Source organism: Globicephala melas, chromosome X (genome assembly GCF_963455315.2).
Source record: "Globicephala melas chromosome X, mGloMel1.2, whole genome shotgun sequence".
Lineage (NCBI taxonomy): Eukaryota > Metazoa > Chordata > Mammalia > Artiodactyla > Delphinidae > Globicephala > Globicephala melas.
The window spans coordinates 65076734-65148822 of NC_083335.1; the positions used below are offsets into that span (position 1 = coordinate 65076734).

At 36.2% G+C, this 72089-nt stretch overlaps 1 long non-coding RNA gene and 1 pseudogene across 1 annotated transcript; one reads left to right on the plus strand and one right to left on the minus strand.

Annotated features, from left to right (window-relative positions):
- Positions 1-25887: 25887 nt before the first annotated feature.
- On the minus strand, positions 25888-26772 carry LOC115847417 (trafficking protein particle complex subunit 13-like; annotated as a pseudogene).
- Positions 26773-41176: 14404 nt separating this feature from the next.
- LOC132594573 (uncharacterized) lies at positions 41177-47638 on the plus strand. The gene is made up of 2 exons (XR_009560779.1): positions 41177-41374; positions 46436-47638. It is a non-coding gene; the product is annotated as an uncharacterized lncRNA (long non-coding RNA).
- Positions 47639-72089: the final 24451 nt, after the last annotated feature.

Genomic DNA, 72089 nt, shown 5'->3' on the forward strand with positions numbered 1-72089 from the left:
AGAGATTAGAATCAGTAAAAAGAAGTAACAGCAGACAACTAAGAATTATGAGACAGCTGAGGAGAATAACAAACAGAAAAGGCAATTTAGAGCAAATGGAGATTATGCAGGCAGAGATACAAACAAATAAGAATAGAATGTTACACAAACAGAGCATTCAGAGAACAAAAAACCTCATGGAACTTAAAAACATGATAGCAAAAAATTAAAAACTTAATAGAAATTTTTGAAGATAGTTGAGGCAATCTCAGAAAATGGAACAAAACAACAGAGAAATAGGATATAGGAGAGAAAAGAAAATTAGAGGACCAGTCCAGAAGATTTAACATCCATATGATAGGCGTTCCAAGGGAGAGAAAACAGTAAACGTAGAAACAGAGAATTCATGAAACCATTAGCAAATTCAAGAAAATATCCCAGAAATGAGAGCCATGGGTTCCTAGAAAAGTTCCACTAGGTGCCTATAACAATGGATAAAAATATTTCCACACAAAGTGACATCATTGTAAGATTTGAGTGCTTGGAGAAAAGAAAGATGTTAAAGCTTCTAGAGAGACAGGAACAGGTCACATGTGAAAAATCAGGAATGAGAAAAACTTTAGATTTCTCAGTAGGCAACACTAGAAACTAGACAATAAAGAAGCAAAGTTTTCAAAATCTGAAGGAAAATTATTTCCAAACTGGTCATTGAATTTAATGACCAGTCACATTTTAGGGGAGCATGAAAACATTTTCAGATATATGAAGTGTTGTGGGTTGAATTGTGTCTCTCTCTAATTCACATATGAAAATCCTAACTCCCAGCACCTTATGTTGTAACCTCATTTGGAAATAAGGTTGCTGAAATCATTTTAGCTAATATGAGATCATACCGGAGTAGCCTGGGCCCTTAATCTAATATAACTGATGTCCTTATAAAGAGGGGAAATTCAGACACAGATACACACACAATGAGAACACCACATCACCATGAAGGCTGAGATTGGAGTAATGTGTCTACAAGCCAAAGAATGCCAAAGACTGTCATCAATCCACCAGAAGCTAGAAAGCTCTATGGAACAATTTCTCTGTCACAACCGGCAAAAGGAATCAAACTTGCTGACACTTTAATTTTGAAATTTTAGCTTCCAGAAATGTGAGTCAACACATTTCTGTTGGATATACCACTCAGTTTAGTACTTTGTTATGGCAGGCCTAGCAAACTAATATATAAAGATTCAAAAAAATGTACCTGTCATGCACCATTCCTCATGTAGCAACATGAAGATGTATGCCACCAAAATTAGGTAATAAATGATGAAAGAGAAAGACATAAGATACATAAAACTGGAAACCCAACACATGAAAGGGTCAAAGTGAATCCCTAGGATAAGGTGAAGGGAGATCCCAGCTTTGCACCAAGTGTTGAAAGCAACAAGTCTAGACTGGTGCAGCGGAATTTAGGACAAACATTTTAAGGGTAGTCATCAACAAGATTCCTGCTGCTATGAGACCATTTATTTTTGTAATATGGGGACAGAATACCTAGATGAGTTTAGCCCAGATTCTTCTGAGTACTTGGCTTTCTTAGATCAAGTACTCTTGGAGTTCCTAACTTCCTTCTCATACTGTATGGATCAATTGAGAATGACGACATAGAATGCTCATTCTGCCTATCTACATTTAACTGTGATATGTGTTTAAAATAAAATTTTATTGTGTTAATCTACTGAAATTTTATTATGTTCACTAGCCTACCCTGACTAATAAACCCTCAATAAAGTGTTTTGCTTTTACCTGCTCCTGAGAGGAGATTGGCCATGGTGGGTTTAGAAGGAAATATATATTTATATATAAATCAGTTCACTTCTTGTCAGATGTCCATTATCTAATCCACTCTACTTCCCTGACAGATATCTCCACATTGGTGAGACTAAGTTCCCTGGACTCACTTGAGGCTTTGTCTAGAATGGGTTTGTAAACTCTCAGAGGAACTGAAGCCAGACTATAAAACTCAAAGACTCTTTTCAGCTTTCATCTGTGGCAGTGTTGTGCTTTCCTTACACAACGTGGACTGTGCTTGCTCTCAGTTTTCATACTGATGACTTTTCACATTCATTTATATTTAAATATTCGTTCAAGAAAATAACTCAATATTTGATAAAATCACAGAGTAATAAAGAATGAGAGAAGCAAATCAAGAAGGCTGAGGAGGTCAGAAGATATGGCTAATGTTGTAAAGCAACAAATTTTTTTGTATTCTCTCCAGAAATTTTCCATGCTTTAGTAGCTCACCTCACACCCCTCCTTTTCCAACATTCCAGACTTTCTTGATGATCCCAGTCCACACCGAGTACTGAATTTAAAATATAGAAATAAATGTAAACGTAATACAGTCTATCCTCTGTGTATTACAGGTACACAAATTGAGGTGTATCTTTCACAAAGACATGAATATTAAAAGGCTGAGCTAGATTTTAGATTGAGGTCCATCTGCAGGCATGTCCTTTAAATTGTATGCTCTACTGCCTCTTCAGACATGAAGTCTAACAAAGTGGACCTTCATGAAAAAAGGGTCTACATGATGTAGATAAAGTGAGTACCCGGATTGGAGTGGAGGTTTGTGGTTGAAAAACTAACAAAACATACAATGAAGCCTTTCTGATAGCATCAATAGAAAAGCATTCAGGAAGACCATACCAGGATTTTTGTAATTTTGTAGTATCTTAAACTTTTTTGTGTCCAAGTTTGCTATTTTTCTTCCTTCATCTATTTTCCAATGGTCAGTAGCCTTAAAACACAAAAGACCAATGAGTTTATTTGAAAAAATACGAAGAAAGATAAGAGTTGGATAAATGATGCCCTACTTTTCAGCCAGGTATAGTTTGAAGAAAGGACAGATTTTCCCCAAATACACTTAATAACGGTAGCTCTGATTATATATACTATGATCTGAGCGTGGTAGATTCTGCATCCAGTAAGGACATAAGAAAGACTGAGTTAGAGATAGCTTCAACTGAGAAGGGAACCAGGGACTGAAGTGATTTGGTACTTATTTACATTTACATTTTGGAATGTTCTGAAGCACTCTGGGCCACTACGTAGATACTTGGGGGCCCCATGATTACTCTTCTGGGTTATATATTGTACCAGGTATTGCAATTGGTTATGGCAATAATAGGAATCCTATACTTCCTCTACTATCTATTGTTTCTCCATCTCTTTCTGGGTGTAGTAGGTGGAAATGTGTGAACTAGATGTAAAAGAGTGATGGAAGACTAAGTGGATACTTATAAATAATGGAAGTAGAGACAGTAATTTGCATACTTTTAAAAAAATTAAATAAGGAAAAAGAAAACTCAACTCATATGTAGTAGATTGAACTTTCTAATTAGCTGTGCCAGACACCTGTCAGTTAATATCTCAAACCCTAACAGTTGCCTTCATCTCCCAAAATTCCTGGGTACAGGAGGATAGTTTTCCTTGATTAGAAGAGCATCTTACTTTAAAAAACAAGGGCAAGGGTGCTGGTTTCATGAATTTAAGCTCTTTGGGGGAGGCATGATCCAAATATAGAATTGAGAACATCAGTTTCAATGATTTACAGCTACTTTGTTTCAGAGTAGACCATAGTTAGAGAGATATATTTTTTAACATCTTTATTGGGGTATAATTGCTTTACAATGGTGTGTTAATTTCTGCTTTATAACAAAGTGAATCAGTTATACATATACATATGTTCCCATATCTCTTCCCTCTTGCATCTCCCTCCCTCCCACCCTCCTTATCCCACCCCTCCAGGCGGTCACAAAGCACCGAGCCAATATCCCTGTGCCATGCGGCTGCTTCCCACCAGCTAAGAGAGATATTTTTAAAGTGTGTTTTAGATTCTTAAAAGTTCTAGAGGAATATCTCCTCTTTCTTGAATAGGTGACTTGGGGGGTCAGTATGAAAAAATACCTCAAATGTTACCATTCTCCAATATAAGGTAGAAAATTATTGTCATTCAGTCTTTATTTCTTCAAAGATGCATTTTGCCCGTATGAATAAGGAAGCACCCAGTTTATTCATTTGATAGAAGTATTATTTAAAATAGCGGTATTTTAGAAGTAACTTAAATGTTTCATCTTAGAGGAAACAATAGTTATTTATGATACATTCATATAATAGATTATTCCAGTCATTAAGAATGACAAATTTAAAAATATTTTAAATTAAAGAGCATGGAAACATGCTTATTATATATGTGATAAAAACTAGAATACTAGATTATATGTACCATATGATCATAATTATGTTAAAATGTGTACAAAGAAAACACACTGGAGTGACTTGCTTCAAACTGTTAGCAGTAGTTCTCTCTCTTGTTTATGGGATTATAGATATTTATTTTCTTCTTTAATCTTTTCTGTATTTTCCAAATTTTCTACAATAAGCAGGTGTATGTTTTATAGCCATGGAAAAGTTATTGAAAAGAAAAAGAAACATGAAGAAAAGAAACAGAGGGAAGATCATGGGATCTGCTTGGCCTTCCTTTCCTATATAATCAAGAAAGACTGGGCAGAGAATTATTAGTGATGGGTTCTAGGAAATCTCCTTAGATGCAAATCGTAGACCCAGATGCAAGTCACTTTTGCAAGTAAAATATGTTTGTTTCAATTGTAGGTATTTTTCAAAAGCAAAGGGTGGGAGGAAGGAATGGTTTTATTTCAGTGGAGCAATAGTGCCACCAAAAGAAAAATATTAAAGAAACCCCCATGACAAGAGGGAGAAAAAGAGAGGAGAGGAGAAGGAGAAAGAGACTTTATATGTAGACTAAACTGATTTCCTGACTTTGCCAAATTTACTCACCAGAGATCATAAGAGAACCGGTCTTATCCCTCTCAGTAGTCAATAATAAACTGGTTATGGCTGGCCTACCCTTGAGTCATTTAAGTGTCTGGAGTGAAGGGTTGATAACTAAGTGGCAGAGAGTTTTCACCAGAGAAAATAAGAGAACCTATAGCAAGGGAATGGAATGATGGAATGTAGTAAACAACCATGTCAGAATCTAGATCTCTGGGGGAATTGCTGAACAGTAGTTGTTAAATTGTGCTTCAGGGAGTGTTAGGGGTCCAGTGGAAGTGGCTCAGGAAGGTCCTCATTTTAACCAGAAGGCTCCAGTTTATAATTTTGATGTGTTAAATTTCCACATGTAATTTTATTTCAAGAATATTAAACATATCCAACCCACTGGCCTAGCACATCATCAGTTTTTGACATTGGCTTTTATATGCTTATAAGGGTCATGATGTATGGGAGGTTCAATTGGGTTTGTGGGAATAAGACTGGAGCACTTATCTCCCTCACTTTGTCCTTTCCCCACAATTAGATAAAATCAGGGTATCCTTAGGTTCATTCATCTTTTGGAAAACAACATACATTTTGGGGTGTTCTGGAAATGAGAGGTGGGTTCCCATGATGGCAATAGAGCAAAACATAGTACTTACTATTGGGAATTCAAAACTCACTTCCCATTGTACTCCAATTTATCATATGGGGTTGCTGTGACAAGGCACAGGAGGCATCAGGGAGATGAAAGTCCTGAGTGTTTTAAGCAGAGGGATAATATAGAAAAGATTCTATTTTTATTAAAGCTTTCTAATACTCATCTTCAAAAAAGAAACATTTAAAAATAATTCGATTCTGAAAAAAAGAAATGATGAGGGACAGCCCAAATATGAAAACATAAGTAAATCCACAGTAATTAAAACATTGTGATAAATATAATTAACACAGTTGTATGTTATATATGAAAGTTGTTAAGAGAGCAAGTCCTAAGCGTTCTCATCACAAGGAAAAAAATTTTTATATTTCTTTAATTTTGTATCTATATGAGATAATGGATGTTCACTAAACTGACTGTGATAATTATTTCATGATGTAAGTCAAATCATTTTGCTGTATACCTTAAACTTATACAGTGCTATATGTCAATTATATCTCAATAAAACTAGAAGAAAACAAAGTGATACAAGTACAGAAATAGTCTGACAAAACACTGGAATAGACAGAGGTCTAAAATAGATTCGTTTATATAATTTAGTATATGTGTATAATACAGGCAATATTTAAAATTATTAGGTAAAATATAAGCTAACAACTTTTTGATATGGAATAATGAGCTAGCCATTTGAAATAAATTAATTTGGCTTTAACTTCATTTATTACACTGAAATAAATCCATATAGTTAAATATTTTAAATGTATAAAATGAAACTACAGAGCTATAAAAGTAAATATGGGTAAATAATTTTATAATTATGGTTTGGAGAAAGATTTTTCTCCTAAATGTTACCTAAAAGCCATAAGCTATAATGGAAATGATTGACCGATTTGAGTCTATAAGATTATAAAAATCTTCTTAATAGTACATGATGATGATGATAATAAAATGGAATAAATAAGATTAAAATACATGTACAACACTGGAAATAATTTGTAATATACACAATAGACAAAGAGGAATATATCTAGTGTCAGAAGAGTTTTGCCAATTAATTAAAGAATTGATGAATAGTTTACACTGTTATATTAGGATAAAAAAATAACCTCAAAATTTCAGTAGTTTACAACAGCAAAGATTTACTTCTTGCTCAGTCTTCCCGTCCCTCTCAGGTTAGCCGTGGCTCTTCTCTCCTCATCTTCACTCCAAAATCCAGACTGAAAGAGAAGCAGCCCCATCTAAGACACTGCTGATCTTGTGTCAGAGGAAATTAGTAGACTATAAAAAGTCTCTTAAATCTTTCTCCCAAGTGGCATATGTCATTTCCACTTGCATTCTATTGGCCGAGGCTAGTCGCACAGCCAAGCTCAGTATCCGTGGGGCAGGGGCAAAGCTTATTCTAGGGAGGGGCCCCATAGGGAAGAACAGCAAGTATTTTGAGCAACAATATAATTTATCTAAATTCTAGAGAAAAAATAGACAAAGAAGACAGCACTCAACTATTTTTAATGCTCAATCTCACTAGTAATCATCTAAATATGAATTAAAATAATCATTATCATCTGTCAGATTGAAGTTAAATCAAAGGAAAGATAAAAAAGACAATAGTTGTCCAGCAGAGGTGAGAATGCAGGGAAATGAGTATTTTTACACACTGGTTTTAGGACTATAAATTAGAGAAGCATTTTGGGAGAATACTTTGACAATATCAATAAATGTTTTTAAGGTTCATGTACTTTTTGCCAGCCATTCCATTTCTCAGGATTTCTCCTATATATCTATCTTCTAGCATCTAGTGTTACTGATTATAGATATGATGCCAGTCCAGTTTTCATTTCTTTCAAGTCATCTGTCCCTTCCCCCAACTTTGGAATTTTTTAGGAGTTTCTGTTTATTCTTATTCCAAATTTCACTGTGATGCATCATGCTGCAGGGTGTTTTCCCATTCTTCCCAGTCACCATGCAACAGGCCATTTCAATTTTCGCCATTTTGTCAATCAGAAACTTTCTATAACTTCTTTGATAATTGCCTTTGTTTTGGTTTCTCTTCTTTTTGGAACTCCTGTAAGATGGATGCTGCCCATCTTGAATTGTTCCTCAATAGCTCATATTTGTCATGATAACCACCTTTCTTATTCTCTCTCTTTCTTTTTTCTAAGAGATTTTCTCAGATTTATCTTCTAATTTTTCTTTAATAATAATGTAAATGATGTTGTTTGTTGGTTTTTCAATCTATACACATAGCAATGAATATTTAATTATGATTTTGTAACATTAAAGAGATTAGTAGCTTTCACGATGTCAGGATAAAGGTTCAGCTAACAGAAGGTGATAGGTAGGAAGTGGGGAAAAACAGTGAAAGAAAAGATCAGAACACTGCTAGCTTCTTTTTATGAAGCTGAACTACATGAATTTACTGATATTTAACCATCTTTTAACTATAAAAATGGAAATTTCTTATCGTTCAACATAATACTGATAGATATATGAGAGATATGCTATTAAATATAGATGGAACAAGACATAAGAACTAAAATAAATCATACTATAATAATTTAAACTTTAAAGGGGAAGTGTGACCTAACTTTTCATTGTTATCATAAAAGAAGGGATATCTAAAGCCTATAAATAAAGAAATTTCAATATATTACATAGAGTTAAGGATGTTATCACTGAAAATAAAAACAGAAACCTTTTAAAGTGAAGAAATGGAGGAAGCAACAGGAAGTCAGCATAGTTTATTTATTATGCATGCTTGTTAACAGTTCAATTTAATCTTTATTGTATATATATATTGCTTTGATAAAAATAAAATAAAATGGAATAAAATAAAATAAAACAAATTTCTCTACTGGAAACCAGAAGCTGTCAGATTAGGTAAAGCAAGAAAACAGAATATAAAACCCAGCACTTCGCTGTCTATGAGAGATAGATCTAAAACAAAATGACATAGATTAGGAAAAATGAGGATGTAAAAATATATACCAGGTAGGGGTAGTAATATTAATATTAGGCAAAATGGAATTCATGGTAAAAGAGCATTAAATGGTACAAATAGGTATGTTTTATAATGATAAAACTGTCTAGCAAGAAGATAGGCTAATTGCCAAACTTTACCTACCTAACAACATGATTTTAAAATATATGAAACAAAACTGTTAGAAATATTGGGTAAAACTAGAAAATTCACCATTGTAATGGAGTCTTTGATGTATCAGTTTTAGAAATGGACACATCAAGAACATACAAAAATAAGACTATAGAATATTTGAATAACAACAAACGTGATCAAATAAGTAAAATATATAGAACTTTACATCTGATAGAAAATTGCACATTCTTATCAAGATAACTAGAGATAAGGGAAACATAAACTATAATTTGCCTGATTTCAAGAAAACAAAGCCCTTCTTGGTCTTAAAGGAAACAAAACATCTGTTGAGGTCTTATAAACACTATGTGCAAGTCCAGATTTCTGCTTCAGGTAGCTTCACATGCTCACTCCTGCCCCCAACCACAGAAGTATCTTGCTGTAGTATTTGTAACTGAGGTAGGAGTGGGAAGAAGGCTGGGTAAGAGCTTATATAGCGTGCCCATTGCTCCTCTTTTCTACTTTGATTCTGAGAATTGTTATGTGGAATTAAGAGTGAATTAAGAATGGTGAAACACAAAGGTTACTTGTGGGTCAGACAAATACTTCTAGTTCCTGATGGAAAGTAATACGGACTAAGAAGAAGAATAAATTTGAGGGTATCACTTATGATAGCAACACCAATGAAATTTGATCAAAAAAGTTTGCTATCACCATCCCTCATTTCCCAGGTCATATCCTCATAATTGTCAAGAATTAGAGGCTGCCAATATCTAATTGGTTGGAGTGGGTGAGGAGAGTAGTGATTGAAGAAGCTCATCTTAGTGTACATAGCAAAGCAATACAAGTTGTGATGGGCAGGAACTGTCTAGCTCAGTTTCAGGAAGCTACCTCAAATCCAAATTTGGACTTTTCTACTTCTTTCTGAATGATGTCCTCTCTTTTGGAGTCCAGACTGACTACCTAACTGTGATGGCAAGTTCTTCAAATCAGAACTTCATCATTGTTTTCAACACACACTTGCATGTGATGACAATATCAAGATGGTGACTTAGATTGTTTCTGACTTCAAGCCCCCTCATTAGAAGACCAACAGCCTAAGTCCTCATCTTACTGCCAAGCACTGCCTACTGCTTTGCCTAAACTCAGAGTCAAACCAGTGGCACATCCAACTGGGAAACACAGCCTGAGAGCAATTTCTGTGCCCAGCTTGCAGCTCTGCCCAATTGCAAAGTCCAACCAGTGGCACTGCCCTGACAGTTTCAGAAACACAGTATGAAACCTTAGCTACCCAGAGGTGATTGCAGAGCCCAGCTACCTGACTGTGTAGCACAGCCCACAGCCCCACCCAACCAGGGATTCTACACAGTAGTTCCACTTGAATATGAAGCCCAGCAAGCAGGTCCACCCAGCCATGGGGCCTAACAGGTGGCACTCCCACCCCCATAACCTCAGAGAATGAGCAGTGGCTTCGCCCAACTAGAGGACCTGATAGAAAACACTGCCTGCCTGTGGACACAACCAGCTATCCTGTCCAGTACCCCAACCTGAACTGGCTGGTGAAGATATTTTCCTTCTGAAGCAAACCCATAAAGTCTGGAAAATGAGACTGCTTCATTAAATGTGCAGATACCAATGCAAGGAATCAAAGATCATGAAGAACCAGGCAAACATGACACCACTAAAGGAAACTAATTAAAGCTCCAATAACTGACCCTAAAGAAATGGAAAAATATAAACTGTCTGACAAAGAATTAAGAATAATCCTCTTAAAGCAGTTCAGTGAACTACAAAAACAGACAGACAACTAAATGAAATTAGGAAAACAATGCATGAACACAGTAAGTTCATCAAAGAAATAGAAGCTATTAAAAAAACCATAAATCCTAGAGCTGAAAAGTACAATGACAAAATGAAAAATTTAATAGAGAGCTTCAAGAGCAGACTTGATCAAGCAGAAGAAAGAATCCATGAACTTGAAAATAGGTCATTTGAAATTATCCAGAGAAAGAAAAAGAAAAAAAATAGAGAAGGAAGCCTACAGGATTTATGGAATGTCAAGATAACAATATATGCATTATGGGAATCCCAGAAAAAGAAGGGGAGAGAAAAATCTATTTAAAGGAAAGATGGCTGAAGACTTTCCAAAAGTGGGGAAATGGACATCCAGATTTATGAGGCCCAAAAGACCCCAAAAAGATTGAATTCACAAAGGGCTATACAGAGACACTTTATATAATTAAGTTGTCAAAAGTCAAAGACAGAAATGATGTCACCAAGATGGCATAGTAGGAGATCCCAGCCTCCATCCCCCAACAGAGATCAACAATTAGGCAGCTGTTCATGAAAAAAATACTGCCCTCTGAGAACTCTGGAGTTCACTTAAGAAACTTCACTAACACAGTAGAACAAACAGTTTGAGAAAAAACACACGAAAAAGAAAAACAATTTCGTTTTGACTGCATCATCCAATCCTCCAAGCCAGCATTGCTCAGCACCAAAAGGGAATTCCCCAGTTAAAAAAGAGTTTCCCTAGCAGGGAACAGAAGAGTGGGATGAGCAACCAGTTTCTCCAGCTTTTTGGGACACTGCATGAAGGTCCCACTTTGGCTTCACCCCACCCAGAGACCAACAAAGGGGAGATGTATAGAGACAGCTAGGAACAAGGAAGAAAACCAGGGGCTACCAGTAGCAGCAATGCAGCAGAAGTGCTTGCCATTCCCAGTGATATGCTATGTAGACAAACCCAGCAGCTTTTGCCACCAAAGAAACAAATGGCCAGTACAGGCACTGTGGACCCCCTGCAGAATTTACTAGTTTTCACCCCACATCTATCTGCATTCACCATCACTAACCATTTGAGACCCTGCTCACTCTTTCTGCCCTCCCATCCCTACTAGAGCCCAGAAACCACATTAACAGCCAACCCAGGCCTCTGTGGCTACAAGAGTTCAAATGCCAGTCTACACTTATGCAGCTGACTCCCACCACCATGCTTTTGCTTGGGGCTAGTCCCTCCAGCAGTGTGATTGCACACCATCAGCCAGACACCATCACTGGCCTCCACTGCCATGTACCTGACCAGGGGAGACAGTGCAGCCACAGGAGAGCATACTGACACAGGGCTCCTGCAGTTGCTTGTGGGCTCAGATCAGGCCTTGTTTTCTGTCCCTGACATGAAGCCTGCACTCACCTGCAGCTAGCCCCTCCAATTGTGCACCTGCCCAGCTCAACCCCTGTCACTGGCCTCCACTGCCATGCTCCAATGTGAGACCCAGTAGCCATAGTAGTGCATGCTGACAGGCAGGGTCCCTACAACTGTCAGTGTAACTGCAGTTGGCCCTGGCTCTTGCTGCCTATGTTGGCTGCCACTACTATATGTTTGCAACCAGCACCTACCACTACATTGTCACTTGTAGCTAGCCTCTGAAGCTGAGTGTGTGTACATCACTGACTCTGACCACTACCACTGCTTGCTCTGATCCCTACCTGCTGGACCTGGAGATGTTTCTGATACATTCCAACAGCACTTGCAGCTTCAGTGGATCCCCCACAATGCTTGCCAAGGACCATGCAGTTGTCAAAGGTGTGGACCCCAATGGCTTCAGTCAATGAACCACCTCACCTTCTTGGTGCCACCAGACGCCCCTACATTTGATGCCCTGCACCACTAGACCCCAGGTCATAGTACACGTCATCATGCCCCCACCCATAGCTGTCTTCTGTTACCAAGGTCAGTCCATAGAGTCTAGAAAAAGTGACTGCTTCATCAAATAAGCAGACATACACAAAACTATAGATACCATGAAGAATTGAGGAAACATGATTCCACTAAAGGAATATAGTAAATCTCCAGTAACGACCCAAAAAATGGAGATACAGAAATTGCCTGGCAGAGAATTCAAAATAACTGTTTTAAAGATGCTCAGAGAACACAAGTTAACCATTTAAACATATCAGCAAACAATACAAGAAAAAATAAGTTCAATAAAGAAATAGAAAAAAGTAAAAAAAGAAAACAGAAATTTTAGAGCTGAAGAATACAATGACCAAAGTGAAGAATTCAATAGAGAGTTTAAACAGAAGACTACACCAATCAGAAAGAAAAAAAAAGAATCATTGACCTTGAATACAGATCATTTGAAATTATCCAGTCAGAGGAATAAAAACAAAAAAAAAATGAAAAGGTATGAAAAGCCTACAGGTTTGGGCTTCCCTGGTGGCACAGTGGTTAAGAATCTACCTGCCAGTGCAGGGGACATGGGTTCGAGCCCTGGTCCAGGAAGATACCACATGCCATGGAGCAACTAAGCCTGTGTGCCACAACTACTGAGCCTGCACTCTAGAGCCCGCAAGCCACAACTACTGAGCCTGCGTGCCACAACTACCGAAGCCCATGCACCTAGAGCCTGTGCTCCACAACAGGAGAAGACACCGCAATGAGAAGCCCACTCACTGCAACGAAGAGTAGCCCTCGCTCGATGCAACTAGAGAAAGCCCACACGCAGCAGTGAAGGTGCAATGCAGCCAAAAATAAATAAAAATAAAATAAAGGAATGTGTATATATATATATATATATATATATGTGTATATATATATATATATATATATATATATATATAGGCTGCAGGTTTTATGGGACACAATATGAGAAACAATGTACACATCATTGGAGTACCAGAAGGAGAAAAGAGGGAGTAACAAATAGAAAGCTTATTTAAAGAAATAGTGGCTAAGAACTTCCCAAACCTTTGCAGAGATTAGGACATCAACGTTCATAAAACTAATAGGTCACCCCCCAAATTTAATCCAAAATCGTCTTCTTCAAGACAAGTTATATGACTGTCTAAAATCAAAGATAAAGAAAGAATTGTAAAGGAGCAAGGTTAAAAAAAATGTTTTTCTCATACAAAGTAACACCCATAGGGCTATCAGTGGATTTATCAGCAGAGACCTTAAAGGCCAAGGGAGAATGGAATGATATATGTAAAGTGCTGAAAGAAGGAAACTGAAAACCAAGAATACTTCACCCAGTAAAGTTGTCCATCGGAAATGAAAACAATGTGAAGACTTTCCCAAACAAATAAAAAGCTGAGGGAGTTCATCACCACTAGACATTCCACACAAGAAATGCTGAAGGGATTTATTCAAGCTGAAATACAAGGATGCTAAATAGTACATGAAAACATATGAAAATAAACAACACACTGGTAAAGGCAAGTATATGGTCAGATTCAGAATACTCATGTACTGTAGTATCATGGTCTCAGCATATATAAAACATTGAAATTATGTCAAGTATCTTTTCTGACCAGAATGGTATGAAAGTAAAAATCAACAACAGGAGAAAAGCTAGAAAATTCACATATATGTGGAAATGAAAAAACACTCTCCTGAACAGTCAATGAATCAAAGATGAAATTAAAAATTCTAGACCTAAAATTTATAGGAAACTGCAAAAGACCTCAAATAACCAAAGCAACCCTGAGAAAGAAGAACAAAGTAGGAGGCATAACACTTCATGATTTCAAGCTATACTATAAAGCTATAGTAATAAAAGCTGTATAGTACTGACATAAAAACAGACAAATAGACCAATGGAACAGAATTGAGAGCCCAGAAGTAAACCCAAGTACATACGTTCAACTAATATTTGACAATGGAGCCAAGATTGCTCAATGGAAAATAGACAATATCTTCAATAAATGGTGCTGGGAAATTTGATATTCACATGGAAAAGAATGAAACTAGGCCCTACATTACACGATTCACAAAAACTAAATCAAAATGGATTAAAGACTTATAAGACCTGAAACTATGAAACTTCTAGAAGAAAATATAAGGAAAAAGCAACTTGACAAGGGTCTTGACAATGATTTTTTGGATCTGACATGTAAAGCACAAGCAAAAAAATAAACAATAAGACTATATAACACTAAAAAGCTTCTGCACAGCAAAAGAAACAATCAACAAAGTGAAGAGACAACTTATGAAATAAAAAAACTATTTGCAAACCATATATCTGATAAAGGGCTAATAACCAAAATATATAAAGAACTCATACAACTCAGTAGCAAAAAAAAAAAATCCCACAGGAAAACAACAACAACAACAAAACCCAAAACCAATATGATTAAAAAATAGGCAGAGAGAAAAAAAACACTATAGACATTACTCAAAGAGATTACTTAAGAGGGAGAATAGGAGAAGGTTGTGGGTGGAATCCTAGAGAGCAATGTCATTGAATGACTGTGTTTATGGGGAGAGGTGTAAGAAACTGAAAAGCCCAGGAAACCCAAAGAGGAGAGTTTCAAGCAACTCCACCCTGGTGTAGTCTCCAGGTCACTGGAAATCACTGCCTTTTCACCTCAGGCAAATGGCCACATCGCCTCTCATGTGCCTAATCCTTCAGGTCAATACATGTTCCTCCACAGTCTTTCCAGTCCCCTAGTGATGTAAAATCAACCCATCTTGAGTTTCTTTACCTCAGCATACTTCTGGGTGACTGGATAATTAAAGTTTCCAAGAAATTTGAACTACTGGGTTAATGATATAACAGGTAATACTCTTATTTTAACAACTGCATGCTCTCAAAGGAGTGTTAATGTCAGAATTCTCGCCCCTCAGCAGTTCCCTTGGCAGGAGGGCATATCATGACCTCTCTCAAATTGGACCAAATAAGAGATGAGTTACTTCACCATATTCTGTTCAAATTTCATATAATCTTTTGTTGTCTTCACAATGAAGGTATTTCTCAATAAATTTATCTTGAATTTAAAAAAAATAGGCAGAGGATCTGAATAAACAATTTTCTAAAGAAGACATGCATATGGCCAAAATATACATGAAAAGATGCTCAACATCACTAATCTTCAAAGAAATGCAAATCAAAAGCATGAGATATCACCTCACACCTGTTAGAGTGTTTCTTCTCAAAAAGACAAAAAAATAACTGGTGGTGTGGATGTGGAGAAAAGTGCACACTTGTGCACTATTTGTGAGATTATAAATTGATGAAACCAGTAAGGAAAATAGTATGGAGGATCCTCAAAATTAAAAAGAACTACCACATGATCTAGCAGTTCCACTTCCACTAATATATCCAAAGGAAATGTAAGCACTAACTCAAAAAGATACATGCACCCCCATGTTAATAGCAGCATTATTTACAATAGCCAAGACATGGAAACAACCTAAGTGTCCATAGATGGCTGAATGGGTAAAGAAGTTGTGGTATATATAACAAAGGAACATTATTCAGCCGTAAAAAACAAGGAAATCCTGCATTTGTGACAACATGGATAGACCTTGAGGGCACTATGCTAAGCGAAATGTCAGACAAAGAAATGATTTCATTAATATGTGAAATATAAAAAAAAACCATAGAAAAAGAGACAAGATTTGTGGTTACTGGAGGCAGAGAGTGGAGGAGGGGAAATTAGAGGAATATGATTGAAAGGTACACACTATCAGTTATAAGATAAATAAGTACAAGGGCTGTAATGTACAACATGATGACTATAGTTACCACTTGTATATTTATGAAAGTTGTTAGAGAGTAAATACTAAGATTTCTCATTACAAAGATATTTTTTCCATTTCTTTTTTATATCCATATGAGATGATGAATGTTAACTAAACTTATGTGGTAATCATTTGCAATATATATAAGTCAAACTTCTATGCTGTATACCTGAAACTCACACAGTGAAGTATGTCAATTATATCTCAATAAAACTGGAAAAATAGCATAAGCTCATATTAACAATAAAATGTGTTTAGTGAACACCAACAAAAAATCTAGGGTGATATCACCAAGATGGTGATATAGATAGTTTCTGACTTTACTCCCCCTCACAAAAGGAAAAAATTAACAATTACTCAAGGACAAGACACCACTGAGAGAATCCCAGAACACTGAGGTGAAGCTGCAGCACAACCTTACACCACAGAGACAAAGACAGACTGCATTAGAAGGGTAAGAGAAATGGCTACATGCTAACTGCATTGCCCCTTCCAAGTACAGCACCAAGTAGAGAGGTCTCCCCTGAGCCTATGCTTCTTTCAGTGGGAAAAGAGAGCCTGGGGGAACATACAACGGCCCCAAGCATTGTGGGTCACTTTGTGGGAGCCCCTTCCCTAGTCTTTTCTCCTAGGGATTTCAGGAGAATCTGTGGGGTTCAACCACTGGTAGTCTGTGACAGAGAAGGAGGAAGGGGCTTGCAACAACCAGCACTTGGATCTTGGCAAACTGAGTTCCTACCCACAGAGGCCAAGTAGCAGTCCCAGTCAGCAGTTTTGTTCATCCACAGAACCAAGTCAGTGGCATGCTCTGACCAGAGAACTTGGTGGGGTGCAGGTCTGCCTGATTAGGATCCTCAAATGAAGATTTTGCCAGTCCTGGATTCTGCTTTGTCCACAATAAGGCAAAGGAGCTGAGTCATAGCCCCACACAATACAAAGTATATCTACAAGCCCTATCTGAACAGAAGGGCTGGCAAGAACATCTGCAATGCACTTTGCTGTGTAACCCAGCAAGGTAGAGCTGAGAATCAGGTGGGCAGAACTGATAACCCTCAGAGCAAAACAAGTACTGGGCATGGAAAGTTCTCCTGCTATCCCCAGGCAAGGGAATTAATTCATAGCCACACCTGTTGCCAAGTGTAGCTCCCAGCCTCACCCAACCAGAAAGCCTGTTCAAGAAAATTTGGGGGAGTTGTCTGAAGTGGGCCCTCCTTGTCCCGCCCAAGCTGGAGAGCTGAGTCATAACCTTCCCTGCAGTAGAACATGGTTCCTGGCCCCATGTAACCAGAAGGGGTGGTGAGAATTCTTGGAAGCTGCATAACCCACCAATGCTCAAGCCAAGAGGTGGGTGAGTAGACACAATAGTCTTCAGAGCAAAGTCAATGGCCCTATTTGACCATGAAGCATGGAATGCAGACAGTCTTGAGTCGAGACCACAAAAAAAGCATTGCTAGCCTTGCAGCTGCTTTTCTCACTGCACCCAGGCAGAAAAAATAATTTATAGCCCTGTTCACTATTTAATACAGCCTTCAGCCCACTCAAGCAGTGAACATAACAAGAACACACAGGAAACTGTGTAGTCCATCCAACAGATCCGCTTACAGTGGCACACGAACAGAAATCACAGCTCATGGCTTTCACAATCTGCAGAATAAAATCAGTGGCTTCACTTGACAAGGGAATCCAGTGCACACTCTTGCTTGATCTGGTTCCCCAAACAACATGCTATACAAGCCCTGGGGCATGTCCTGCTGTCCCACCAGAGCAGGGAAGCTATCCTTCTATAAATATTCCAATAAATTGTAGAGGAAGGAATACTTCCAAACTCATTTTATGAAGTCAGAATCACCCTGATACCAAAACCAGACAAAAATATGACCAAAAATGGAAATTACAAACCGATATCACTGATGAACATAGAAGCAAAAATCCTAAACAAGCTGAATCCACCAATACATTAAAAGGATCATACATTGTGATCAAGTGAGACTTATCCCAGGAATGCAAGGATGGTTCAGTATCAGAAATTCAATCGATGTGATGCATACACCACATTAACAAATTGAAGAGTAAACACAGTATTTTCATCTCAATACATATAGAAAAACTTTTGAGAAAATTCAACATCCGTTTATGATAAAAACTCTCCAGAAAATGAGTATAGAGGGAACATAGCCCAATATAATAAAGGCCATATATGATAAGCCCACAGCTAACATCATACTCAATGTTGAAAAGCTGAAAGCAATCCCTCTACGATCAAGAACAAGATAAGGATGCCCACACTTGCCACTTTTATTCAACATGGCAGTGGAAGTCCTAGTCACGGCAATCAGACAAGTAAAAGAAATAAAAGGAATCCAAACTGGAAAGGAAGAAGTAAAACTGTTCACTGTTCACAGATGACATGATACAATACATAGAAAACCCTAAAGAAGGCACCAAAAAAACCACTAGAGCTCACCAGTGAATTCAATAAAGTACAAAAGTAATATGCAGAAATCTGCTGCATTTCTATACACTAACAGTGAATTACCAGAAAGAGAAATTAAGGAAACAATCCTATTTACCATAACATCAAAAAAGAATAAAATGCATATGAATAAACTGACCTAAGGAGGTTAAAGATCTGTAACCGGAAAACTATATGACAAAGATGAAAGAAATTGAAGATGACACAAACAGATGGAAAGAAATACAGTGTTAATGAATTGGAAAAATTAATATTGTTAAAATTACCCAGGCACTCTACAGATTCAATGTAATTCCTATCAAAATACCAAAGGCATATTTCACAGAATTGGAACAATTAATTTTAAAAATTGTGTGGAAACATAAATGACCCCAAATAGCCAAAACAATCTTGAGAAAGAACAGAGAACAGAGCTAGAGGTATCACGCTCCCTGATTTCAGACCATACTACAAAGCTACAGTAATCGAAGTAGTATAGTACTGGCACAAAACAGACACAGATCAATGGAACAGAATAGAGAGCTCAGAAATAAACCCATGCACCTATGGTCAATTAATCTATGACAAAGGGGATGAGAATAAATAATGGAGAAAAGACAGTCTCTTCACAAGTGGTGCTGGAAAACCTGAACAGCTTCATGTAAAAGAATGAAATTAGAACATTTTCTAACACCATATACAAAAATAATATAAAAATGGATTAAAGATCTGTATGTAAGGCCAGAAACCATAAAATACCTAGAAGAAAACATAAGAAGAACACTGACACAAATCATGGTAATATTTTTGGGATCGGTCTCCTAAAGCAAAAGAAACAAAGGCAAAAATAAACAAATGGGACATAATTAAACTTAAATGCTTTTGCACAACATAGGAAACCATTGACAAAACAAAAAGTCAGCCTACTGAATGGGAAAAAATATTTGCAAATGATATGACTGATTAGGAGCTGATATCCAAAATATATAAACAGCTCATATAATTTAATATTTTAAAAAGAACCTGATTTTAAAATGGGCAAATGACCTGAATAGACATTTTTCCAAGGAAGACATATAGATGGCCAAAAAGCACATGAAAAGATGCTCAACATTGCTAATCATCAGGGAAATACAAATCAAAACCATAATGAGGTATCACTTCCTACCTGTCAGAATGGCTATCATCAAAAAGTCGACAAAGGGGCTTCCCTGGTGGCGCAGTGGTTGAGAGTCCACCTGCCGATGCAGGGGACACGAGTTCGTGCCCCGGTCCAGGAGGATCCCACATGCCATGGAGCGGCTGGGCCCGTGAGCCATGGCCGCTGGGCCTGCGCCTCCGGAGCCTGTGCTCCACGATGGGAGAGGCCGCGGTGGTGAGAGGCCCGCATACCACAAAAAAAAAAAAAAAAGTCGACAAATAACAAATGTTGGAGAGGGTGTGGGGAAAAGGGAATCCTCATATATTGTTGGTGGGAATGTAAATTTGTGCAGCCCCTTTTGAAAACAGTATTGGGTTCCTCAAAAAACTAAAAATAGAACTCTCATATGATTTAGCATTACCACTGCTGTGTATATATCTTAAGAAAACAAAAATACTAATTGAAAAATATACATACACCCCAATGTTCATAACAGCATTATTTACAATAACCAAGACATGGAAGAAGCAACCTAAGTGTCCATCAACATATGAATGGATAAAGAAGATGTGGCATATATATATATATATATATATATATATATATATATATATATACACACACACACACACGCATATACACACAATGGAATATTACTCAATCATAAGAATGAAGTTCTGTTCTTTGCAACATGGATGGACCTAGAGGGTATTATGCCAGACAGAGAAAGACAAATACTGTATGTTATCACTTATATGTGGAATCTAAAAATAAAAGAAACAAATATATATAACAAAACAGAAACAGACAGATATAGAGAACAAACTAGTGGTTATCAGTGGAGAGAAGGAAGGAGGGAGCTGCAAGATAGCAGTAGCGAATTAAGAGATACAAACTACTATGTATAAAATAAATAAGCAGCAAGTATATATTGTACAGCACAGGGGAGTATAGCCATTATTTTGTAGTAACTTCAAATGCAGTATAATCTATAAAATATTGATATCTATTATATATAATCTACAAAAATATTGAATTCCTATGTTGGGCACCTAAAACTAATATAATACTGTAAATGAACTATATTTCCTTTTATTAAAAAAGAGAAAAAAGAGAAAAAGAATAAAGGTAAAGTGTTTACATTCTCAAGTCAGTAATTAGTTAATATGCGAAATGGTTTTGTTTTCCAAAAGAAAAACCGCTATGAAAATAAAATATAGGAAGAATGAAAATAAATGAGCAAACCAAAATATAAGCACTCTAGCAAATTCTTTGTCATGCAAGCCTCAACAGTGGAAAGGAGCTCAAATTTTTGTGGGATACAGAGATGAGCGCAAATACTGGTTCTTCTTTCTGGACTTATGAGCCCACTTCTAAATACTTTCAGTGGTAAAAGTTCAATTTTTGGATTTTGAATAAGAGGCAAAAAAATTACATTAGGCTTTAACCATTTTTAACTATGTTTGGTTAAAAGATAAGTAATTTTACCCCTCCCCCTATAGATATAATAACCAATGGAAATAAGTCAACTATTTTAACATTTCCTTTGCTAATTGAATGTTACAAATATCAAAAGTTGAAAATTTCAGTATAATGTTTCACATAAATGTGACCCAATAATGTGAAAATATTAGAAAAATTAATGTCCTGTCCTGGTACCTTATGTCAAAAGATTAAATAATGAGGACTAGCCTCAATTATTTTAAACAGAATTCTAAGTAGTTCTATTTTGTAGGGAGAACTAAAATATTACCAAATTTACTATATTATTTTAATTAAATATCAAAATGCTTCTAAGAAAACAACATATCTTATGGATGGCAGTTTGAGCCACATAATAAGTGGCAGCCACTACTAGTGACTTCTGAAAAGCTAGTACAATCATATTTAAATGTTGGAATTATTAGAAAACAAAAAAATTCAGGGAACCAATGGTTCCTTTACACCAAAACCTCTTGTTCCTCTCTCCAATGTTTATATTTGAAAATCACTTTTTACCTCCCAGCAATAATAATGCATTTTCATTTCTGGAAATTGACCAAGAGCAATACATGGCTTCCCAAACGTATGTATTGCGATGAAATCATTGTGATATTTCTGCATACTGTTAAATGGGGGAAAGTAAGAAAGTGGTATTATGAGGATGACCAAAGCAAGCTAAAGCCACAGAATTCAGAACTTAAACTAGGCTTGAGTCTCATAGGCCTTATTTCATGTGGGAAGAGAGATCAGCCATATATTCCCTAATGATTTGGTTTCAAGGACCCCTGGAACAAACCCTTTTTTCTGTACTCCCTGGCCAAGTGGGTAGCCCAAATGCAAGATGATTTTTCTGGGCCTTTGCCCAGGTAATAACTTGTAACTGAGTCAAGCATAAATGAGAAAACCTTGAGGACAGCTGGGAGCTGGGGTGTGTTCAGAGATCCAGCCTTAAACTATGCTGAACTCACGCACTCTTACCAAGTGAGTATCTAGAGTTGAGATCTGGGAGAACACTGTCTCCCCTAAACAGAGACTAAGAATCCTGACCCACACTCACTTTCCATGGCCCAGTGGCTTCCTCTCATGGCAGATGATTCAAGTGAAGCCGGTAGTCAGGGCAAAGGATGCCTTTGGCCACCAGCACTGTGAGAGCCACTCCTTCAGCGTTTGGGATTACCACAGAAATCTACTGGTGACACTAAGATCCACAGTCATGTATTATCTTTGAGTTGTGGCTAAGTAAGCACTAGGTCAGTAGGACAAGCACCTCACCAGGTCACTTCCTGCCTCTCCTCTGTCTGCTTAAGAATGCAGCAAACCTTTTGGATGAACTCTGCCTCCTATAGGGTGATGACACCTTCTACCATATATTCTCATCCCCTCACCTAGGAATAGAATGGTTGGAATAGAATGATCAAATTCTGGGGGATTGATTGGAAAAGTCTCAGGGGATTCTATGTGAAAATTTAGACAAAGGTCTTTCTAATCAGCTGGAATTAACTGTCATGTTAGAAGTACAAAAAGTATATCATTTATAGTAGAGTTTACTTATCTCATAGGATTGTTGTGGAAATAAAAGTACAATGTCCACACAAAGGGCTATATATGTAATGAAGGCATAATAAATATAAGAACTCATTCTTTTTATCATTTTAGCAGTAAGGAAATAAAGGTCAAAAGAGTTAATTATGCATGTCCAGGTCAAACAGTATTCATGAAGTGGAGACATGATTCAAATGGAAATCTTTCAGAATTCAGTGCCTGCTCCACTCTGTGATACCTTTTCTTACCCTTATGTGATATTGTTTTCCCTGACCCCCCAACTTCAGCTATGTGCTCATCTTCCCACGTTCTTCAGGTCAGACAAGAGCTCTGCTTTCCATTCAGTCACTCACACTAGAAACTATAGCAAGAAAATGAAACAAAGGGGAAATTCAGTCAGAAGGGTACCAGTGACCAATACTTACATGCAGTGCTTGTCTAGTGTAACAAAAGAAAAATTATACTACCTATAACTTTTCTCAATAATAATAGAGTCTGTAATCAAGTAGATAATGCACATAAGTGACAAGCTCCAGGTGCTGCAGCTGTTCCCCAAATTGTATTCTTGGATGCCTTTATTTAATTCTGCAAACATTGTTCTCTCTGTAACTACTTCTACATTCATGCTATCACTGGCCTAGTAAAACCTCTCTTTGTTTACTGCCTGAATGAAGGCAGAAGTTATCAAAACTGTTTCAATTGCCATTCCTCTTGTATATCTATAATCCAAACACAGGTGAGAGGAGAAATGGAAATGCATATTTAAGCACAAGATGATTGCTCCTATGACCATTCACAAAGTTAAGTCTAACATACTAACATGGCATAAAATGAAATCCATGATCTGTTACCTAGCCCCTGCTTTTCATCCTGCCTTTTACTTCATCACTTGCCTTTGATTTTTTTTTAACATCTTTATTGGAGTATAATTGCTTTACAATGGTGTGCTAGCTTCTGCTTTATAACAAAGTGAATCAGTTATACATACACATATGTTCCCATATCTCTTCCCTCTTGCGTCTCCCTCCCTCCCACCCTCCCTATCCCACCCCTCTAGGTGGTCACAAACCACCAAACTGATCTCCCTGTGCTATGCGGCTGCTTCCCACTAGCTATCTATTTTACGTTTGGTAGTGTATATATGTCCATGCCACTGTCTCACTTTGTCACAGCTTACCCTTCCCCCTCCCCATATCCTCAAGTCCATGCTCTAGTAGGTCTGTGTCTTTATTCCGGTATTACCCCTAGGTACATCATGACCTTTTTTTTTTTCTTAGATTCTATATATATGTTTTAGCATACAGTATTTGTTTTTCTCTTTCTGACTTACTTCACTCTGTATGACAGACTCTAGGTTCATCCACCTCACTACAAATAACTCAATTTCATTTATTTTTATGGCTAAGTAATATTCCATTGTATATGTGTGCCACATCTTCTTTATCCTGGGCATATACCCTGAGAAAACCATAATTCAAAAAGACTCATGTACCAAAATGTTCATTGCAGCTCTATTTACAATAGCCAGGACATGGAAGCAATCTGAGTGCCTTTGATTTCTTAGCAATTTTCTCTCGAGGATCCCAGAAATGTTTGTACTCCATGAGTAAAACACATTCCTTCATCACTTTTTGCTGTTAATTTCAATGTCAAAATGTGTCTAAGGGGCTTATGGATTCTGGACTTGTTTGTAGTGTGTGTATGTGTATGTTTATGTATGTCTGCTTATGTTGATCAGCCAGGTCTTCAACAGAAAAGAGAAAGTGGGGTCACAGTTAGTAAAGGAATTATTTACACAGATGTGGCCAGAGAGTCAGGAAAGCTGAAAGGAGATAAAGACAGTAACCCAAAGCTAAAAATAGCAGGAAATCCACTACCACTCCTGGGCCTAAAGGAGCAAATGGAGGGAGTCTATAATTTGTTATTTCTATGGATAAAGCATTCATGAATTGCTTCTACAGTAAGAAATTTGTGCTTAAGCATGAAAAAAACTCAATGTGGAGGAGTAGAGACTTAAGGAAAATATCATTATTGAAACATGGATCTTGTATTCTCAAAAGTCAATGATCAGCTAATGTCTGAGATGGTTTTATTTTCCTCAAGAAAAACTGATATGTGAATAAAATATTGGAGAATACTTTTTTAAAGATAGCACTAAAAAATTCTAATACACATCCCTTCCTCATACCAGCCTCAACAATGATTAGGAGATCAGTTTTTGTGGGAGACAGAAGTAAGAGCAAGTCCTTGCACTTTCACTCATTGGTTAAGTGTCCATTTTGGTTTAGAGTTCCAGACCCCATACCAAAATTTATGAACCTACTAAATCTACTTAAGAAAGTAAGTGGTCCATTTTAAGTTTATTTTTTAAAGGCTGATTTTTGGTTTGGGATAAAAGGGAAAGAATGTATTACATTAATGGTTAAGAACAAAGTGAGTAATCCAAGTAGTATTCACAGGGCCCTTGCAGGAATAACTGATGGAAATGAACCAGCTCCACAGTTCACATAATTTTACCAAGATAAGTAAATAGAAAAGAGACAGTTCAGTGTGTCACATGAATGCGCTCCTATAGCCCCAATAATTTGGAATACTATTAGAAAAGATTATGTATTTTCCAAGTAGCAAGTGTCAACAAGTTTAAATAATGAGGACCATCCTTAATTATATTAAGCACTGCCATTGATCGTTCTCTGTTGAGTGAAAATGAAAGAGGAAAATAATAAAACAGGGTAAGCTTAAATTTTATGAAGTAAACCATAATAATTAATTTAATTTAATTATCAGTAGACTTCTAAGATTTTATTTTCTCTCAATACCAGCTTTACTGAAAAAGGAAGTGTTGAATGCTATTAAGGATTTCTGGAAAGCAGTTATAATCATTTTTAAATGGTGACCTCATTCTGAAAAAAAAAACTTCAACAGCTACCTGTAATGACCTTAATCAAGTCACAAATATTAGGAAACATATAAATTTAGAATTGGAAAGTACTTCAAATAAGATCAAAGTCAAGATTGTTCTTTTTGAGATCAATATATGTTTAATTCTTAATGCATTCACGGTTTCAAAGAAAGTAAATGAAAATAATCTGCCTGTATGTTTGCTATTAGTTGATCATTTTGCTGCTAACAAAACTATGAAAAGCTTTTCTGTGAAATGCCCTGGAGAGCATAACACTGGAAATTTTCTTCAGCTTCTCATTTTAACCATGGAAAGTATTACAAAAACTTTTGCCACATCATCACAGATGTATATTTTCTTTAATAATTTGTCTGTTATTTGTATGCCAGAGACACTTTGTAAGCCCAGTTGTAAGGAGATTAGTGTCAGGGTAAAATTGAGCATTGAACTTGGAGGTAGCTTTCCAAGATATCTTCCTGAATCACCACACCAGCGAATAGAATCTGTATCACACATCTTCAAAACGAATTTCATTTTCCAATCACTGTGGTTTGTTATCTTACAGGTAATATGAAAAGGCACTTCTAGAATTACGGTATCTGGGACTGTCTCCAAAGACAGCCTCATGTTTCCATAACCTGGAGCCTCTCGTTCAATTTTAATTGTCTGTAGCATTGCCATTTCACCTAGATTTCTTTTCCACACTATATCCAATTTTCCCATTTTGCTAGTCCTCTAATGGTAGCAGCTTTTTCTGAAAATTCCTGCTTGAGCTGAAGCTGGTATAAATACTAGCATCCTTCCATTGACTACAAAAAGTTCTCATTCCAAAGGTACACTCATCTTCTCCAGCCTGATAGACAGTATTTAATTCTGCCCCAGTGTACATTTCAGACGGCTTTAAGGAAACCTTTTGTATAAAGACAGTTGAAGATGAAATATTCTGAATCTGGATTTCAAGAAACAAGTCACTCATCTCTGAATTATAAAACTTAGTTTTAACTTCAAATGGTGAGAGGAATGAAAGTAGCACAGTTTCATTAAAAACATCTTTCCTTCCACACTGTGTTGAATAGATACTGAACCCACAGGGGCAACTCTTCCAATGTCTATTACTTTGTCATAGATGACATCATCAGTACAACAATTGGATGCAAGTTCTGCCACAGCCATGGAGACTGAGAGGTGTGAAGGCTGAGTACTTGTCTGAAAATTAGTGTTTGCAATATGATTTTTACAACTTAATTTCAATCACTGGGAATTCTCACATAAATAGAATTATTTTTCCTCTCACAACGTAGTTCTAAGGATTTATGATGAATTCAAACTTTCCCCCAGTTATTGACATTGCTGGTGGAGGGTCACCTGTCATGATCTGGTTAGAGAAATTACTAGGTAAGTTATTATCTTCACATGTGACTGAAAAGTTGGTGAATAAATTATGCTTAGTAGACAGAATCATTTTGAATATCAGAAAGATCTCCTGTAATGGATTCCCTTCCACTTTGACCACAACTTTGCCCCAATGTTTTAAAAAGCAACTGAGGTTTAATCAGGTATGACAGGATGACAGACACAGAGACAACTGCTTTTGAAAGAACAGTTTATTAGTCTTGACCTAAAATAAACAGACTGCCAGTTATTTCTCCAGGCAAAATGTGTTTATTTGGGATCAGCAAAGAGTTGTAGTTCGAGATCTGCAACCATGGTGAGCCATGTATAAGTGCCCATATAGCAAGGGAAGGAGAACTCTTATAGAAAGGGAAAAGGAAGTTTGGAGGGGTACAATAAACAGAGTCCATGGCTTTTCATTGGCTGAATTGTTGTCAGGAAAGAAGAGCTCTTCCTTCCTTTCATTGGCCTTTCCTAACATTGCAAGACATACTGCCCTTTTCCGGGCTATCAACTTTAATTGAGGTTTCTGCTTATTAATTTTTAACTTTTTAATACATATGTTTATTTAAGTTTTTCTGAATTTTTTATTGAAGTATAGTTGATTTACAATGTTGTGTTAGTTTCAGGTATACAGCACAGTGATTCAGTTATATACATATATATATATATTCTTTTTCAGATTCTTTTCCATTATAGGTTATTACAAGATATTGAATATAGTTCCCCATGCTATACAGTAGGAGTTTGTTATTTATCTATTTTATTTATAGTAGTGTGTATCTGTTAATTCCAAACTCCTAATTTATCCCACATCCCTTTCCCCTTCAGTAAACATATATTTGTTTTCTATGTCTTTGAGTCTGTTTCTGTTTTGTAAATAAGTTCATTTGCATCATTTGTTAGATTCCACATATAAGTGATATCATGTGATATTTATCATCCTCTGACTTATTTCACTTAGTATAATAATCTCTAGGCCCATCCATGTTGCTGCAAATGGCATTATTTCATTGTTTTTTACGGCTGAGTAATATTCCATTGCATATATATACCACATCTACTTTATTCATCTGTCAATGAACACTTAGAACACTTGCTTCCGTATCTTGGCTATTGCAACTAGTTCTGCTATGAACATTTGGGTGCATGCATCTTTTCAAATTAGAGTTTTTGTGTTTTCTGGATATATGCCCAGGAGTGGGATTGCTGGATCATATAGTAAATCTATTTTTAATTTTTTAAAGAACCTCCATACTCTTCTCTGTAGTGGTTGCACTAATTTATATTCTGACCAGCAGGGTAGGAGGTTTCCCTTTTCTCCACACTCTCTCCAGCATTTATTACTTGTAGACTTTTTAATCATGGCCATTCTGACTGGTGTGAGGTGAAACCTCATTATAGTTTTGATTTGCATTTCTATAATATTTAGCAATTTAAGCATCTTTTCATGTACCTGTTGGGCATCTGTACATCTCTAGAGAAATGTCTGTTTAGGTCATCTGACCATTTTATGATTAGGTTGTTTGTTTGTTTTTTTTATATTGAGCTGTATGAGCTGTTTTATTTTAGAACTTAATCCCTTGTCAATCAAATCATTTGCAAATATTTTCTCCCATTCTGAGGGTTGCCTTTTTGTTTGTTTATGGTTTCCTTTGCTGTGCAAAAACTTTGAGTTTAATTAGGTCCCATTTATTTATTTTTGTTTTTGTTTCCATAATTCTAGGAGGTGGGTCAAAAAAGATCTTGCTGCGATTTATGTCAAAGAGTGTTCTGCCTATGTTTTCCCCTAAGAGTTTGATAGTATCTGGCCTTACATTTAGGTCTTTAATCCATTTTGAGTTTATTTTTGTGTATGGTGTTAGGGAGTGTTATAATTTCATTCTTTTACATGTAGCTGTCCAGTTTTCCCAACACCGCTTGCTGAACAGACTGCCTTTTCTCCATTGTATATTCTTACCTCCTTTGTTGAAGATTGATTGACCATAGTTGTGTGGGCTTATTTCTGGGCTCTCTATTGTGTTCCATTGATCCATATGTCTGTTTTGTGCCAACAACACACTGTTTTGGTTACTGTATCTTTACAGTGGTGTCTGAAGTCTGAGAGGGTTATGCCTCTATCTTTGTTCTTTCCTCTCAGGATTGCTTAGGCAATTCTAGGGCTTTTGTGGCTCCATATAAATTTTAAGATTATTTGTTCTAGTTCTGTGAAAAATGTCATGGGTAATTTGATAGGGATCACATTAAATCTGTACACCTCTTTGGGTAGTATTGACATTTAACAACATTAATTCTTCTAATCCAATAGCATGGGATATCTTTCCATTTTTTGAATCCTCTTTAATTTCCTTTATTAATGTTTTATAGTTCTCAGCATATAAGTCTTTCACCTCCTTGTTCAGGTTTATTCCTAGATTTTTTTTTGGTGTGATTTTAAAAGATATTGGTTTTGCGGGGGGGGGGGTTCTTGGTTTTTTATTAGGAAAAAAAGTTCATTTAATGAGCTCCAGGGAACACTCAGCCTGCTGCCATACTAACTCATGAATTACAATGGATTGCTGGTAAGCAAGACAAGAAAACAGGGAACAAACAAAACAAACAAAAATCAAGACATTGTTTCTTACTGAACTCTTCTCAAATGAGATCAAGGAATTATGGTTAAATGCCACAGCTGTAAATCATTTCTGCTCCTAGAGAGGTTAGAAAGGGCTTATAATATTTACCCTTTTTTTTCAGACAGAATTTAGGTCTGAGCAAAACCTTTTGTGTCCTCCAACCTCAAAGTTTATTGGGGATGGAAGTCCAAATTTGCTGTCACATACCATAAAAAGAATCTCATGAGCAGAGAGTCAAACTAATTTTGGAATATATGAATTATGCCCAGTGGTATTTTAAATAGATTTTAAACTAAAATATATAAATAAATTTTTACTAATCTATATGACTCTGGGTTCTGAAACTTCTACATGTCACATGCATGACACATAACACACAATGTCAGCCCCAGGACAGAGAAAACACTCCAATGAAGCAAGCCAAAGAAACAAGTTTCAAACAAGGTAAAGTGATGTGTAGACAAGGAGTTTTCAATTCTTTCCTGTCATGCTGAAGCTTCCAGCTCCTGAATAACAACACATGTTTCCCTTGCCCTAGACACCCAAGAGTATGTCTCCTCTCTTGGGCATAAGAATCTCTAGAGTTACATATGTGTAGTAAACAGTGGACCCAGCTGGCATACTCACAATGACCAAATTGTGTTGATCGTACTTTAAACCAATACATCACTCCACGATGAAGATGCAATAAATGATATATTTGCTTTCCAGACATGAATGAGATGCCTTACTGGATATACTTCAGGAAGGCCAGAGAAACTGGAATAATTTACTGGTGAATTTCTTTCAGGATAGCCCATGATTTATCTAGAATATAATCTTTACATATCTGGATCCTTCAAACTAGACCAAAGGGAAAATCTGGGCTGCAAGGCTCAATTAGAAATGTGGGATGCTGCTATGCTGAAAACCAGTGTTCCCTGACCTGTATCTTCTGAGACTAGAACCCAGTGTGGTGGATGACCAATTCATGAGTTTTTTTTTACATTCCCTTTCTGATATTTCATTGTTAGTGTAAAGAAATGCAACTGATTTCTGAGTGTTTAATCCTGTTTCTTGCTACTTTGCTGAATTCATTTATTAGATCTAATAGATTTTGTGTGGAGTCCTTAGGGTTTTCTATATATAGTATCGTGTCACCTGCATATAGTGACAATTTTACCCCTTCCCTTCCAATTTGGATACCCTTTATTTCTTTTTCTTATCTCACTGCTGTGGCTAGGACTTCAAATACTATGTTGAATAGAAGTGGTGAGAGTGGGCATCCTTGTCTTTTTCCAGATCTTAGCAGGAAGGCTTTCAACTTTTCACCATTGAGTATTGTGTTGGCTGTGGGTTTGTCATAAATGGCTTTCATTATGTTGAGATATGTTTCCTCTATACCCACTTTGGTAAGAGTTTTTATCATGAACATATGTTGACTTTTATCAAGTGTTTTTTCTGCATCTAATGAGATGATCATGTGGTTTTTGTCTTTTCTTTTGTTGATGTGGTATATTACATTGATTGACTTGCCTCTTTTGAACCATCCTTGTGAACTTGGGATGAATCCCACTTGGTCGTGGTGTATGCTCTTTTTTCTGTGTTGTTGGATTTGTTTTGTTAATATTTTGTTGAGAATTTTGCATCTATATTCATCAGACATATTGGCCTGTAATTTTCTTTTTGGTAGTGTCTTTATCTGGTTTTGGTATCAGGGTGATGATGGCTTCATAGAATGACTTTGGGAGTGATCACTACTCTTCAATCTTTTGAAAGAGTTTGAGAAGGATTGATATAAGTTCCTTGTATGTTTGGTAGAATTCTCCAGTGAATCCATCCATTCCTGAACTTTTGTTTGCAGAGAGTTTTTGTTTTTTACAAATTCTATTTCAATTCTAGTGATTGGTCTGTTCAAATTATCTATTTCTTCCTGATTCAGCTTTGATGGGCTGTATGTTTCTAGAAACTTGTAACTTTCTTCTGGGTTGTCCAATTTGCTGGCAAATAATTGTTGACAGTATGCTCTTATGGTTCATTGTATTTCTGTGGTATCACTTGTAATTTTTCCTCTTTCATTTCTTATTTAGTTTATTTAGGTCATCTCTCTTTTCTGTTTGGTAAGCCTGGCCAGAATTTTGTCAACTTTTTTTATCCCTTCAAAAAACCAACTCTTGATTTTATTGATTTTTTTCTACCTTAAAAATTTTTTCTATTTTTATTCCCTCTCTGATCTTTATTATTTCCTTCCTTCTGATGACTTTTGGTATTGTTTGTTCCTCTTTTACTACTTCTTTTTGGTGGTAGGTTAGGTTGCTTATTTGAGATTTTTCTTGTTATTTGAAGAAGGCCTGTGCCATTATGGATTTCCCTTTTAGGACTGCTTTTGCTGCATCGCATAGATTTTGTGTGGTTGTGTTTCCATTGTCATTTGTCTCTAGGTATTTTTAAATTTCCTCTTTGATTTCATTGTTGGCCCATTGGTTTTTCAGTACCATGTTGTTTAGTCTCCATGTAATCAATTATTTAAATTTTCAGAATGACTTTATTACTTATTTTAAAATTCCAGATGGATCAATAAACATTTATATTTAATAAGTGAATTTGGTAATTTTAATGCACACAAAATTGATAAACCAAAATATTTTATCTCCATATACTAGCCAACAAACAAGTGGCAAATTATATAAAAAGTTATCATTTAAATTTACATCAAGTAGCAGAAAATACATAGGACTCATGTAAGTAAAACTGAGTGAGATATCCACACTGAAAACTTTCAAGATATTGCTAATCCATGTAATCTTTTTTTTCTCACTTATATTTCTGTGGTTGATTTCTAGTTGTATGCCATTGTGATTAGAAAAATGCTTGAAATACTTTCTATCCTCTCCAACTTGTTGAGGATTGTTTTGTGTCCTAATACCTGGGCTATGCTAGAGAATGTACCATGTGAGCTTGAAAAGAATGTGTATTCTGGGTTTTTTTGATGTAATGTCCTGAAAATATCAATTAAGTCCAACTGTTCTATTGTGTCATTTAGGACATCTGTTGCCTTATTGATTTTCTGTCTGAAAAAAAAAGCTGTCCATTGATGTCAGTGGGGTGTAAAACTCTCCTACTATTATTGTTTTCCCATCAGTTTCTCCCTTTATGTCTGTTAGTATTCATTTTATGTATTTAGGTGCTCCTATATTAGGTGCATATATGTTAATGAGTGTAATATCCTCTTCTTTTATTGATCCTTTTATCATTACATAATGTCCTTCTTTATCTTTCCTTATGGCCTTTGTTTTAAAATCTATTTTGTCTGACATGAATATTACTACCTCTACTTTCTTGTCATTTCTATTTGCATGATATATCTTTTTCCATCTCCTCACTTACAATCTATGAGTGTCCTTTGCCCTAAAGTGGGTCTCTTGTAGGCAGCATATTGTAAGTCCTTGTTTTATTATCCAATATGCAACTCTATGTTTTTTGATCTGCTCTTACAGAAAAACCTGAACAAATTTTTGGCTAACCCAATATTTATTGCCATTTTAAACCATGTTTTACAATTGATTTTGTATTTCTTCTTTGTTCCTTTCTTTATATTTTTGTTTTCCCTCCTCTGGTTTGATGGTTTTCTTTTGAATTATGCTTAACTTCTCTTCTTCTGGATTTTTGTGAATCGATTTTATGTTTTTGATTTGTGGTTACCCTCATTTTCAAGTGTGTTGGCCCATTAATATATCTACTTGCTTTAGATTGGTAGCAATATAAGCTCAAACACATTATTTAAAAACCTGTATTTTCTTTTTTTTATTTAAATTTTTTTTAAATTTTTGTCTGTGTTGGGTCTTCATTGCTATGTGCAGGCTTTCTCTAGTTGTGGTGAGAGGGGGTTACTCTTCCTTGCAGGTTCACAGGCTTCTCACTGTGGTGGTTTCTCTTGTTGCAGAGCATGAGGTCTAGGCACACAGGCTTCAGTAGTTGCAGCATGCAGGCTCTGTAGTTGCACCATGCTGGCCTTAGAGAGCATGGGCTTCAGTAGCTGTGGTGCATGGGCTCAATAGTTGTGGTTCACAGGCTCTAGAGTACAGGATCAGTAGTTGTGACACATGGGCTTAGTTGCTCTGTGGCATGTGGAATCTTCCCAGACCAGGGATGGAACCCTTGTCCTCTGCCTTGGCAGGTGGATTTTTAACCACTGCACCATCAGGGAAATCCAAAAAACCTACATTTTCTTATTCTCCTTCCCACATATTGTGATTTTGATGTCCTATTTTACGTCTTCATGCTTAGCCTTTTGCTGTTCATTGTAGTTATAATTGTTTTCACAAAAAATTTTATTGCTTTTTAAAATCTATGTATTGGCTTATTTCAATGATCTACAATATTTTTATAGATTTGCTTTTCCTATTTGATTTTTCCTTTCCTGTATATTCTTGCTTCTTTTCTTTTCTTTTAGAGAAGACCTTTCAATATTTCTTTTAGGATAGGTTTAATATTGCTGAATTATTTTAGTTTTTGCTTATCTGAGAAATTATTTACCTCTCCTTCTGTTCTAAATAATAATCTTCCTGGATAGGGTATCCTAAGGTGTAGATTGTTCCCTTTCAGGAGTTTGAATATATCTTGCCACTCTCTTCTGGCCTGCAGAGTTTCTGTGGGGAAATCAGCTGATAGCCTTATGGGGGTTCCTTTGTAACTGACTCTTTATTTTTCTCTCACTAATTTAGAATCCTCTATTTTAAAATTTGCCATTTTAATTATGATGTGTCTTGGTACAAGTCGGTTTGGGTTCATATTGTTTGGGACCTTCTGTGCTTCTTGTACTTGGATATCTTTTTCCTTCTTTAGATTGGGGAAGTTTTCTTCAAATACATTTTTGATCCCATTTTCTCTTTCTTATCCTTCTTGGATCCTTATTATGAAATAAGAGAATAAATTACATAAATAATAAAAAAAATTTAACAAAGAAAATCTAAGGACCATATGGTTTCACTGATGAATTCTACCAAACTTTTAAAATGAGAATTAATACCAATCCTTCTCAAACCCTTCCAAAAGAATAGAAGAGGGAGTACATCATAACTTGTTCTATGAGACTATCATTACCTTTATTACAAATGCAGGAAAGGACATAGCAATAAAAGAAAATTGTAGACTACATACATTATGAATATAGATGGAGAAATTCTCAACAAAATACTAGCCAATCAAATCCGGAAGCATACTAAAAGAAATATAAACCATTTCAAAGTTAAGATTATCAAAAATGCAAGGGTGGTTCAGCATATGAAAATCAGTCCATCTTTGACACTACAGTAATAGAATGAAGGCATTAAAAAATGTGATCATATTAAATAATGCAAAAAACCCCACAACTGATGATATTCAACACGCTTTCATAATAAAAGCACTTAGCAAAGTAGGAATAGAAATGAACTTCCTTAAGATGAAAAGGGCTTTATGAAAAATCCACAGGTAACGTCATACTCAATCATGAAAGACTAAAATCCTACCCTTAGGATCAGGATCAAGAAAAGGATGCTCATTTTCATCCCATATATTCAACATTGTACTAAAGTTCTAGAGAGAACAATTAGGCAAGAAAAAGAAATAAATGGTATATAATTTTAAAAGGAAGCCGTAAAACTATCTCTAGTCATAGATGACATGACTGTATATATAAAAATCCTAAAGATTTACCAAAAAGTCTATTAGAGCTAATAAAAAATTCAAGCAAAGTTTCAAGATACAAAATCATCAAACAAAAAAATCAGTTACATTTTCATGTATTGGCAATCAACAACCCAAAAATGAAATTAGTAAAGCAATTCTATTTAAAGTAACATTAAAAATAATAGCATGCCTAGGGATAAGTTTAACTAAGGAAGTATAAGACATAAACACTGAAAATACAAAATGTGCTGAAAGAAATTTTAAAAGTCCTAAATAAATGGAAAGACATTCCATATTCATGGATTGGAAGCTAATATTTATAAGATAATAATACTGCTGAATGTGATCTACAGATTCAGCGCAGTTGCTAGAAAATACCAACAACACTTCTGCAGACATGAAAAAAAAAACAATCCTAATATTTATATAGGAATGCAAGGGGCCCTGAATGACCAAACAGTCTTGAAAAGAAAGAACAAATTTGGAGGATTCATACATCTTGATTAAAAACTTACTACAAAGTTACAATAATAAAAAGTGTCATGCTAGTATAAGGGTAGCCATATAGATCTATGGAATAGAATTGAGAGTCAACAAATAAATATCTGTTGTCAACTGGTTTTTGAAAAAGATGTCAGGACCATTCAATGAGGAATAATAGCCTCTTCAAAAATGGTGCTGGAACAACTGGATATCCACATGCAATCCAATAAATTTGGACACTTACCTCATGCCATATACAAAAAACGTTTTTAGTGGTTTAAAAGACTGAAATATTAGAACTAAAACTTTAAATTCTTAGAAGAAACATGGGGATAAATCTTCATGACTTCGTATTTGACAATGGTTTCTTTGATATGACACTAAAAGTATGAGCAACAAAAGACAAGAATAGATAAATGGACTTCATGTCATTCTCAAGAGAGTTAAATGACTACATATAGAATGGGAGAAAATATTTGTAAATCATGTATCTGATAAAGGTCTAGTATCCAGATTACATTTAAAAAAATCTTATAGATGATCTTATTTACAAAGCAGAAATAGAGACACAGACGTAGAGAGAGAATGTATGGATACCAAGGGGGAAAGGGGAGGATGGGAGGAATTGGAAGGTTGGGACTGACACATATACACTATTGATACTATGTATAAAATAGACAACTAATGAGAAAATACTGAATAGCACAGGGAACTCTATTTAATGCACTGTAGTGACCTAAATGGGAAGGAAATCCAAAAACAGAGGGGATATATGTATAGCTGATTCATTTTGCTGTACAGTAGAAACTAACACAACATTGAAAAGCAACTATACTCCAATAAAAATTAATTAAAAAATAAAAAGGATAACCATCAAGGACCTACTGTATAGCACAGGGAACTCTGCTCAATATTATGTAACAACCTAAATGGGAAAAGAATTTGAAAAAGAATAGATACATGTATATGTATAACTGAATTACTTTTCTGTACACCTGAAACTGACACACTTTGCTGTACACCTGAAACTAACACAACTTTGTTAATCACCTATGCTCCAATATAAAATAAAAAGTTTTTTTTAAGTCCTTAAGGACCTAGAGGGGTGGGATAGGGAGAGTGAGAGGGAGGCTTAAGAGGGAGGGGATATGGAGATATATGTATACATATAGCTGATTCACTTTGTTGTACAGCAGAAGCTAACACAACATTGTAAAGCAATTATACTCCAATAAAGATGTAAAAAAAAAAGGAAAGAAAGTCCTTAGTTTTAGCTCAAATAGGAGATCACATTTTCTAAACTATAATAGTAATACAGTATGTAAGCACAGAAAGGGGAAATAAGAAAATTAACTAGAAAGACACACCATTAAATTTGCTTAGAAATTAAGAACAGATGTTTGATTTTAGCTACCTAAGACAACTAAAAACAGAGAAATTTGTCAAACTTTGCCTTTTACTGAAAATGTATGAATTATAAAGTGATCAAAACTAAAAAAAAAAAAAAAAAGAAACTCTTACGACTCAAAAACAACAGAAAGAAACTATCCAGTTTAAAAATATATGAAGTTTTTCTGCCTATTTTTAAATCAGGTTGTTTTGGGGTTTTTTTGATGTTGAGTTGTATGAGCTGTTTATATATGTTGGATATTAATCCCTTGTTGGTCATATCATTTGCAAATATCTTCTCCCATTTATTAGGTTGTCTTTTCATTATGTGGATAGTTTCATTTGCTGTGTGAAAGCTTTTAAGTTTAATTAGGTCCCATTCATTTATTTTTGCTTTTATTTCCTTTGCTTTAGAAGACAGATCCAAAAAAAATATTGTTGCAATTTATGTCAAAGAGTCTTCTGCCTATGTTTTCCTCAAGGAGTTTTATAGTATCCTGTCTTACATTTAGTTCTTCAACAGGCATATGAAAAGATGCTCAACATCACTAATCAGGGAAATGCAAATCAAAACCACAGTGCTATATCACCACACACCTGTCAGAATGGCTATCATCAAAAAGAACACATATAACAAATGTTGGCAAGGATGCAAAGAAAAGGGAACCTTCTTGCACTGTAGATTGAAATGTAAATTGGTGCAGTCATTATGGAAAACAGTATGGAGATTTCTCAAAAAACTAGAAATAGAACTATAATGTGACCCAGCAATTCCACTCCTGAGTATATATCTGAAAAAACCAAACACATTAATTCAAAAAGATACATACACCACAATGTTCATAGCAGCATTATTTACAATTGCCAAGATATGGAAACAACCTAAGTGTCCATCAACAAATGAATGGATAAAGAAGATGTGATATATATACACACACACACACACACACACACACACACACACACACACACACACACACAATGGAATACTATTCAGCCATAAAAAAGAATGAAATTTTGTTCTTTGCAGCAATATGGATGGACTTGGAGGGCATTATGCTAAGTGGTATTATTCAGACAAAGACAAATACTATATGATGTCACTTATATGTGTAACCTAAAAAATACAACAAACTAGTGAATATAACAAAAAAGAAGCAGACTTGCATATATAGAGAATAAACTAGTGGTTACCGGTGGGGAGGGAGGAGGGGAAATATAGAGGTGAAGGAGTGGGAGGTACAAACTATGGGGTGTAAGAGAGACGCAAGGATGTATTGTACAACACGGTGAATATAGCCAATATTTTGTAATAACTGTAAGTGGAAAGTAACCTGTAAAATTTATATAAAAAATGTACAAAGGACTTGAATAGATATTTCTCCAAACATGATATACAAGTGACCAATGAACACATGAAAAGATACGCAATATTATTTGTCATGAGGAAAATGCAAATCAAAACCACAATTAGATACCACTTCACAGCTAACAGGATGACCATAATTAATAAAAAAGAAAATTATGTGTTGGTGAGGTGTGTGGAATGGGAACCCTCATACACTGCTGGTGGGAATATAAAATAGTGCAGCCACTGTAGAAAGTACTTTGGCATTTCTTTGATTAGAGTTGATTCTTAAACAATATGAGTTTCAACTGCATGAGTGCATTTATATATGGGCTTTTTTCAGTAGTAAATACTATAGTACTACATGATCTGCAGTTGGATGAATTGGCAAATGCAGAGTCATGTATATAGAGGAACCACAAATATGGAGGAATTGTGTATATGGAGGTCCAACTATAAGTTATATATGGATTTTCAACTTTGTGTAGGGTCAGTACCCCTAACCCCCACATTGTTTAAGGGTCAACCATAGTTAAACATAGGATTATTATACAACCCAGCAAATCTACTCATAGGTATATACCCAAAAGAACTGAAAACAGGTTTTCAAATAAAAAACTTGTAGAGGAATGTTCATAGCAGCACTATTCACAATAACCAAAAGGTGAAAACAGCTCAAATGTCCATCAGCTGTTGAACAGAGAGACACAATGTGGGATATCTGTACAATGGAATACTATTCAGCCATTAAAAGGAATAACGTATTGATACATGGTACAATGTGTATGAACTTTGAAACTACTCTGCTAAGTGAAAGAAACTAGACACAAAAGCCACATATGTTTGTAGTTATGTAAAATATCTAGAATTAGCAATTCATAAAGACAAAAAGCAGATTAGTGGTTTCCAGGGACTGGGTGAAGAGGTAAATTGGGAGTGACTGTTAATGAATATAGAGTTTCTTTTTGCCATAACAAAAAATTCTGTAACTAGATATTGGTGATGGCTGTACAACACTGTGAATGTATTTAATACCACTGAATTCTATACTTTAAAATGTTTAAAATTGGTACAATTTATATTATATATATTTTAGCACAATAAGAAAACATTATCTCATTTTTCCCTATTTCACAAATCAGATACACATCTCACTGGACTGAAATCAATGTGTTGGCAGAGCTGCTTTCCTTTCTGGAGGCCATAGGAGATACTTTCTTTCCTTTTCCAGCTTCTAGAGGCATCCAGCATTTCTTAGCTTGTGCCTTCCTTCCTACATCATGAAAACCAGCAGCGTAGCATTATTTTAACCCTTCTTTTGGTATCACATATTTTTCTCTGGACCTTCTATTCTGCCTCTTTCTTCCACATTTGTATATCCTTGTAATTACCTGTGGGCCCACTTAGATAATTCAGGATAAGCTCCCTATTTTAAGGTCACCTAATTGGCAACCTTAAGTCCATCTACAATTTTAATTTCCTTAGCCATGTATCCTAACAACTTTAGAGGGCCATTATTCTGCTTAACATACCCAGCAATTCCACTCCTAGGTATATCCCAGAGAATTTAAAACATATTTCCAGGTAAAAAACTTTCACACAAATGTTCATAGCAGCATTATTCATAATTGCCAAATTGGAAACAAACTAAATGTTCATCAACTGATAAATGGATAAGCAAAATATGGTATATCTATACAATATAAATTATTCAGCCACAAAAAGGAATGAAGTACTGACGTATGCTACAATATGGGTGAATCTTGAATATACTATGCTAAGTAGAAGAAGCCAGATGCAAAATATCACATAATATATGATTCTATTTATTTGAAATGTCTAGAATAGGAAATCTATGTACACAGAAATTAGATTAGTAATTTCTGGAAGGAAATTTCTGGTGGAAAAAGAAAAGTGGGGAATAATTGCTAATGGGTACGGAGTTTCTTTTTAGAAAGATGAAAATGTTCTAGAATTAGATAGGGTTAGTGATTACACAACTCTGTGGATATATTAAAAACTACTAAAATGTATATATTACAATGGTAAGTTTACAGCATGTGAAATGTGTCTTTATAAAACGGAATCATCTTAATAAATTTTACATTAATTTTATGTTGAAAAGATAACATTTTGGATATATTTAGTTAAATAAAATATAAAATTTAAATTAAAAAAAGAACAGTTACATCAGCATCATAGCAGCATGAAATGCTCTTTGTATCTCACTTCCAATCTATTGATAAAACCAATAAAACTTCCATAACTCAATGAAGGTTTCTCAGTCCAACACACCAGGGTGTCAGAGAATTCCACACATCTGTACATCTAAAGGTGGGTGGACTGGAACACATAGAGGAGGCAGAACAAGGGGAACAACAGAGGTGATGCCTACGACCCTAGTTCTCCTGCTGTGGTGACTGAGCCTACAGCCCCAAAGAACCTAGTAGCAGCAGGAGAGGTGCCCCAGACAACTCCAGCCTCCTAGCCATTGCTGCACCCACAGCCACAGGGAACCAGGCAGCCACAGCAGCAAGGCCTGTGACCTGATCGTTCCAGTTACAGAGATGCCTGTGACCCTGGCCACCCTTCCAACAGTTATGGCACACATGAACCTGACAACCCTAGACTCAGCAGAGGCATCCGTGACGCTGGCTGCTCACTACCTTTCCCTCTCCCCCCACAGCAGTGGAGTCCGTGACCCAGGTGACACCAGATGTGCTGAAAGTACACACCATCCTGGAGCCCTAGGCAGTGACAGCAGCAGCATTGGTAGCAGCAAGGCACGAGTGACCCGGAAGGCAAAAACAGTGACAACAAGGGCACCAAACAGCACCTCTGGCAGAGGCAGTAGAAGGTGAAAAGTGCCAATACTCAAAAATAGCCAGAGGCAGCTCAGGTAAGAGAAACCAAAAACTTGTGCTATACTGCCACCTACTGAAAAATAAAAAGAAAGGCCTGTAATTACTAATCTTGAATTGTTAGAATCAAGTAAAACTTTTTACCTAAAGAAGAGAGGTGTTTGTGGCTTTAAAGATATCAACAGAGCAACAACTCATCGAGCACCATGAAAAACCACAGTAACATGGTATCACGAAGAGAAAATGACAATTCTTCAGAAACCAAACTTAAAGTCACAGAATACTGCAGTTTAACTAATAGAGAATTCAAAATAGGTGTCTTGAAGAAACACAACGAGCTACAAACAAACTCCAAAAGACAGTTCAAGGAGCTCAGAAATAAAATTAATGAGCAGAAGGAATACTTTACCAAAGAGATTGGAACTCCAAAAAAGAACCAAAGAGAAATTCTGGAGCTGAAGAACTCAATAAATGAGACAAAGAGAGCATTAGAAAACATTGGAAATAGAGAAGATCTTAAGGAAGAGAGAATTGCGAGCTTGAAGCTAGAAATCTAAAATGATACAGGTAGAAAAGGAGAGAGAACTAAGATCGATCTAAACACAATAAGTTCCATGAGAATTATCTCACAGCATTAGGAGGGGTATCATAAGAATAATGAGCTTCCCAGGAGAAGAAAGTAGGAAGAAAGGAGAGAGTTTACATATTTATTTTTTCTTTCCAGTTAGGCTACTTGACTAGCTTTTTTAAAAAAAATACATCTTTATTAGAGTACAGTTGCTTCACAATACTCTGTTAGTTTCTTGTTCAACAAAGTGAATCAGCCATATGGATACATATATCCCCATATCCCTTCCCTCTTGAGCCTCCCTCCCACCCTCCCTATCCTACTCCTTTAGGTGGTCACAAAGCACCGAGCTGATCTCCCTGTGCTATGTGGCTGCTTCCCACTAGCTATTTTACATTAGGTAGTGTATATATATCGACGCTACTCTCACTTTGCCCCAGCTGCCCCCTCCCTCCCGTGTCCTCAAGTCCATTCTCTATGTCTACATCTTTATTCATGCCCAGGCACTAGATTCATCAGTACCATTTTTTTCTTCTTAGATTCCAAATATATGTGTTAGCATACAGTATTTGTTTTTCTCTTTCTGACTTACTTCACACTGTATGACAGATTCTATGCCCATCCACCTCACTACAAACAACTCAATTTCGTTCCTTTTTATGGCTGAGTAATATTCCATTGTATATATGTGCCACACCTTCTTTATCCATTTATCTGTCGATGGTCACTTAGGTTGCCTCCATGTCCTGGCTATTGTAAACAGTGCTGCAATGAACACTGTGGTGCACGTCTCTTTTTGAATTATGGTTTTCTCAGGGTGTATGTCTAGGAGTGGGATTGTTGGGTTATATGGTAGTTCTATTTTTAGTTTTTTTAAAGAATCTCCATACTGTTCTCCATAGTGGTTGTACCAATTTACATTCTCACCAACAGTGCAGGAGGGTTCCCTTTCCTCCACACCCTCTTCAGCAATTACTGTTTCTACATTTTTGATAATGGCCATTCTGACAGGTGTGAGGTGATACCTCATTGTAGTTTTGATTTGCATTTCTCTAATAATTAGTGCTGTTGAGTCTTTTTCATGTCCCTCTTGGCCATATGTATGTCTGCTTTGGTGAAATGTCTATTTAGGTCTTCCACCCATTTTTTAATTGAATTATTTGTTTTTTTGGTATTGAGTTCCATGAGCTGTTCATATATTTTGTAGATTAAACCGTTGTCCGTTGTTTCATTTGCAAATATTTTCTCCCATTCTGAGGGTTGTCTTTTCATCTTGTTTATGGTTTCCTTTGCTATGCAAAAACATTTAAATTTCATTAGGTCCCATTTGTTTATTTTTGTTTTTATTTCCATTACTCTAGGAGGTAGGTCAAAAAAGATCTTGCTGTGGTTTATGTCAAAGAGTATTTTTCCTATGTTTTCCTCCAACGGTTTTACAGTGTCTGGTCTTACATTTAGGTCTTTAATCCATTTGGAGTATATTTTTGTGTGTGGTGTTATGTAGTGTTCTAATTTCATGTTTTACATGTAGCTATCCAGGTTTCCCAGCACCACTTATTGAAGAGGCTGTCTTTTCTCCATTGTATGTTCTTGCCTTCTTTGTCATAATTTAGTTGACCATTCATGTGTGTGTTTATCTCTGGGCTTTCTATCCTGTACCATTGATCTATATTTCTGTTTTTGTGCCAGTATCATACTGTCTTGATTACTGTAGCTTTGTAATGTAGTCTGAAGTCAGGGAACCTCATTCCTCCAGCTCCGTTTTTCTTTCTCATGATTGCTTTCACTATTCGGGGTCTTTTGTGTTTCCATGTAAATTGTGAAATTTTTTGTTCTAGTTCTGTGAAAAATGCCATTGGTAGTTTGATAAGGGATTGCATTGAATCTGTAGATTGCTTTGCGTAGTATAGTCATTTTCACAATACTGATTCTTCTAATCCAAGAACATATGTTTCTCAATCTGTTTATGTCATCTTTGATTTCTTTCATCAGTGTTTTATAGTTTTCTGAGTACAAGTCTTTTGCCTCATTAGATAGGTTTATTCCTAGGTATTTTATTTTTTTTGTTGCAATGGTAAATGGGATTGTTTCCTTAATTTCTCTTTCTGATTTTTTGTTGTTAGTGTATAGGAATGCCAGAGATTTCTGTGCATTAATTTTGTACCCTGCAACCTTACCAAATTCATTGATTTGTTTTAGTACTTTTCCGGTGGGATCTTTAGGTTTTTCTATGTATAGTGTCATGTCATCTGCAAAGAGTAACCATTTTACTTCTTCTTTTTCAATTTAGATTCCTTTTATTTCTTTTTCTTCTCGATTGTTGTGGCTAGAACTTCCAAAACTATGTTGAATAAGAGTGGTGAGAGTGGACATCCTTGTCTTCTTCCTGATCTTCGTGGAAATGCTTTCACTTTTTCACCATTGAGTATGATGTTTGCTGTGCGTTTGTCATATATGGCCTTTATTATTTTGAGGTAGGTTCCCTCTATGCCCATTTTCTGGACAGTTTTTTTCCATAAATGGGTGTTGAATTTTGTCAAAAGCTTCCTCTGCATCTATTGAGATGATCATATGGTTTTTATTCCTTAATTTGTTAATATGGTGTATCACATTGATTTATTTGTGTATATTGAAGAATCCTTGCATCCCTGGGATAAATCCCACTCGATCATTTATGTTTGATCCTTTTAATATGTTGTTGGATTCTGTCTGCTAGTATTTTGTTCAGGATTTTGCATCTATGTTCATCAGTAATATTGGTCTAAAATTTTCTGTTTTTGTGATAACTTTTTCTGGTTTTGGTATCAGGTTGATGGTGGCTTCAGGGAATGAATTTGGGAGTGTTCCTCTCTCTGCAATTTTTTGGAAGAGTTTGAGAATGATAGGTGTTAGCTCTTCTCTAAATGTTTGTTAGAATTCGCCTGTGAAGCCATCTGGTCCTGGAGTTTGTTGGAAGATTTTTAATTACAGTTTCAATTTCATTACTTATGATAGGTCTGTTTATATTGCCTAATTCTTCCTGGTTCAGTCTTGGAAAATTGTACTTTTCCAAGAATTTGTCCATTTCTTCGTGGTTGTCCATTTTATTGCATATAGTTGTTTGTAGTAGTCTCTTATAATCCTTTGTATTTCTGTAGTGTTAGTTGTGATTTCTCCTTCTTCATTTCTCATTTTATTGATTTACATCCTCTCCTTTTTTTTCTTGATGAGTCTGGCTAAGGTTTTTCTTTATCAGTTTTGTTTATTTTCTTAAAGAATCAGCTTTTATTTCATTGGTCTTTGCTATTGTTTTCTTCATTTCTTTTTCACTTATTTCTGCTCTGATCTTTATGATTTCTTCCCTTCTACTGACTTTGGGTTTTATTTGTTCTCCTATCTCTAGTTGCTTTAGGTGTAGGGTTAGATTGTTTATTTGAGATTTTTCTTGTTTCATGAGGTGGGATTGAATTGCTATAAACTTCCCTCTAAGAACTGCTTTTGCTGTATCCAATAGGTTTTGGTTTATCATGTTTTCATTGTCATTTGTTTCTATGTATTTTTTATTTCTTCTTTGATTTCTTCAGTGAATAGCCCCCACGCAAATGAGTAGGATGTGGGGGGACTGAGGGGGAAGGAGAAGAGTAGGATGGACAGGACCAGAGCCCCTGAGGGGTGACTGAGAGAGGGAGAGGTTCCCATGCCTGGAGAGACCCTCGGGGACTCAGATCATGAGGGAGTGTGCCCAGATTTTCCCCTGCTCAATCAGCCATGGAAGCCTTCCCAGCTCTTTGGCTGGGTCCTACACTTTCAGAGATCCCCTCTGGGTCAGGTTAGTCCTGGCAGTTTAGGAGGGAGGCCAGGAGAGACCAGGAGAGGCAGGTGTGAGGGGCCCTCTAGGACTGGCGGAGGGGGAGAACAGTGGAGGACTTTTGCCCCATCCACTCAGGCCCCGGGAGCCTGCTAAGCTCCCAGGCTGATCTCCCACCCTACAAAACCCCTCCAGGCCACGTGGGTCCTGGGGACATAGGAGGGAGGCCGGGAAGATCAGGAGAGGCATGCAGGAGGGGCCCTCCTGACCAAGGAGCACAAGAGAGGAGCTATGGGCATTTGCTCCACCCACTGGGGCCTGGGGAGCCTGCTGGACTCCCAGGTGGGGTACCCCACACTCTGAGACCAGAGGTGGGAGGCACACCTGGGCCCCTTCTGTTCAGCTGAGCCTAACCCCCACACCCCCACACCCCTGCACACACACCCCCAAGGTCTTCTCCAGACCTGTGGGTCCCAAGCATAGGACCCATCACCACCCAATCCTCACCTCTGTTTAGGGTCTGCCCTCCACAGCCAAGGCCTTTTCCACCATTTTGGGTTTTTTTTTTCTCCTCCTCTTTTTTATTATTGTAGTTCTGTTTTACCTTCCAGTTATTGTTTCATCTATATTTTAATTTTTATATTTTTCCAACATATCTGTTAGTTTCCTAGCCTAATTTTATTTTTTTAATTTGTTATTGCTCTCCTTTTCTTTCTTTCTTTCTTTTTTTTTTTTTTTGGCCAGCACATGCTGCTTGCAGGATCTTGGTTCAGGAGCTGGAGAACTGGCCAAAGCTCCTGAAGTGGGAGCTCCAAGTCTGAACCACTGGACTAACAGAGAACCTCAGACCTCAGGGAATATTCATTGGAGTGAGGTCTCCCAGAGGTCCTCATCTCAGTACCAAGACCCAGCTCTACCCAACAGTCTACAAACTCCAGTGTTGGAAGCCTCAGGCCAAACAACCAGTAAGACAGGAACATAATCCCCTTCATGAAAAAAGGAAAAAAATGAGACGGCAAAAAATGTGTCACAGATGAAGGAGCAAGGTAAAAACCTACAAAACCAAATTAATGAAGAGGAAATAGGCAATCTACCTGAAAAAGAATTCAGAGTAATGATAGTAAAGATGATCCAGAATCTCAAAAATAGAATGGTGACCTGGACTGAGAAAACACAAGAAATGTATAACAAAGATATAGAATAACTAAAGAACAAACAGAGATGAACAACACAATAATTGAAATGAAAAATACTCTAGAAGGAATCAATAACAGAATAACTGAGGCAGAAGAATGAATACATGAGCTGGAAGACAAAATGGTAGAAATAACTATTGAGGAACAGAATAAAGAAAAAAATAAAGAGAATTGAAGACAATATCAGAGATATCTGGGACAACACTAAACACACCAACATTCGAATTATAGGGGTCCCAGAAGAAGAAGAGAAAAAGAAGTGTTCTGAGAAAATATTGGAAGAGATTATAGTGGAAAACTGCCCTAACATGGGAAAGTAAATAGTCACCCAAGTCCAGTAAGTGCAGAGAGTCCCATACAGGATAAACCCTAGGGGAAACTCACCAAGAAACATATTAATCAAACTAAAAAAAATTAAATTCAAAGAAAAAATATTAAAAACAGCAAGGGAAAAACAAAAATTAACATACAAAGGAATCCCCATAAGGTTATCAGCTGATTTTTCAGCAGAAACTCTGCAGGCCAAAAGGGACTGGCACGATATACTTAAAATGATGAAAGAGGAAAACCTACAACCAAGCTTAGTCTACCCAGCAAGGATCTCATTCAGATTCAATGGAGAAATCAAAAGCTTTATGGACAAGCAAAAGCTAAGAGAATTCAGCAGCACCAAATCAGCTTTAAAACAAATGCTAAAGAAACTTTAGGTGGGAAACACAAGAAAAGAAAATGACCCAGAAAAAAAAAAACCCTCAGAATAAGAAAATGGTAACATACATATCAATAATAACCTTGAATGTAAATGGATTAAATACCCCAACCAAAAGACACAGACTGGCTGAATGGATACAAAAACAAGACCCATATATATGCTGTCTACAAGAGACTCATTTCAGACCTAGAGACACATACAGACTGAAAGTGAAGGAATGGAAAAAGACATTCCATGCAAATAGAAATCAAGAAAAAGCTGGAGTAGCAATAATATCAGATAAAATAGACTTTAAAATATCTTGGGTCACAAATCATCTTGGGTCACATCTTGGGTCACAAATCAAGCCTCGGAAAATTTAAGAAAATTGAAATCATATCAAGCATCTTTTCTGACCACAGCACTATGAGATTGGAAATCAATTACAGGAAAAAAACTGTAAAAACCACAAATACATGCAGGCTAAACAGTGCACTACTAAATAACCAAGAGATCACTGAAGAAATCAGAGGAGAAAATTTAAAACTACATAAAAACAAATGACAATGAAAACACAACGACCCAAAACCTATGGGATGCAGCAAAAGCAGTTCTAAGAGGGAAGTTTTTAGCAATTCCTCTCACTTCAAGAAACAAGAAAAATCTCAAATAAACAAACTAACCCTACACCTAAAGCAACTAGAGAAAGAATAACAAAGAAAACCCAAGTCAGTAGAAGGAAATAAATCATAAAGATCAGAGCAGAAATAAATGAAATAGAAATGAAGAAACAATAGCAAAGATCAATAAAACTAAAAGTGGTCCTTTGAGAAGATAAACAAAATAGATAAATCCTTAGCCAGACTCATCAAGAAAAAAGGGAGAGGATGTAAATCAATAAAATTAGAATGAAAAAGGAGAAATCACAACTGACACCACAGAAATACAAAGGATTATAAGAGACTACTACAAACAACTATATGCCAATAAAATGGCCAACCACGAAGAAATGGACAAATTCTTGGAGAGTATATTTTTTAAAATAACAGCTGAGAACTTCTGAAACCTGGGGAAAAACTGAATATACAAGTCAATAAAGCTAAAGAGAATGCCTGCTTATCTCAATACAAGACTTTCTCCAAGAAATGTTATGTTAAAATTGTCCAAAATCAACGACAAATAAATAATTTTAAAGACAGTCAGGGAAAAAAAGAAGGTAACCTACAAAAAAAAAAAAAAACCAACTAAGCTCTTAGCAGATTTCTCAGCAGAAACCCTACAGGCCAAGAGGGTGTTGAAGGATATTGTCAAAATACTGAAAGATAAAAACTTTCACCCTAGAATACTCTATCTAGCAAAGTTGTCCTTCAAATGTGAAGGAGAAATAAAGGTTTTCTTAGACAAGTAAAAGATGAGAGATATTGTCACCACTGGAATTGCTGTACAATAAATGTTGAAACAAAACATTTCTTCTACCAGAAACAAAGGAGCAAAAGTACACAAAACTTTGAGTAAGTTGACAGAATCAGAAAATTGCAACTTTTTAACAAAATAGGTTTTTAAACACTTAATTGTAGCATAAAGGTTAAAGGGAAAAATCAGTAAAAATAATAATAGATACTTCAATTTGATAACAAGCTCACAACATAAAAATGGATAATTTGAGACAATAAAACCATAAAAGGGGAAGACAAAAAGGTTTCAACCTTAATAGGCAAATGAAAGTAAGATGCTATCCTTAGAAAAGGAAAGTTTTATCTATGAGACATTTTATACAAGCCTCATGGTAAACAAAAATCATAAATCTAGAGCCAAGACACAAAACAACAAAAAAAGAGGAAACAGAAAAACATCGTAGAAAACACAAAAGTAAAATGGCAGAGTGAAGCACACAAAAGAAACAATGAAGATATAAAACAATCAAAAAACAGAAGATAAAATGGCAGCTCTCATTTATCAGTAATCATCCTAAATACAAATAGATTGAATTCACCAATCAAAAGACACAGAGTGGCTGGATGGATTAAAAAACAAGACCCAACTATATGCTTCCTCCAGGAGATAACTTCAGCTATAAGGACATAGACTCAAAATAAAAGAATAGAAGATAATACTCCAAGCAAATGGCAGCCAAAAGAAAGCAGGTGTAACTATATTCATGTCAGACAAATAAATTTCAAGTCAAAAAATACTCAAAAATCTAAGAGCCAGTTTATAAAAACAACATAAAAAATTGACAATTCTTTAATAGACTGAAAGAGAAGACTCAAATAAATAAAATTAGAAATTAAAGAGGAGACATTATAAATGATTCCAAAGAAATACATAGGATCATAAGAGACTACCATGATCTATTATATGTCAACAAATTGGACAACCTAGAAGAAATGAATAGATTCCTAGAAACATACTACCTACCAAGACTGAATCATGAATCAACATAAAATTTGAACAGATGAATACTAAGTAAGGAGACAGAAACAGTATTCAAAAACTTCTCAACAAAAGAAAGCTAAGAATCATAGTTTTCTGGGTGAATTCTACCAAACACTTAAAGGATTAACACCAATCCTTCTTAAACTCTTCCAAGAAATATTGAAGAGAAGGGAACACTCCCAAATTGATTTTATAAGACTACCATTAGCCTGATACCAAAGTCAGATAAGAACATGACAAGAAAAGAAAATTGGAGGTCAATATCCCTGATAAATATACATGGAAAAATTCTCAACAAAACATTTGTGAACTGAATTCAACATAACATTAAAACAATCATGCACTGAAATCAAACTGGATTTATTCCTGGGATGCAAGAATGCTTAATATATGCAAATAAATAAATGTGATATATCATTTTAATAGAAAGAAAATTAAAAGTCATATGATCATCTCAATAGATGCAAAAAAAACATTTGCCAAGTAACATCCTTTCATGATAGTAAACCTTGACAAATTGGATATGGGAGAACCATCCTTTAACACAATAAAGGCCATATACAGCAAACCCATAACTGACATACTCAATGATAAATGTTGAAAGCTTTCCCTCTAACATCAAGAACAAGATAAGGATGCACACTTTCACCACTCTTATTCAACATAGTACTGGAAGTCCAAGCCAAAGCAATTAGGCAAGAAAAAGAAATAAATGGCATCCAAATAGGAAATGAAGAAGTAAATATTATATTTTTGAGATAATATAATATAATATAATCTTATATATAGAAAGCCCTAAAGATTCCAAAATTTACTGGATTAAAATTTTTAATAAACAAATTCAGTAAAGCTACAGGATACAAAATCAACATACAAAAGATAAGTTGTGTTTCCATACACTAACAATAAACTATCTAAAAAAAGAAATAAAGAATTACATTCACAATAACATCAAAATTAATAAATTACTGAGGAAAAATTTAGCAAAGGAGATGAAATATCTGTACATTGAAATTGTAATATTTTGATTACAGAAATTGAAGAGGCACAAACAAATGGAAAGATATCCATATTCATGGAGCAGAAGAATTAATATTGTTAAAATCTCCATACTTCCAAGGCCATCTATAGATTTCATGCAATTTCTATCAAAATTCCAGTGGCATTTTTCACAGAAGTAGGAAAAAAATCAAATTTTGTGTGGAATCATGAAAGATTCCAAATACTCAAAACAAAAACAAAGCTGGAGGTATCACAATTCCTGGTTTATAACTTTATTTAAAAGCTATAATAATATATGTAACATTGTACAAGCATAAAAATAGACACATAAAGCAATGGAACAGAATCAAGAACCCCCAAATAAATTTTAAACTGGTACATCCACTATTGAAAATATTAGGGAGGTTCCTTGAAAAATTAAAAATAGAACTGTCATATGATCCAGCAATTTCACTTCTTGGTATTTAACCCAGGAAAGCAAAAACATTAATTTGAAAAGATATACACACACCAAAGTTCATTGCAACATTATTTATAATAACCAAGATATGGAAGCAAACTAAGAGTCCAATGATAAATGAATGGATAAAGAAGATGTGGTATATATATTATATATATATATATATATATATATACATACATACATACATACATACACACACACACATACACACAATGGAATATTAATCTGCCATAAAAAATGAAATCTTCCTATTTGTTACAACATGAATGGATCTAGATAGTATTATGCTAAATGCAATAAGTCAGTTAGAGCAAGACCGATACCTCATGATCTCATTTAAAACAAAAGAAAGCAAAAACAGACATATAGATACAGAGAAAAAATAGGTGATTTCCAGAAGGGAGGGAAGGAGGTGTAAGAAATAGGTTACAGTATTAAGAGGTACAAATCTCCAGTTATATAATAAGTCATGGGAATGTAATATACAGCATAAGTATTATGGTCATATACACTGTAATAACTTTATATGGGCACAGATGCTTACTAAACTTATTGTGCTGATCATTTCATAATGTAGGCAATTATGCAATCATTATGTAGTATACCTGAGGTTGACATAATATTGTACATCAACTATATTTAAATTAAAATTTGGAGGACAGGAATAATATTTAAAAAAGAAACACCACGTCAGTTTAAAATTCCATATTTGGTAAAAATATCCTTCAAAAATGAAGGTAAATAAAGATATCTTTGGCCAGAAAATAGGTTTAAAAATTTCATCCTTGGCAGAGTTCTTTACAAAAAGTGCTGAAAGAAGTTCTAAATGCTGAAGAAACATATCAGCTAGAAATCCAGTTCTATAAGAAGAAATGGAAGAGGACACATGGCAGAAGGAGAACTATAATCCTGCAGCCTGAAGAATGGAAACCACAATCACAAAAATAGTCAAAATGAGACAGCTGAGGAATTTGTCTCAGATTAAGAAACAAGATGAAACCCCAGAAGAACAACTAAGTGAAGTGAAGATAGCCAACCTACAAGAAAAGGAATTCATAATAATGACAGCAAAGATGATCCAAGATCTTGGAAAAAGAATGGAGGCAAGGATTGAGGACATGCAAGAAATCTTTAGCAAAGACCTAGAAGAACTAAAGAACAAACAAAGAGAGAAGAACAATACAATAACTGAAATGAAAAATACACTAGAAGGAATCAATAACAGAATAAGTGAGGCAGAAGAATGGATAAGTGACCTGGAAGACAGAATGGTGGAAATCACTGCTGTGGAACAGAATAAAGAAAAAAGAATGAAAATAAATGAAGACAGACTAAGAGACCTCTGGGACAACATTAAACACACCAATATTCGCATTATAGAGGTCCTAGAAGGAGGAGAGAGAGAAAGGACTGGAGAAAATATTTGACGTGATAATAGCTTAAAACTTCCCTAACATGGGAAAGGAAATAGTCACCCAAGTCCAGGTAGCACAAAGAGTCCAAGGCAGGATAAATCCAAGGAGGAACATGCCAAGACACATAGTAATCAAATTGACAAAAATTAAAGACAAAGAAAAAATATTAAAAGCAACAAGGGGAAAATGACAAATACAAGGGAACATACAAGGGAACTTCCGAGAATTCCCTGGCAGTCCAGTGGTTAAGACTCTGCGCTTTCACTGCCGAGGGCATGGGTTCGATCCCTGGTTGGGGAAACAAAGAGCCCACAGGACGTGCAGAGCGGCCAAAATAAATAAATAAATAAATACAAGGGAACACCCATAAAGTTATCAGCTGATTTCTCAGCAGAAACTCTGCAGGCCATAAGGGACTGGCATGATATATTTAAAGTGATGAAAGGGGAAAACCTACAACCAAGAGTACTACCAAGATCTACCCAGCAAAGATCTCATTCAGATTTGATGGAGAAATCAAAATCTTTACAGACAAGGAAAAGCTAAGACAATTCAGCACCACCAGACCAGCTTTGCAACAAATGCTAAAGGAAATTCTCTAGGCAAGAAACACAAGAGAAGAAAAAGACCTACAAGATGAAGCCCAAAACAATTAAGAAAATGGTAATAGGAACATACATATCTATAATTACCTTAAGTGTAAATGGATTACAAATGGATTAAATGCACCAACCAAAAGACACAGACAAGCTGAATGGATACAATAATAAGACCCATATACATGTGGTCTACAAGAGACCCACTTCAGACCTAGGGACACATACAGACTGAAAGTGAGGAAATGGAAAAAGGTATTCCATGCAAATGGAAATCAAAAGAAAGCTAGAGTAGCAATACTCATATCAGACAAAATAGATTTTAAAATAAAGACTGTTACAAGAGACAAGGAAGTAACTACATAATGATCAAAGGATCAATCCAAGAAGATATAACAATTGTAAATATTTATCACATATAAGTGATATCATATGATATTTGTCTATGTCTGACTTACTTCACTCAGCATGACAACCTCTAGGTCCATCCATTTTGCTGCAAATGGCATTATTTTGTTCTTTCTTATGGCTGAGTAATATTCCATTGTATATATGCACTACATCTTCTTTATCCATTCCTCTCTTGATGGGCATTTATGTTGCTTCCATATCTTGGCTATTGTAAATAGTGCTGCAATGAACATTGGGGTGCATGTACCCTTTCAAATTATGGTTTTCTCCAGATATATGCCCAGGAGTGGGATTGCTGGATTATATGATAGCTCTATTTTTAGCTTTTTTAAGGACCCTCCATACTGTTCTCCATAGTAGTTGTACTAATTTACATTCTCACCAACAGTGTAGGAGGGTCCCCTTTTCTCCACACCCTCTCCAGCATTTATTGCTTGTAGATATTTTGATGATGGCCATTCTGACTGGTGTGAGGTGATATCTCATTGTAGTTTTGATTTGCATTTCTCTAATAATTAACATTGTTGAGCATCTTTTCATGTGTCATTTGGCCATCTGTATGTCTTCTTTGGAGAAATGTCTATTTAGGTCTTTTGCTCATTTTCTGATTGGGTCATTTGTTTTTTTGATATTGAGCTACATGAGATGTTTGTAAATTTTGGAGACTAATCTCTTGTCAGATGCATCATTTGCAAATATTTTCTCCCATTCTCTGGGTTGTCTTTTTGTTTTGTCTATGGTTTCCGTTGCTGGGCAGAAGCTTTTGAGTTTAATTAGGTCCTATTTGTTTATTTTTGTTTTTATTTCCATTACTCTGGGAGATGGATCAAAAAAGATATTGCTGTGCTTTATGTTAAAGTGTGTTCTGCCTATGTTTTCTTCTGTAAGTTTTATAGTATCTGGTCTTACATTTAGGTCTTTACTCCATTTTGAGTTTATTTTTGTTTATTTTTGTGTATGGTGTTAAAGAATGTTCTAATTTAGTTTTTACATGTAGCTGTCCAGTTTTCCCAGCACCATTTTTTGAACAGACTCTCTTTCCTCCAGTGTATTCTCTTGCCTCATTTGTCATAGATCAATTGACCATAGGTGCGTGGTTTTATTTCTGGGCTTTCTATTCTGTTCTATTGATCTATATTGTTGAATTTGTGCCAGTACCATGCAGTTTTGATGACTGTAGCCTTGTAGTATAGTCTGACATCAAGGGGACTGATTCCTCCAGCTTCGTTTTCCTGTCTCAAGGTTCCTTTGGCTATTCTGGGTCTTTTGTACCTCCATACAAATTTTAAGATTTTTTGTTCTAGTTCTGTGAAGAATGCCATTGGTAATTATTAGGGATTACATTGAATCTGTAGATTGCCATGGGTAGTGTAGTCATTTTGACAATATTGATTCTTCCAATCCAAGAACATGGTAAATTTTTCCATCTGTTTATGTCTTCTTCGATTTCTTTCATACACATCTTAGAGTTTTCAGAGTAGAGGTCTTTCGTCTCCTTAGGTAGGTTTATTTCTAGGTATTTTATTCTTTTGATGTGATGATAAATGTGATTGTTTCTTTAATTTCTCTTTCTGATCTTTCATTGTTAATGTATGGAAATGCAACAGATTTATGTGTATTAACTTTGTATCCTACAACTTTGCCAAATTAATTGATGAGCTCTAGTAGTTTTCTGGTGGCACATTTAGGATTTTCTATGTATAGTATCATGTCATCTGCAAACAGTGACAGTTTTACTTCTTCTTTTCCAGTTTGGATACCTTTTATTTCTTTTTCTTCTCTGGTTGCCATGGCTAGGATTATCAAAGCTATGTTGAATAAAAGTGGTGAGAGTGAACATCCTTGTCTTGTTCCTGACCTTAGAAGAAATGCTTTCAGCTCTTCACCGTTGAGTATGACGTTATCTGTAGGTTTGCCATATATGACCTTTATTATGTTGATGCACGTTCTCCCTATGCCCACTTTCTGGAAAGTTTTTATCACAAATTTCTGTTGAATTTTGTCAAAAGCTTTTTCTGCATCTATTGAGATGATATATGGTTTTAATTCTTCAATTTGTTGATGTGGTGTATCACACTGATTGATTTGCAGATATTGAAAAATCCTTGCATCCCTGGGATAAATCCCACTTGATCATGATGTATGATCCTTTTAATGTATTGTTGGATTCAGATTGCTAGTATTTTGTTGAGGATTGTTGTGTCTATGGCAGCATGGTACTGAATTGGAATGATAGTATAAAGATCATGTTATGCTGTAAGAAATCAAACAAAAAATAAGCATGAATGAAATTAAACAATTCAAATATATATTGTAACAATAATGAGAATTTAGTGATTTATGGAAATTATAAGCAAGTGTTTTCATTAAAATATTTTTATTTATTTAGCAAACACATACAGCAGTTATTGTATGCAAAAACCAATTATGAGTACTTTATAATATTAATTATTTAATATTTGTAAAAGTCCTGTGCATTTGTTAGTTATTATACCCACTAAAAGCAAATGTAAAGATAGAGAGCTACATAACAAGACCAGTTTAACATGGCTATTAAATAACAGCAAAGATTCTAACCTCTGGAGCACGGCAGACATGTTGCTCTTAAACTCTGTATTATGCTGCCTCATACTCAAGAATTTGGCTTCACTGTATTGAAATATTTATCTTAGACAATATTTTTGAGATATTATTGTTTTAGTTTTATTAAGATATTATTGACATACATGTAAGTTTAAGATGTACAATATGATGTAATACACATATATATTGTGAAGTGATTACCACAATAAAGTTAATTAGCACTTTCAGCCTCTCACATATTTTCAATTTATTTTTGTGAGGAAAACTTATAGATTTACTCTCTAAAGAACTTTCAAGTATATAATACAGTACTGTTAATTACAGCCATCATGCTGTACATTAGACCTCTAGGACTTACATGTTATAGCTAGACGTTTGTAAACTTTGAGCATCATAACCCATTTCCCCCACACCACAGCCCCTGGCAATCACCATTCTACTCTATATTTCTTTGAATTTGGCTGTTTTAGCTTCCACATGTAAGTGAGAACATATAGTATTTGTCTTTCCCTGTCTGAATCATTTCACTCAGAATAATGCTCTTAAGCTATATATTTCCATATATTGGCTATTATGAATAATGTTACAATAAACATAAGAGTGTAGAGATTTCTTTAAGAGTGTGGTTGCAGTTCTTTTGGATATATAAGCAGAAGTGGGATTGCTGGATCATAAGGTAGTTCTATATTTATTTAATTTTAATTCATTTATTTTATTCATTTATTTTTGTCTGTGTTGGGTCTTTGTTGCTGTGCGCAGGCTTTCTCTAGTTGCGGCAAGCAGGGGCTACTCTTCGTTGTGGTGAGCAGGCTTCCCATTGCTGTGGCTTCTCTTGTTGTGGAGCCGGGCTCTAGGTGAGTGGGCTTCAGTAGTTGTAGCACGTGGGCTCAGTAGTTGTGGCACACTGGCTTAGTTGCTCCACGGCATGTGGGATCTTCCCACACCAGGGCTCGAACCCGTGTCCCCTGCATTGACAGGCAGATTCTTAACCACTGTGCCACCAGGGAAGCCTATATATTTAATTTTTAAGGAAGCTTCATACTGTTTTCTATACTGGCTGTACCAATTTACATTCCGCCAACAATGCACAAGTATTCCCTTTTCTCCACAGCTTCACCAAAGCTTGTTATTTGCTATCTTTCTGATGATAGTCATTTTGACAGACATGTGGTGTTACCTCCTTGTGGTTTTGATTTGTGTTTCCCTAATGGTTAGTGATACAAGAAATTTTCATGTACCTGTTTGTCATCTGTATGTCTTCTTTGGAAAAATATCTATTTACATCTACTGTCCATTTTTAATAGGATTATTTGTGGGGGGCATTTTGCTATTAAGTTGTATGATTTCCTTATATATTTTGGATATTAAGCACTTATCAGACAAATGGTTTGAAAATATATTCTCCCATTCAGTGGGCTGCCTTTCTGTTTTCTTCACTTTGCAAAATCTTTTTAGTTTGATGTAGTCCCACCAGATATTTTTGCTCTTGTTTCCCTGGCTTGGGGAGATTGATTGAAAAAAGTATTGCTAACCAATGTCAAAAATTATGTGGTCTACGTTATCTTCTATGAGCTTTATGGTTTCAGGTCTTACATTTAAGTCTTTAATCCATTTTGAGCTTATTTTTGTATATGGTATGAGAAAGTACTCCAGTTTTATTCCTTTACATGTAGCTGTCCAGTTTTCCCAGCACCACCTGTTGAAGAGACTGTCGTTTCCCCATTGTATATTCTTTCCACCTTTCTCATAGCCTAACTGTCCATATAAGTGTGGGTTTATTTCTGGGCTCTCTATTCTCTTCCATTGATCTAGGAGTCTGTTTTTCTGCCAATACTGTGCAGTTTTGATTATTATAGCTTTGTAATACAGTTTGAAATCAGGAAGTGTGATACCTCCAGCTTTGTTCTTATTTTCCAGGATTGCTTTGGCTATTCAGGGTCTTTTGTGTTTTCATACACATTTTAGAAATATTTGTTCTAGTTCTGTGAAAAATGTCATAGGTATTTTGAGAAGGGTTGAATTGAATCTGTAGCTTGCCTGGATAATATGGTCACTTTAACAATATCAATTCTTCAAATCCATCAGCATGGTATATCTTTCCATCTGATTTTCTTGTCTTAATTTCCTTCATTAATATTTTACAGATTTTCAAATACAAGTCTTTTACCTCCTTGGCTAGATTCATTCCTAGGTATTTTATTCCTTTTAAGGCAATTGTAACTAGGATTTTTTTCCTCAAACAGTTTATTTTATTTTTTTGTTTGGAACTTTACTTTGTTTGCTATTATTCCCTTGCACAGTGTAACCATAGATTTGTTTGCCTGTTCTTGAACTGTTCTTAATATCAGTGGAATCCTACAGTATGTACTTTTTTGCTTCTGGATTCTTTCACTCATCATTATGCATGTTGGTAGTTCATTCTCCTTTTTTTAAACCTCTTTATTGGAGTATAATTGCTTTACAATGTTGTGTTAGTTTCTGCTGTAAGGGCAGGACAGAAATAAAGACGCAGGTGTAGAGAATGGACTTGAGGACATGGGGAGGGGGAAGGGTAAGCTGGGACGAAGTGAGAGAGTGGCATGGACATATATACACTACCAAATGTAAAATAGATAGCTGATGGGAAGCAGCTGCATAGCACAGGGAGATCAGCTCCGTGCTTTGTGACTACCTAGAGGGGTGGGATAAGGAGGGTGGAAGGGAAATGCAAGAAGGAGGGAATATCGGGATATGTGTATACGTATAGGGATTATTTTCTTAATTTCCCTTTTTGATTGTTCATTATTGGTGTAGAGAAGCACAACAGATTTCTATATATTAATTTTGTATTGTGAAAAATTACTTAATCATTTATTAGTTGTAATAGTTTTTTGTGGAGTCCTTAGGATTTTCTATATACAGTGTCATGTCATTTGCAAAAAGTGACAAATTTTCTTCCTTTCCAAGCTTGATTGACAGATAGATTGATTGATTGATTGATTGACTTTCTGATTGCTCTGGCTAGGACTTTCAGTATATGCTGAATTAAAGTCGCAAGGGAGGGGATCAAGATGGTGGAGTAGGAGAGCATGGAGTTCACTTCCCCCCACAAACACATCAAAAATACATCTACATGTGAAACAATTCTCACAGAAAACTTACTGAAAACTGACAGAAGAAGTCCTACACAAACAAAGCTCCAAGAAAGATCTCTACATAACCAGTTAGGAAGGAGAAAACACATCAGATCAGCACCTGCACCTCTGGGGGGATCTGAAAGGAAGAGAAGGTCCACACAGGTGGACCCTCACATGGGTTAGCAAGCAGGTAGAGCACTATTTGGGCATCCCAGACTTAGGGTCCTGCACAGAAAAGACAAGCCCCTTGGGTGCTGGGAGTATCACTAGGACAGACTGAAAGGCTAGAGAAGCCTAGATGCTACTCATAAGGAGTGTGTGCATGCTCTTGCCAACAATCAGGGTGGAGAGAGCCTTGCACTGGCAGCTGCCATCTCACTGCACTCCCCAATCCAAATGGGGCAAATACCCTGGCCCCGCTAACTCCACAACACAGCTTGATGCTAGATCTGGGCAAACTGGGTGCTGGGAAAAGACAAGGTCTAGCTACAAAGAGACAGACTGGGAGGCTTGGTGTGTGATCCAGGTGGGGTGGTGAAGGCCACTGTCAGGACATGTACAAGGCAGAGTCACAGGTGTGTGCCACAGCATAGCATTGGATATTGGGCAGAAAGGCTCTGGAAGAGGACTCAGTCTACTACAGAGACAGGTGGGGGTCCTGGGGTGTGGTCTGTGTGGGGCAGCAGTGGTGACCATTATCAGTGCACACACCGGGTAGCACCACAGGAACTACTGCAGCTTAACACTAGATCTTGGGCATACAGGCTTTGGGAGAGGACTCAATCTAGCTATGCAGAGACAGCCCAGGGAGCCTAGGGTGTAATCTGGATGGGCAGGAGGGGGAGACAGGAGCTGTCAGTTCATGCAGGAGTACACAGCTGTTTGTCTCCCAGTGAGAGTGCCACAGGCACCTCCCACTCCACACCACAGCTTAGCTCTAGATCTGGGGCAGACAGGTCCTGGGAGAAGACTGCCACAGAAGCAGCCCAGATCTCTCATGGCAGCGCATCTACCTCAATTTCTGCAACCAAGATGCCCCAACACCCAGCCCCAGCCTACTCCACACCACAACCTTGCACTAGATCTGGAACAAACAAGACAAAGGAACGCAACCTTGTCCTGCTTCTGAGTGGAACCCTGGAAGCTTACACAGGCAACACATAAGTCTTCTGTGACTGCATAGGCCTCACTTGCTTCAGCAATCACCTCCTTTGGGGCAGGGCACACATTCAAGGGCAATGGAGCCTGATTGAACCCAACCCTCAGGGCTTCTACTCCAACAACTGGGGAACAGACTCCATCCATGACAGGACAGTGACAGCCATGGAGCAGAGAGAAAGCTCTGCTTCATGTCTAGCACAGGCTCCAGATACTATAACACCAACCACACCACTTGTAAAGGTGATAGTGGCCAGCACACCCTGAGGAAAGACGTGACTGGCATCCATATCAAAATCAGCCCTTGCACCAAAGACACTGGACACACAGTCCACACAGGGATGCTCTCAAATAAAACATCCCTTCAAGACCACCATAGATAACTGTTTCTCCTAAATTCATAGAGATAGAGAAAGTTAAGTAAAATGAAAAGGTAGAGGAACTACTCTCAATTAAAACAGCAAGAGGAATCTCCTGAAAGAACAAATAGTGAAACAGAGCTCACCAGTTTACCAGACTCCTAGTTCAAAAAGGTGATAATAAAAATGCTAACTGAACAAAGATTATTAATAGAAACACAGATCACTGTAACAAGGAACTAGAAACTATAAAGATAAGCCAATCAAAAATAGATAATTCAATTTCCAAGATAAAAAGCAATCTAGAACCAATGAATATCTGACTAAATGACACAGAAGAATAAATAAGTTATCTGGAAAATAAGATAATGGAAATCACTCAATCAGAACAACAGACAGAAGGTCATATTTTTAAAAATGAAAGCAACATGTGAGATATATAGGACAATATAAAACGTGCCAAACTATGCATAATAGGGGTTCCAGAAGGAAAAGAGAGAGAAAGAAGGAGATAAAAAATGTATTAGAAGAAATTATGGATGAAAACCTTTCAAATCTAAAGAGGGAAACAGATATCTGGGTACAGTAACACAGAGGGACCCAAACAAGAGGAACCTAAACAGACTCACACCAAGATATATCTTAATTAAAATGGAAAAAGTTAAAGAGAGAATTCTAAAGGCAGCAAGAGAAATACAGTCAGTTACAAGGGAACTCCCATAATGTTATCAGCTGATTTCTCTGTAGAAACTTATGTAGAAGACACATATGGATTAAAATTAAAGGATAGACAAAGGTATGTTATCCTAATACTAATCAAAAGAAAATGGAAGCATCTATATTAAATTCAGACAGGGTCGATTTCAGAACAAGTCTAGTTATCAAGGATAAAGAGATACATTACATTATGATAAAGTCGCCAGTTCTTCAAGACATAGCAATCCTTAATGTGTGTGCACCTAACAACAGAGCATCAAAATATATGAGGAAAAAACTGATAGAACTTCTAGGAGGTAATATAGAAGAACACATAGAGGACTTTGGGTAGGGCAATAACTTTTAAAATACAACACCAAAGTTATGCTTCATAAAAAATATAATTGATAAGCTGGACTTCATTAAATTTAAAACTTCTCCAGAAAACCTTGTCAAGAGATTGAGAAGACAAGCCACAGACTGGGAGAAAATATTTGCAAAAGACACATCTGATAAAGGACTATTATCCAAAATATACAAAGAACTCTTAAAACTTATCAATAAGAAAACAAATAATTTGACAAAAAATAGGCAAACATTTGAACACATACCTCACCAAAGAAGATATACAGAAGACAAGTAAGCATATGAAAAGATGCACAACATATCTCATTAGAGAATTACAAATTAAATCAGCAATAAGATACCACTACACACCTATTACAATAGCTCAAATTCAAAACACAACATCAAATGCTGGCAAGGTTGTGGAGCAACAAGAACTCTCATTTATTGATGGTAGAAATGCAAAATGGCACCGACCTTTTGGAAAATAGTTTGGCAGTTTCTTACAAAACTAAACATACTCTTACCATTTTATCAAACCATCATGCTCCTTGGTGCTTATACAAATGAATCATATATGTATGTCCACACATAAACCTGCACATGGGTGTTTATAAGCACTTTTATTCATAATTGCCAAAATTTGGAAACAACAAAGTTGCCTTTCATAGAAGAATAGATAAATAAACTGTAGTACATCCAGACAATGAAACATTATTTAGCACTAAATAGAAATGAGCTAGGAAGCCATGAAAAGTCATGGAGGAAACTTAAATGCATATTACTAAGTGAAAGAAGCCAGTCAGAAAAGGCTCCAGTGCAAATGATTCCAACTACATAACATTCTGGGAAAGAAAGGCAAAACTATGAAGACAGTAAAAAGATCAGGCATATACCCTGAGAAAACCATAATTCAAAAAGAGTCATGTACCAAAATGTTCATTGCATCTCTATTTACAATAGCCAGGACATGGAAGCAAGCTAAGTGTCCATCAACAGATGAATGGATAAAGAAGATGTGACACATATATACAATGGAATATTATTCAGCCATAAAAAGAAATGAAATTGAGTTATTTGTAGTGAGGTAGATGGACCTAGAGTCTGTCATACAGAGTGAAGTAAGTCAGAAAGAGAAAAACAAAGACCATATGCTAACACATATATATGGAATCTAAAAAAAAAAAAGGTCATGAAGATCCTAGGGGCAAGACGGGAATAAAGACACAGACCTACTAGAGAATGGACTTGAGGATACGGGGTGGGGGAAGGGTAAGCTGGGACAAAGTGAGAGAGTGGCATGGACATATATACACTACCAAACATAAAATAGATAGCTATTATGGAAGTAGCCGCATAGCACAGGGAGATCAGCTCGGTGCTTTGTGACAACCTAGAGGGGTGGGATAGGGAGGGTGGGAGGGAGGGAGGGAGACGCAAGAGAGAACAGATATGGGGACATATGTATATGTATAACTGATTCACTTTGTTATAAAGCAGAAACTAACACACCATTGTAAAACAATTATACTCCAATAAAGATGTTTAAAAAAATAAAAATAAAAGATCAGTGGTTGTTAGGAGTCAGGGACAAGGGAGGGATGAATGGGAAGAGCACAGAGAATTTTTAGGGTAGTAATAGACACATGTCATTATAAATTCCCCCCCCCCCGCAAAATCCCATAGAATATACAACACCAGAAACAAAACCTAATGTAAACTATGGACTTTGGGTAATAATAATGTGTTCATGTCGGTTTATTGATTATAAAAAATGTACCACCATGGTGCAGGATGTCGAAAATGGGGGAGGCTATACATGTGTGAGGAAAAGGACTATAGAGGAACTCTGTACTTTCATACAATTTTGCTGTGAACTTATAACTGGTCTAAAAAATAAAGGTGATTAATCGAAAAAACTGAATACAGTATCATAAAAATACCATAAATGGAAAGATGTAGCATAATCGTGGATTGCCTCTTTGCAAAATAAGATTTTAAGATCAACTGAGGCAAACAAACAACTAAAGAAAGATAAAATGGCTCTCAAAATCTCAGGCTCTTATTCCTTGGCTTCTTTGTCTCAGGCTCCACGTTCAGCACCATATTGTCTCTCTCCCTTGGCTCCTCACGGTCAAAATCTGCCTCTGACATCATTTTCTTCCTTCCTTTCTATGCTGCCTATGCCTCCTCTATATCCCCAAATTCCCCATACTAGTCTCACTAAACGTCCCATTTTCTCAAGAAACTCTCCCTATTCCCCCTTGCTCTGAACTTGTGAGAACCTGTTCCTTTAAAATTAAGCCTTCTGAGGATACAGAAGCCAAACCCTTAATTTGTTATACTACTTAAACTAAAGCTGAACTGTGAGCCATAGTCAAAGATTTCCCCAAAGTAACTGAAGTTCCTCACAGATGTTCAGAGAAATTTTATATAGTCATTCAAACTTATCAACCTGGTTTCTCTTGCTTATATTAGCTATATGATATACTTGTCAGTAAAGGCTAAGCCCAGCATTGAATAAAAACTGCTAATTTGGAAAATACTGAAAGGTGTCTAGAATTACAACTGGGAGACCACCCACTAACTTACTATATAATTGGGATTGAGCACTTACTAGGCAACTTCATTGCAAAGTTCCTAGTTCTTTTCCAAAGCCTATTGATTGGAACAAAATTCAAGATTGCACACAAACATGTGATGACCCTGTTTGTAATTATTACAATTGACATCAGATTGCTTTTTAAAGAAAATTCTGGTCTTCCTTCAGCTATTGATTCCACCTGGCTACCTTTTAACTCTATGTTTTTTAATGGGCTGAACAGGAACTTTTCCCATCTAGTAAAAAAGACCAGGATGGAGTGGGAAACTATGTCCACTCCAGATTGTTTAGTCTGAAAACCAGCTCTCTCACACTCTAGATGAGACACCTCAAAGGAAAACTGCTAAAACTCTTAATGTTCAACTCCAGCAGATAAAGGCTCCGAAAGAAAACCAAAACCGTCCTAGTTTCTGCTATTATTGCAAGGAGCCAGGAAATGAGAAAAGAGATGGTTACAAATTTAAGCAGTTTAGGTGCTTTCAGCTCTATAACCAGCCTTTCCAATGTCCTCCTAATTCTCAATCATGGGGCTCTGAGAAACTACAGGGACTCTTCCCAATCCTCCTTCTTAATCAGGTTGGAGAAGCCTTTCTCCAGATAGGGAACGAATTTCTTCCAGTCCTAACTGACACCAGAGCCACACTCTCGGTGCTCAACCCCACTATTATAAAAGTCCCTGCCTTGGCGTACTGAAACAGTTCAAATAAGTGGGGATCTCTAATGAACCTTGAGAGATTCCTGTCTCTGAACCTATTTCCTTTTGTTTAGGCCCTCTGACAGATATACACTCATTTCTCCTTAGTTACTCCACCCGTGCCCATTTATTAGGCCAAGACTTCTTAGAGAAATATCATGTCAGAATTTCTTTCTCCCAAAAAGGGTAAATAATTCTAAATTTTGATGGTAGTCATCAAACTAACCGATCAGGTGAATTGACTGACCCTCTGGCATATTTCATTTTTTCTGTCTGTGATGGTACTAGAGCAGATTCTGGAAACACTGATCATGTGTCTGTATTGAATCAGCTGCAACTTTCCTTATGGGCAAAATCTCCAACTGATATTGACAAAATTCACAGTGCTCCTCCCATCAAAATTCAAATAGACCCCTAAAACTTCATCTCAGAATTAACCAACCCTACAAATAAAGAACTCCTCCAAGGAATAAAGCCCAAAATACAAGATTACAAGGTTCAAGGCCTCTTGAACCCTTGTAGTAGTCCTGTAACACTCCCATTTTAACCAATAAGAAAACCTAAGGACCAAGGATGGACATTTGTCCAGGACCTCTGAGCAACAAACAACATTGTTAATTCTTTCTTTTCTTCATCCAGTTTCATTGACATGTAATAGACATACAGCACTCTATAAGTTTAAGGCATACAGCATAATAATTTGACTTACATACATCATGAAATAATTTCCACAGTAAGTATAGTGAACATCCATTACCTTGTACAGATACAAAATTAAAGAAACAGAGAAAAAATTTTTCCTCGTGGTGAGAACACTTAAGATGTACTCTTAACAACTTTTATATATAACATAAAACAGTGTTAATTATATTTATTCTGCTGTATATTATATCCCTACTACTTACTCATCCTATAACTGAAACTTTGTACCTTTTGATTGCCTTCATCTAATTCTCCCTCCCTTCATCCCCTACCTCTGGCAACAACATATCCAATATCTTTTTCTATGAGTTTGCTTGTCTGTTTGTTTGTTTTTGAAGTATAACTGACCTACAACACTATGTTAGTTCTTGCTACAAAACACACTGATTTGGTATTTCTATACATTTCAAAACGATCACCACGTTAAGTTTAGTTATGTCACCATACAAAGATATTGCATACTTATTTACTATATTTTCCACATTGTACATAGAAATATATATATATGTGATTATTTTAAGTTGCTGATCTCTTAAGTTCAAAAGCACTTTTTTAAACATCTTTACTGTAGTATAATTGCTTTACAGTGGTGTGTTAGTTTCTGCTTTATAACAAAGTGAATCAGCTATACATATACATATATCCCCATATATCCTCCCTCTTGTGTCTCCCCCCCAACCTCCCTATCCTACCACTATAGGTGGTCACAAAGCACCGAACTGATCTCCCTTTGCTATGTGGCTGCTTTCCACTAGCTCTCTATTTTACATTTGGTGGTATATATAAGTCCATGCCACTTTCTCACTTCGTCCCAGCTTACCCTTTGGCCTCCCCATGTCCTCAACTCCATTCTCTACGTCTGCGTCTTTATTCCTGTCCTACCCCTAGGTTCTTTAGAACCATGGGGGTTTTTTTAGATTCCATATATATGTGTTAGCATAGATTTTTTGTTTTACGCATTCTGACATACTTCACTCTGTATGACAGACTCTAGGTCCGTCCACCTCACTACAAATAACTCAATTTCGTTTCGTTTTATGGTTGAATAATATTCCATTGTATATATATGCCACATCTTCTTTATCCATTCATCTGTCGAGGGACAACTAGGTTGATTCCATATCCTGGCGGTTGTAAATAGAGCTGCAACGAACATTGTGGTACATGGCTCTTTTTGAATTATGGTTTTCTCAGAGTATATGCCCAGTAGTGGGATTCCTGGGTCGTATGGTGGTTCTGTTCTTAGTTTTTTAAGAAAGCTCCATACTGTTCTCCCAAGTGGCTCTATCACCTCTCCAGTGTTTATTTTTTGTAGATTTTTTGACGATGGGCATTCTGACCGGTATGAGGTGATACCTCACTGTAGTTTTGATTTGCATTTCTCTAATGATTAGTGATGTTGAGCATCCATTCATGTGTTTGTTGGCAATCTGTATATCTTCTTTGGAGAAATGTCTATTTAGGTATTCTGCCCATTTTTGGATTGGGTGTTTGTTGTTTTTTGATATTGAGCTGCATGAGCTGCTTGTATATTTTGGAGGTTAATCCTTTGTCAGTTGCTTCATTTACAAATATTTTCTCCCATTCTGAGGTTTGTCTTTCCATCTTGTTTATGGTTTCCTTTGCTGTGCAAAATCTTTTAAGTTTCATTAGGTCCCATTTGTTTATTTTTATTTCCATTTCTCTAGGAGGTGGGTCAAAAAGGATCTTGCTGTGATTTATGTCACAGTGTTCTCCCTATGATTTCCTGTAAGAGTTGTATAGTGTCTGGCCTTACATTTAGGTCTTTAATCCATTTTGAGTTTATTTTTGTGTACGGTGTTAGGGAATGTTCTAATTTCATTCTTTTACATGTAGCTGCCCAGTTTTCCCAGCATCAGTTATTGAAGAGGCTGTCTTTTCTCCATTGTATCTTCTTGCCTCCTTTATCAAAAATAAGGTGACCATATGTGCATGGGTTTATCTCTGGACTTTCTATCCTGTTCCATTGATCTATATTTCTGTTTTTGGGTCACTACCATACTGTCTTGATTACTATAGCTTTGTAGTATAGTCTGAAGTCCAGGATCCTGATGCCTCCCACTCCGTTTTTCTTTCTCAAGAGTGCTTTGGCTATTTGGAGTCTTTTCTGCGTCCATACAATTTGTGAAATTTTTTGTTCCAGTTCTGTGAAAAATGCCATTGTTAGTTTGATAGGGATTGCATTGAATCTGTACATTCCTTTGGGTAGTAGAGTCATTTTCACAATGTTGATTTTTCCAATCCAATAACATGGTATATCTCTCCATCTGTTTGTATCGTCTTTGATTCCTTTCATCAGTGTCTTGTAGTTTCCTGCATACAGATCTTTTGTCTCCTTAGGTAGGTTTATTCCTAGGGATTTTATTCTTTTTGTTGCAATGGTAAATGGTAGTGTTTCCTTAATTTCTCTTTCAGATATTTCATCATTAGTGTATAGGAATGCCAGAGATTTCTGTGCATTAATTTTGTATCCTGCTACTTTACCAACTTCATTGATTAGTTCTAGTAGTTTTCTGGTAGCATCTTTAGGATTCTCTATGTATAGTATCATGTCATCTGTAAACAGTGACAGCTTTACTTCTTCTTTTCTGATTTGGATTCCTTTTATTTCTTTTTCTTCTATGACTACTGTGGCTAAAACTTCCAAAACTATCTTGAATAAGAGTGGTGAGAGTGGGCAACCTTGTCTTGTTCCTGATCTTAGTGGAAATGGTTTTAGTTTTTTACCACTGAGGATGATCTTGGCTGTGGGTTTGTCACATATGGCCTTTATTATGTTGAGGGAAGTTCCCTCTATTCCTACTTTCTGAAGGGTTTTTATCATAAATCAGTGTTGAATTTTGTCAAAAGCTTTTTCTGCATCTATTGAGATGATTATATGGCTTTTATCCTTCAGTTTGTTAATATGGTGTATCACATTGATTGATTTGTGTATATTGAAGAATCCTTGCATTCCTGGGATAAACCACACTTGGTCATGGTGCATGATCCTTTTAATGTGCTGTTGGATTCTGTTTGCTAGTATTTTGTTGAGGATCTTTGCATCTATGTTCACCAGTAATATTGGCCTGTAGTTTTCTTTCTTTGTGACATCTTTGTCTGATTTTGGTATCCAGGTGATGGTGGACTCATAGAATGAGTTTGGGTGTGTTCCTCCCTCTACTATATTTTTGAAGAGTTTGAGAAGGACAGGTGTTAGCTCTTCTCTAAATGTTTGATAGAATTCACCTGTGAAGCCATCTGGTCCTGGGTTTTTGTTTGTTGGAAGATTTTTAATCACAGTCTCAATTTCAGTGTTTGTGATTGGTCTGTTTATATTTTCTATTTCTTCCTCGTTCAGTCTTGGAAGGTTGTGCTTTTCTAAGAACTGTGCATTTTTTCCAGGTTGTCCATTTTTTTGGCATAGTGTTGCTTGTAGTAATCTCTCATGATCCTTTCTATTTCTGCAGTGTCAGTAGTTCCTTCTCCTTTTTCATTTCTAATTCTACTGATTTGAGACTTCTCCCTTTTTTTCTTCTTGAGTCTGGCTAATGGTCTATCAATTTTGTTTATCTTCTCAAAGAACCAGCCTTTCATTTTATTGATCTTTGCAATTGTTTCCTTCATTTCTTTTTCATTTATTTCTGATCTGATCTTTATGATTTCTTTCCTCCTGCTAACTATGGATATTTTTGTTCTTCTTTCTCTAATTGCTTTAGGTGTAAGGTTAGGTTGTTTATTTGAGATGTTTCTTGTTTCTTGAGGTAGGATTGTATTGCTATAAACTTCCTTCTTAGAACTGCTTCTGCTGCATCCCATAGGTTTTGGGTCATCGTGTTTTCATTGTCATTTGTTTCTAGGTATTTTTTGATTTCCTCTTTGATTTCTTCAGTGATCTCTTGGTTATTAAGTAATGTATTGTTTAGCCTCCGTGTATTTGTATTTTTTACATATTTTTTTACTTTAATTGATATCTAATCTCATAGCATTGTGGTCGGAAAAGATACTTGATACGATTTCAATTTTCTTCAATTTACCAAGGCTTGATTTGTGACCCAAGATATGATCTATCCTGGAGAATGTTCCATGAGCACTTGAGAAGAGAGTGTATTCTGTCGTTGTTGGATGGAATGTCCTATAAATATCAATAAAGTCCATCTTTTTTAATATATCAATTAAAGCTGTGTTTCCTTATTTATTTTCTTTTTGGATGACATCTCCATTGGTGTAAGTGGGGTGTTGAAGTCGCCTACTATTACTGTATTACTATTGATTTTCCTTTTTATGGCTGTTAGCATTTGCTTTATGTAATGAGGTGCTCCTATATTGTGTGCACAGATATTTACAATTGTTATATCTTCTTCTTGGATTGATCTCTTGATAATTATGTACTGTCCTTCCTTGTCTCTTGTAATAGTCTTTATTTCAAAGTCTCTTTTATCTCATATGAGAATTGCTACTCCAGCTTTCTTTTGATTTTCATTTGCATGGAAGATCTTTTTCCATCCCCTCACTTTCAGTCTGTATTTGTCCCTAGATCTGAAGTGGGTCTCTTGTAGACAGCATATATACGCGTCTTGTTTTTGTATCCATTCAGCTAGTCTATGTCTTTTTTGGGAGCATTTAGTCCATTTACATTTAAGGTAATTATCGATATGTATGTTCTTATTACCATTTTCTTAATTGTTTTCGGTTTGTTATTGTAGGTCTTTTCCCTCTCTTGTGTTTCCTGCCTAGAGAAGTTCCTTTAGCATTTGTTGTAATGCTGGTTTTGTGGTGCTGAATTCTCTTAGCTTTTGCCTGTCTGTAAAGGTTTTAATTTCTCTGTCTAATCTGAATGAGATCCTTGCTGCATAGAGTCATCTTTGTTGTAGGTTTTTCCCTTCCATCACGTTAAATATGTCCTGCCACTCCCTTCCAGTGTGCAGATTTTCTTCTGAAAGATCAGCTGTTAACCTTATGGGGATTCCCTTGTATGTTATTTGTCGTTTTTCCCCTGTTGTTTTTAATATTTTTTCTTTGTATTTATTTTTTGACAGTTTGATTAATATGTGTCTTGGCATGTTTCTCTTTGGATTTATCCTGTATAGGACTCTCTGCGCTTCCTGGACGTGATTAACAATTTCCTTTCCCATATTAGGGAAGTTTTCAACTATAATCTCTTCAAATATTTTCTCAGTCCCTTTCTTTTTCTCTTCTTTTTCTGGGACCCCTATAATTCGAATGTTGGTGCATTTAATGTTGTCCTGGAGGTCTCTGAGGCTGTCCTCAGTTCTTTTCATTCTTTTTTCTTTATTCTGCTCTGCAGTAGTTATTTCCACTATTTGATCTTCCAGGTCACTTATCCATTCTTCTGCCTCAGTTATTCTGCTATTGATTCCTTCTCGAGAATTTTAAATTTCATTTATTGTGTTGCTTATCATTGTTTGTTTGCTATTTAGTTCTTCTAGGTCCTGGTTAAACGTTTCTTGTATTTTCTCCATTCAGTTTCCTAGATTTTGGATCATGTTTACTGTCATTACTCTGAATTCTTTTTCAAGTAGACTGCCTATTTCTTCTTCATTTGTTTGGTCTTATGGGTTTTTACCTTGCCCCTTCATCTGCTGTGTGATTCTCTGTCTTCTCATTTTGCCTAACTTACTGTGTTTGGGGTCTCCTTTCCACAGGCTGCAGGTTCGTAGTCCCTGTTGTTTTTGATGTCTACTGCCAGTGTTTAAAGTTGGTTCAGTGGGTTGTGTAGGCTTCCTGGTGGAGGGGACTAGTGCCTTTGTCCTGGTGGATGAGGCTAGATCTTATCTTTCTAGTGGGCAGGACCGTGTCTGGTGGTGTGTTTTGGGGTGTCTGTGACCTTATGATTTTAGGTAGCCTCTGTGCTAATGGATGGGGTTGTGTTCCTGTCTTGCTAGTTGTTTGGCATAGGGTGTCTAGCACTG